Source organism: Cryptomeria japonica, chromosome 8 (genome assembly GCF_030272615.1).
Source record: "Cryptomeria japonica chromosome 8, Sugi_1.0, whole genome shotgun sequence".
NCBI lineage: Eukaryota > Viridiplantae > Streptophyta > Pinopsida > Cupressales > Cupressaceae > Cryptomeria > Cryptomeria japonica.
The window spans coordinates 213005530-213077618 of NC_081412.1; positions in this window are offsets into that span (position 1 = coordinate 213005530).

The following is a 72089-nucleotide window of genomic DNA, read 5'->3' on the forward strand; positions in this document are numbered from 1 at the left end:
ATTTTTCCTAATAGGTGTTCTCTTTGCTGCAGGGAAGAAGAGACAACTTGCCATATTCTCAATCAATGCACTTTTAGCTAGGATATCTAGAAAATCATCCTTACCAGGTGGAACCTGAGCTGGGTCTTCCTGAACTCTCTTGGTGACACCTAGCTTCAATGGCATTGCCCTAATTCTAATCCTAAAATTGTGGAGACTTGGAAACTTACTCTTCCGATTGTTATTTGGAATATCTGGAAAGAGCACAATAATAGGATTTTTAGGGATAAAAGGGCTATTTTGGAGGTGGTTGCAAATAAAATCTTTAGGAGTATTTTTGAATGCCTCTACTGCATTGATTAGGTACCTACTAGCAAAGACAATTTTAAAGACAGGTGGAACCTTTCTACAACTACTACTAGCAAGGAGACTGAAAGAGAAGGTCTAGTCTGGTGTTTTCCCCTGCAGGGATGGATTAAGGCTAACTTTGATGGGGCCTCTAAAGGGAATCCAGGTAAAGCTGGATATGGGGGAATTGTGAGGAATTTTGCTGGAAGTTGTCTTAAGGTGGTGGATGGTCCTTTGGGGAATCAAACTAGCCATTTTTCTGAAGCCTCTGCCACCTTGAATACCTTAATTATAGCCAAAAATCTAAATTATGATAAAATATGGCTTGAGGGAGATTCACTTAATATTATAAAATGCCTAAAGGGGGAAACGGAGCCTTCCTGGTCTATTGAAAATATCATCATGAAAGCTAGGGAGATCATTGCCAGTTTCAAAGAAATTATTATTCAACATGCCTTTAGAGAGCAAAATAGTGTTGCAGATTGCTTAGCGAATACTAGAGTTAACTCTAACTCCCAAATGATTTGGCATGAGGAGGATCTCAATTTAAATATCAAAGAGTTTATTAGAAAGGACCGTTATACGGGGAGAGAAGGACAATTTAATCATGACAAGTAAAAAGCATCATTTATGCCTTGCTGGAAAGGCCATCATTACCTAGCACTGCAATAGATCTCCTATTATCTCTAATAAATTGCCACACGCTTTATGGGTTACTCAGTTCAAAAACTTGAGCAACATTGGGAAAGAAGGTTATAATTTACAGAGAAATAGAGAAGATAGCCCGTATCCGAAGATGTGAGGAGACCTAAGGCGGGAAGAACTAGACAATACGTCAACCTAGAAAGCGATGCCAAAAGTCTAGGCGAAATTGGAGAAGGGCTCTCTTACTAGCTTCATGGAGAAACATGAGGACTATGACAAAGGTAGGGTTAACTTAGCCATTTCCAAGATTTCTAAAAACTGGTCTAACGACTCTTTTAAACTTTATGGAGTTAAGTTTAAGCTAGATGCTGGGCTCATTTCCACTGTGACCAAAATGCCCCACACTGGGCTTAATTTCTTTAAAGATCTTAAAGTCTCCAACAACATGGTTAACCTGTTCTCGTGAAAAGAGAAAGAGAGGGCCAAAATTGGCAAGGCTACTGGGGGCTACTACGAAGCTACAAACATCAAGAAGTTGTGGGGTTGGGTTCTGAACGCAATTATGGAGTACATCACGGTTGAAGGCCATTTCTCTAGGGCCCACACCTACCACTTTGTGCTCTTAAACCATTTCAGACACATCAAAAAGGTATCCCTTCCCTACTACCTTTTTCGGTCCCTCTCCAGGTCCCTCAACAAACATAGGAATAACCCTTCTAGCCCGATTCTCCACTACGGGCTTCTGCTGCTCATCTATGAGCATTGCAAATCCCTCACCCTGCTGGAAAATAAGAGGATTTTTGCCTCTCCAGGCAAGAGAAAGATGGAAGAGGGAGAAACTAGCAAGGAGAAGGCATCCTCCAACAAAAAAAGGAAAAGCATCCCTGGGTTGGAAACAAAGGACATTGTGAAGGAAAGCAGTGAAATGGAGACAGATGACTCCAACGGTGAAGACTACTGGAAAGACAAGGAGATGGGTAACAAGGAAGAAAGTGGTGATAATGAGCCTTGTCAAGAAAGCCCTACCCTCAATGATTGCCCTAGTAAGGACAATAGCCATCTGATGGAAGAAGCGGAACCCAAGGACAATGAGGAAACCAGTGTGAATTCTGAGAAGGAAATGAACAAAGACTCTAAGAAGGACCTAACTGAGGATAGGGGTAGCGAGGACAAGGAAAGTGCTGGTAAAGGGCTTATCTTGGATAACCTCAAGAATCTCTCTGAGGCTAGAATGGATTTTGATAGACGGACCTATGAGACTCTGAAAAACCTGGATAAGAAAGGGATAAAAATGGATGAAAAGAGGGCGGATGAAAATAGAGAGTAGATTAATTGGAACCAGGAAATGGAGAATAAGGTAAAATTGCTGGAAGAGGGAAAATAAGTGATGAATAATCTGATGGGAGTTATCCCAAGTATCCTCTCTGCTATCACTAAAAACTTGGAGGACATTGCCAAGGTCGTTGATCATACCTATACTCCAAAACTGATCGTGGATCTTGACCTGGAGGAAGAGACCATCTAGACTGGAAGTGGTGATGCTACTTCGGTGGGCGGTACAATGAAGAGAACCAGGGCCAGTATCAAGAAAGTTGTGGTTGCTTTAGTAAAGGATCCCCCTAACCTCAAAGACAACATCAAAGAGCTGTATGAAATCAGCAACACCCTGGCTAAAGCCCTAGAAAAAATCTGAATGCTGGAAGGCCTGCTGGCTTTATGGGGATTTTTTGGGTTTTCTTTGGTTTTCTGCTAGTTTTTTTGTGGTTATGTTCTTTTCTGTTTCTCATAGCTTTGGTATTTAAGTTCTTCTTGTAAAGAGTTTCGGGGCCCCTTCAAAACCTGCTTTTTCCTTAATCAAAAACATAAGATAACCCAAGGAATCACTAGATGCCAAACAACAACTCATGCCAAGACTCTAAACTGACAAGGGCAATCAACTTAAACCTAGAGTATAGTGTGGGTTCTCATGTCAACTCTGATCAACTTGCCACTTGGATAAGACACGCTCAGACCTATGAAGCCAATTGGAGTTGATGTTTGGTACCTGCCAACCTATCACTACCAACACATATACAACATATACACTAATATATCATAAAATAAATAGACAAGTGAAAGGAAATCACAACATCATATCATGCTCATGAATGAGTGATATGACATCATCTCTTATCACGAACCTAGTAGAAGACACTTGCAATCAACAAGCATTAACATTGTCATCATCATCATCATCATATATAGGGTTAGTACATAATAAAATACTATCAAATTATCATTAAATAGACTATGTTATATTCAAGAGATATTGTTATTTAAAAGAGCTAGATGGCTTAGGGAGAGGCACTATAGTTAGCTCAATCAATATTGGTGATCACTCTTGATAGTGCTCAGGAAGAGTGTCAAGTCTTTCAGCTGTCAATGCCTCAAAGAGGTTTTCACCATTGGATACGTCCTTTATTTTTACTTTTTTGTGATCTAACACTGGAATTAGATGGTTTTCACCATTAGATCAATTTTTTATTTTATTCATTTTGTGACTGAAAGACTTAGCATTCCCCTGGTTGAGGATATCGTTATGAGATTCATTGGTGGAGTATGTTTTTGGGTTTGTTGAATAGAGGTAATGGAAAAGAGTGTCATCATCTGGGAAGACAGGTATATTGAGTTGTTCAAATTGTTCTGAGTCTATTAGTTCAGGATGTATGAGGGGTAAGGAGTTGTTAGGTGGATTTAGATCGACAACTGTAAGGATCACGATATAAATGTTGTCAGAGTTGTCAATAATACTATCAAGATTGATGATGGTACTCTCTTTAGAATCTATTACACTCTGAACTTGATCATCCTCACTAGAGTCATCGATATGTTGTGATCCAAATTCAAATGGTCTAGCCCTTGAGCCTTCTCCTTCATAAGGTATGGGAGCATATATACAAACTACATCTACATCAATATCTTTAGTTGCATCAGAACATGTATCCCATTCATATTCATGTGAGTCTATTTCAGAATCACTTTCTAGGACTATATTGATGTATTTGATGGGGATGTCATCTGGTGAGAAGGGTTTGCTAATAGCTGGTATAGTTCTTGCTTCTATCCCAGAACTTACTTGTATTTTATTTGAATCAAGCTCTACATTGGGATACAATCTATGGATCTCCTTGTGAGAAGCCTCCTCTGATGCAGAGTGCACACAACAGGAAGTGTCAAATGGACTCACAGTCTCTCAGACTCAAAAGATGACTATTCTAACTTAGTCTACTTTACCCACACTTGGTAAGGAAGTGTAAGAACACCCTCACACAATCCTTAAGACCTATCCAAGGCCAAACCCAATCCCTTATGGGTTACTCAACTTAGACTCAAAAGTAGCTTTAGGGACTCAATCCCTTAATGAGGCTCAAACAAGGAAAATGCCTCAAATCTATTGTCTAATGCTAAACAGCAGTAGGGACACCTTTTATGACCCTAACCAACCCAAAATCCAACCACTGAGTGACTACCCCAAACCTTACTATGCCAACTTCACCTTTTGGGCTTACTTGGCTACTAGGTCTGTCAGCAAGGAACCGATCAATACAAGACAAACTTTACAAAGGACATGGTACTATTTTTATTGATTTGGGACCTCCAACATATGGTTAAACATTCCCCAAGAGGACAGAGCCTCACCTTACTCCTGCACTATCAAACTCTCACTTGGTTCACAGGCCTAATTGGCCAATTCAGGCTTGGAACACCAGCAAGCACTTGATGATGGGTTCATGAGGCTTGGATAGAGTCTTGGGAAGTTTGTTCAACTTGTTTTCTTTCCTTTCAACATCTTTCACCAGCCCCTTGGTCCTTCTTCTGATTAGCACACTTCAAACATCAAAGTGCAGGCTAAATACATAAGGATATTTAGCCTATGGCTTGCACAAACACCAAAAAAACTTCTTCACCAGGTCCTGAGTGTTTAGGATGTTATAGTACACCATCATACCTTGCAAATTCCAAAGGGACTTGAATTTATACCCCTAGAATTGCAAGATATGTGCCATCTAGCAGTAAAACCCCAAAGCCCTAGGGTTTGCAGCAGTTTAGAGGAAAAATTCGATAACTTCCTCAATTCAACACAAAAATCTATCAATATAGAACCAAATGAAAGGTCTTTCACATGTTCACATGACCATGGGCCTATTTTAGGCTTTCAAATCTGTACAGAACCGTACAGTCATGAGTTTGCTAAGAAAACTGGTTTTTTTATCAGAATTTTATGCAATTTTACATCTCAATCACTTCCAACCCCTTGGAAGTTGAATTCAAAGCCTAAATAGGCTTCCCCTAATAGGCTCAACCAAACCAAGGTGGTTGGGAACCATTGGAGCCTTTGTTTAACTAAATTTCAAAAGTTGCACAAAACTGTCAAAAGTTGTCAACTCCATTTTTGACAGTTTTTGCATTTTTTGCAATTTCAACATTTATGACCCCTAACCATTCCAAAATGGTTCTAACATGACCATATGGACTACAAAACATCAAAATAAACCTCCTAATGCCAAAACTAATCACTACAAGAAAAAATGACTACTAGACCTAATAGGATCCAAGTGGACCAAGGCAACTCTAGGTTTATAGAAAGACGTAAGAGTCCCTTGACCACACAAAAAGGATCACCAAGACATGGATGGTCATCACACATCCTTATTACAAGAAAAACATGAAAAAGAAAACAAAATGCCACAAAGACAAGTCAAGGTGCCCTGCACCATGCTCCATAGGTTCGAAAGAACTCATGTCCCTTGAGTTGGAATGCTCTCAAACTGAAACCCTACCTTTTCAATGGCCTCCTTAGTCATCCATGTGGCTTCCTCTAGGGGTTTGTGTTTCCATTTGACCAAGTATTCATAGTACACCTTCCTCCTTCTTTGTTTAGTCACCCTCTTATCAAGGATACTTTCAATCTTAAGAGTAGATGGCTGTGATATCTCCTTGAGTGATTCATCATGCTGCAACCTTTGCTCACCTGCAACAAAAACATCATCTATAGATCCTTTATAAGGATAAAGGTCAGCAACATTAAAGATAGGTGATAAACCAATAGATGAAGGTAGATCAACTTGATATGCATTATTCCCACACTTTTTGAGGATCTTACAAGGACCAAGCTTTTTCATCATCAACTTGGTGTACTTCTCCTTGGGTAATCTTTCCTTTTTCAGATGTACCATCACCAAATCACCCACTTTGAATTGCAAATCTCTTCTTTTCTTATCTGCTGCTGCCTTATACTTTTCTGTGGTATGGTGTAGCCAGTTCCTTACTTGATCATGCACATCCTTCATTACCTCTGCAAAATCTTCAGCCAAAGCACTCTTCTTCTCCAAATGACTAACATCTCTAAGTTCCATTATCCCTCTAGGGTGTACACCATAAACAACTTGAAAAGGTGTCATACCTGTACTCCTATTAATGGCATCATTGTAAGAAAATTCAACTTGTGCCAAGATAGAATCCCAACTTGAATCATATTCTTGTGTTAGGCATCTCAAGAGGTTTCCAAGTGACCTATTGATAACCTCAGTCTATCCATCTGATTGAGGGTGATATGCTGAAGATAAGGCAACATTGGTGCCAAGATTTTTCCATAAGGTCCTCCAAAAGTGACCTATAAACTTAGGATCCCTATCTGATATGATTGACATAGGTAATTCATGAAGTCTAACTACCTCTTTAAAGAATAAACCTACAACATGTGAAGCATCATGAGTGGTTTTGCAAGGAATAAAGTGAGCCATCTTGGAAAATCTGTCCACAACCACATACACACTGTCATAACCAGATTTGGTTCTTGGAAGACCAAGCACAAAGTCCATACTTACTGAATCCCATGGCTTTGAAGGGATAGGTAATGGTGTATATAATCTTGCATTAGATGTTTGGCCCTTGGCCCTCTGACAAATAAAACAAGTCTCAACAAACTTTCTTACATCAGTCTGAAGTTTAGGCCAATAATAAAATCTTCTTACCAACTCCAATGTTTTATCTATCCCAAAGTGACCTACTAGACTCCCATAATGATTTTCCTTGATTATATTCTCCCTTATTGATCCTTTAGGTATACAAAGCAAACTACCTTTGAACAAAACTCCATCTTGTATCAGAAACTCAGAAAAATCAGTATGATACCTTGTTGTCCTATCCATGCATACCTTATAGATTTTCATGAAATCATCATCTGTAGCATACATGTCCTTTATTGTGTGTATACCTGCACTTTCCAATTGAACTTCTTGGATGGTTAAACTCCTCTTGCTTAAAGCATCAACAACTTTATTAGCAACACCTTTCTTATGTTTTATGGTAAAAGTATAAGATTGCAAGAATTCCATCCATTTAACATGTCTATGATGAAGTTTCTCCTGCCTATTTAGAAAACTCAAAGCATGATTATCTGTGAACACAATAAATTTCTTAGGGAGTAGGTAGTGTCTCCTTTTTCTCAAGGCCTGGACCATAGCATAGAGTTCAAGGTCATAGGTAGAGTACTTTTGTTTAGCCTCATTCGACTTTTCACTAAAGAAGGCTACTAGCCTCCCTTCTTGGCTTAGGACTCCTCCAATAGCCCTATTGCTAGCATCATATTCTACCACAAAAAATTTATGAAAATCTAGAAGTAAAAGGGTGGGAAGTGCTGCAATCTTCCTTTTCAATGTCTCAAATGACCTACTGGCTTCATTGGTCCATACAAACACACATTTCCTTCAACCTTTTATGGTATCTATGAGTGGAGCACAAATTCCACTAAAGTTTCTGATGAACTTTCTATAGAAACTACCCAAGCCATGAAATTTTTTTACCTCAATTTCATTGGTAGGTGCTAGCCAACTAAGGATGGCTTCAACTTTGGATGGATCCATTTTCAAATTTCCTTTTGAGATGACAAATCCTAGGAAAACCAACTCTTCTTGCCTGAATGAACACCTCTCAAGGTTGATTTTTAGTTTCTCTTCATGGAGTTTCTTGAGGACCATGTCTAGGTGTTTGAGGTGCTCTTCCTTGCTACTGCTAAACACCAAAATATCATCCATATAGACTACAACAAACTTGTTAATGAAAGGTGCTAGGACTTCATTCATCAAGCGCATAAAAGTGCTAGGAGCATTAGATAAACCAAAAGGCATTAAAACCCACTCAAACAAACCTTCATTGGTCTTGAAAGCTTTTTTCCATTCATCTCGCTATCTGATCCTTATCTGATGGTATCCACTTTTGAGGTCAATCTTTGAGTAGTACTTAGCTCCTCCTAAACAATCCATGAGATCTTCCAATCTAGGCATAGGAAAACGATATCTGATGGTTATCTTGTTGATTGCTCTAGAGTCAACACATAATCTCCAAGTTCCTTCTTTCTTAGGTGCAAGAACTACTGGTACAGCATAAGGACTAACACTTTTCCTTATGAAACCCTTCTCCAACAATTCTTGAATCTGCCTTGCTATTTCTGCATTTTGTTCAAGGGTGAGTTTGTAAGCAGCCTTATTAGGCAAAGTGGCTCCTAGGATCAGATCTATACAATGACTAATCATCCTTTCATTGGGTAAGGTATCATTGGTACCATCTGCAACAATTCCTTTATATTGATCCAACAGATCAACAATCTCCTTGGGACCTACATTCTTCAACAAATTCTAATTTTTCTCTTGCTTGGGTATGCTGTCCTTAGGCTTCACCACAACAGCAAAACACATTGTTTGGTCCTCCTTTAGGCCTTTCATGAACTCTTTCTATCCAACCAGCATCACACTGCCAGTCGAGTTCTTTTCCTATCCATCAGCCGGTAAGGAAGTCATTGTGAAATTTTCACCATTCTTCTTAATGTGATACACATTCTTCTTGCCATCATGTTGTGCACTCGTGTCATACTGCCAAGGTCTCCCTAGAAGAATATGGAAGGCATCCATAGTCACTACTTCACACAAAACTTTGTCTTCATAACCACCGATTGAAAAATTGACCCAACACTGCTCATCAACTAATGTTTGCTGCTCCTTATTCAACCATGATACTTTATAGGGGTTAGGATGGGGTATTTTATTCAATCCTAACTTCTCAATCATCTCAGTAGAAGCCAAGTTCTCAGTAGAACTAGAATCAACTATTACTCTACATACTTTACCATTCACCAAACATTTGGTTCGGAACAAGGACTTTCTCTGTGGTGGCTCCTTTTTGATTGATGCCAAAAGTGTTCTATTGAACATAATACATTCTCCATTTACTAGATCAGCAAGTCTTGATGAGGTGGTGTGATATGATGTGGTACTTTGATGGTCATCATCTTGGGCTAGCTGCACCCTTCTTTCTCCTTGCTGGCCTAAACTGTTGCTTGCTTTCTTAGGACACCTAAATGATTGGTGACCTACTTGGTTACATGAGAAACATCTCCCACTGAATACATTAGGGCCTCTACCTCCAAATCTACCCCTTCCATTGCCTCTTCCACCTCTAGGATTACTTCTATAACTAGAATCTTTCTCAACATCTTGCTGGCTGCTCTCACCTTGAGGTCTTGATGAAGAACTTCTGCCTGGAAATCTGCCTCTGCCCCTAAAGTTTTGATTACCTCTGCCACCCCTATTGCTTTGCTCACCTCTCTTTCTTTGTTTTTCTTCTATTTTCAATGCCATTTGATGACACCTATGGACTAATTCCAGGTTAAACAGACTTAATTCATCTTGAATATTGTATTTCAATCCGTTCAAGTACCTAGCCAACTTCTGATTTCCAGTTTCAGATATTTTAGTCTTCAAGGTGAGTTTGTGAAGTTCCTCTGTATAGGTATTGACATCCATATCCTTTTGTTTCAGGTTATGTAGCTTCTTATGGAGGGAAACTTCATAGTCTTCTGGTACAAATTGCTTCTTTATCTTAGCCAACATCCTCTTCCATGTGGTGATAGGTGCCTTGTTGTTCTCAACCCTCTCATTCTATAGGAAGTTCCACCAACTCAATGCTGGACCCTTCATCTTTTATTTGGCTATCTTCACCTTTGAACTCTCAGGTGTATCATCACACTCAAAGTAGTTTTCAAGGGCTTCCACCCAATCCATGCATTCTTCTACATTCATCATTCCCATGAACATAGGGACATCTGGTTTGCTATCCTTTCTTCCTACTCTTTCAAGAGCCTCCAAGAAATGTCTTTGGTCTGCTGGTATGTTCAACCTCTTCAACCAAGATACAAGTATATCTTCTTCTTCTTCTTCATACTCCTCTTCTTCCCTTCTTCCTTCTTGTCTCTGCTTGAGTCTCTCCAACTCCATCTCCATCTTCTTTCTCTTTGCAAGGTGCTCCTTGAGCATTTTGGCTAGCTCCTTATTGGTAACATTTTGAGGGAATTCATCCCCATCATTGCCTTCATTTTCTGACATCTTCCTCCACCTGGGATCTTAGTAGTGCTCTGATACCACTTGATGCAGAATGCACACAACAGGAAGTGTCGTGGACTCACAGTCTCTCAGACTCAAAAGGTGACTATTCTAACTTAGTCTACCTTACCCACACTTGGTAAGGAAGTGTAAGACCACCCTCACACAATCCTTAAGACCTATCCAAGGCCAAACCCAATCCCTTATGGGTTACTCGACTTAGACTCAAAAGTAGCTTCAGGGACTCAATCCCTTAATGAGGCTCAAACAAGGAAAATGCCTCAAATCTATTGTCTGATGCTAAATAGTAGTAGGGGCACCTTCTATGACCCTAACCAACCTAAAATCCAACCACTAAGTGACTGCCCCAAACCTTACTATGCCAACTTCACCTTTTGGGCTTACTCGGCTACTAGGTCTGTCAGCAAGGAACTGATCAATACAAGACAAAATTTAAAAAGGACATGGTACTATTTTTGTTGATTTGAGACCTCCAACATATGGTTAAACATTCCCCAAGAGGATAGAGCCTCACCTTACTCCTGCACTATCAAACTCTCACTTGGTTCATAGGCCTAATTGGCCAATTCAGGCTTGGAACACCAGCAAGCACTTGATGATGGGTTCATAAGGCTCTGATAGAGTCTTGGGAAGTTTTTTCAACTTGTTTTCTTTCCTTTCAATATCTTTCACCAGCCCCTTGGTCCTTCTACTGATCGGCACACTTCAAACATCAAAGTGTAGGCTAAATCCATAAGGATATTTAGCCTATGGCTTGCACAAACACCAAGCAAACTTCTTCACTAGGTCTTGAGTGTTTAGGATGTTATAGTACACCATCATACCTTGCAAATTCCAAAGGGACTTGAATTGACACCCCTAGAATTGCAAGATATGTGCCATTTAGCAGTAAAACCCCAAAGCCCTAGGGTTTGCAGTAGTTTAGAGGAAAAATTTGATAAATTCCTCAATTCAACACCAAAATATATCAATCTGGAATCAAATGAAAGGTCTTTCACATGTTCACATGACTATGGGCCTATTTTAGGCTTTCAAATCCGTACAGTCATGAGTTTGCTTAGAAAACTGGTTTTTTTATCAGAATTTTGTGCAATTTTACATCGCAATCACTTCCAACCCTTTGGAAGTTGAATTCAAAGCCTAAATAGGCTTCCCCTAATAGGCTAAATTTAACCAAGGTGGTTGGGAACTATTGGAGCCTTTGTTTAACTAAATTTCAAAAGTTGCACAAAACTGTCAAAAGTTGTCAACTCCATTTTTGACAGTTTTTGCATTTTTTGCAATTTCAACATTTATGACCGCTAACCATTTCAAAATGGTTCCAACATGACCATATGGAATACAACACATCAAAATCAACCTCCTAATGCCAAAAATAATCACTACAAGAAAAAATGACAACTAGACCTAATAGGATCCAAGTGGACTAAGGCAACTCTAGGTTTATAGAAAGACCTAAGAGTCCCTTGACCACACAAAGAGGATTACCAAGACATAGATGGTCATCACACATCCTTATTACAAGCAAAACATGAAAAAGAAAACAAAATTCCACAAAGACAAATCAAGGTGCCCTGCACCATCCTCTCTTTATATGGCAAGATCCTCTTGTTGTTTTTCATATTCCTCTTCCTTGTGTTCTTGAACCACCTCATTAAATGCTTGTTGTTGTGTTAATGCATGTTTTTTTTATTTTCATCATGTGGTTTCTTGTTTTTGATTATGTTTCCATGTAGATTCTTGTTGTCAATTCTATTGATCATATTGATGTTGATGTTGTCCATATCCTAGTCTAGATTTGTCCTTGGCAAGTTGTGAGTGTGGATGAATTGGTTCTACAATACCTTCTTGCCATTTGTCGATAAGACCTTTTCTTGAGTATCCCATCCTTTGCATGATTTTGAATCCATTTCCATATTTCTTTGTTGGGAGGGTGATAATTAACATTGCTTCTTGTGTATATCGTTATCTTCGTACAACCAGTTTAAGACATCCTTGTCTTCTCTTTCATTAGCTAGTGTTCCTTCTTGAATAAACATACCATCAAAGAGTTTGATGGGTTGCGAAGATTTTTGCTTGGATGCTAATGGTTGTCCATGAGATTATGGTGAAATTGGTAATTTTGATAGACATAAGGATGGTTCAAAAGAATATTCTCCCATGCCTTTGTCCTTTAACTTCATATTTTTCTCAAAATCCATGGATAGAGAATTGAGATGATTCTCACTGTTTGATGATGTGGAAGTGAGAGATTCACTGTTATGTGGTATAAGGACATTTTGAGTTGCTTTGATATTATTGCAATATTGAAAAGGATCAGTGTCTGCTGTGATGGAAATTTCTTGTCCATCATATGGGAATTTTAGGCACTGATGGTATCTATCTGGTACTACTTGCATTTCATGGATCCAAGGATGACCCCACAGTATATTATAAGATAAGTCTATGTCCAAGACTTGACATAGAGTATCTCTTTGAATTGGCCCTACTTGAATAGGTAATACCATGAGCCCTTTTGATGATATTTCTTCATCATCATATGCATTGATTGTTATCTTTTTCTTAGGATCAATGGCTGTTTCTGAGAAACCCAATGCACAGATAAGTTTTAGAGTACAAATATTTAGACCAGCTCCTCCATCTATTTTTACACATTTCACTCGATGTTTATAGACCAAGAATTCAATATGGAGTGGATTATTATGTAGATGGTTTAAAGAAACATCATCATGTTTAGAAAATAATAGATTATGAGGCATGGTTAAATGTCCCACCATGGCTTGGAATCGATCAATATCTAGGTTGTTTGGAATCATAGTGTCAATAAGAGATTTTTCTAGAATATCCTTGTATGCTGGTGAGATCTTGAGAAGCTCCAATATTGATATGTGGGCTGGTGTTTTCTTCAATTGATCTACTAGGCTATATTGATCTTTTAGAGGAGTGGATATGTTGGAAGTATTTCCTTTTAAAACATATTTGGATTTGGCCTGTGTAGTCACATTTACCGAGACTTTCTCTTTCTTATCTTTGATCTTTATGACATTGATCTGATTATCGTAGGCTGAGATGTGATTGATGATGTTGTTGTATACATGATTTATATGGGCCCCTTTGTTGTTTGTGGATGATGATGTGCCTTTATAATAATTAGGAAGTGGATTCTTGAAGGCCTCATGATCATTGTTGGTTTTATGACCATCTACCATTATGTTACCTTTGTCTAGTAAATCTTGGACCAAAATTTTTAACCTTAGGTAATCAGTTGTGCGATGCCCTTTGTTTCTATGATATTCATAGTAGTACACGTCATTCCACCATGGGGGTTTGACTTGGGGTTCAAAATCCCTTGTATTTGGTAATGTAATGAGTTTATTTGTCAACAATTCTCGAAATGTTGATTCAAGAGTTTGTCTTAAAGGCATGAACTTCCATCGATATGGTGCAGGTTTTGTGTTATTATTGTTCCCTTTAGTGTTGGTCCCTTGATTGTTGTTTCCTTGATGGGTGTTTTCTTGATTTTTGTTTTGTGGAGTAGTACTAGATAAGTTTAACACCAGTTATTTTGCTTTAACATTGTTAGCATCAAATACACCATCATTGACGATATTTTTGTTCCTTGTCCAAAATTTGGATTTGTCTGAGTTGTTGTTGTAGTAGTTGTTGTTATAGTTGTTGTTTGTTGAACTAGCACCTTCCTTAGAAAATTTTAAAGTTCCCTTTTTGATTAAGGCCTCTTCTATCTGGATTCCATTATCAATCAACTTTTTAAAGCTAGGTAGACATTGTAGTTTAAGTTGACAACTCATCTTGTCTTTTAGATTGTCTACAAAGATTTCCATTTTCTCTTTTTCAAGTATGGTCTAGGGATATATAGAGATCAATCATCTCCATATTTGCAAGAACATCATGAATTGTTCATTGTTCTTTTGTTTTGTGTTGCAAAGGTCAAACATGGTGGGGTAAAAGCACAAAGCAATGTCACACTTTTATAAAGGAAATGGCTAATGCTGATTCAACTTTTTAAATTGAATCAATAGAAAGTGAAATATATTTTTTGAATTTTGAAATGATGTAAACTATTAAAATAATAATTATTTTTGTGTATTTTATCTTTGTAATTTTTAAAAAAATTAAAAAATTATTTAAATATACTTTCTTATAAAGTAAACACTATAATTTAGTTGCTGATAAAATGTTGAAATCGAAGTTACACGAGGTGTCACATTTTATATAGTAAATTTTACCTTTTCCTCCTAAATTTTTTTTGTGTATATTGAAAACTTGAAACTTTAGTGCAAAAAGTATATTTTAAACTATTTTTTATGTATATATATTTCAATAAATTTGAAAAATTATGTGTACTGAAATATAACTCTTTCCATTTGGCGTCACTTTTTTTCTTAATTATTTATCCAAATTAGAAAAGATTTTTTTTTGAATTTTATCATCTTGACATAGACTCTTTTCTCTAGATTTTTTTCAAAATTTTTAAATAAATTTTACTATTTTTCCTTTACAAGATAATCAACCTTATATTTTAGTGTTGATGACCTACTTTCAATAAAAATAAAATATAAAATATAAAAACTAAATTAAAATATTAAAGATATATATTTTTAAAAATTCACTTATAGATCTATAAAAGGATATTTTTACATTTAAAAAAAATATTATTTATAAGAGTAGGAGTTGTTGAAACATCAAGTTTTTAAACAAAAATTTAAAAAATGGTAATTAGACCCAAAGTGGTATAAAATATACATTTAGTAGACAATTCCAATTGGAAAGATTGTGGCCCATGTATAAGATAGCTACAATTCATCTCTATAGACCATACGTTTGACTAAAATTAATTTTTAGTTAGAATTATTTAAATTCACTTTTGCTAATAAGTTGGTCTGATACATGACATAGTTTTGTGCTTGTACCTAGTAACCTCATGTTGAATGCTATAAGAGTATTGTAAAAGAAATTTGTTCACCAATTATTCAAATTATCTAATGGGAGGTGTAAGTTTTGAAAGCCATTCCATCGTTTGTCCTCCTAGGCTTCTTGGAAATAACCTCATCATGTAAGTGTCATTATGGGAAAACTCCAAGCTCATTGTACAAAATTCCCTTATATGATCATGAGGATCACTTTTACCATTGTGTTTGTCATACTTTGGTATTTTAGAGTTCAATGGAAATGACACCATGTTTAAACTTCGATCAAAAGGATAAGGATGAATATCCTCTCAGGAATATTGCATCGTGGTCCCTTGTTGCATGTCTGCATTTGTTGTTGAAGTGCTTGCAGTTGTTGCAAAAGTGTAGTAAAGGGATTGTTCTCATTGTTGGTATCCTAATCATTGGTGTTATCTTGATCATTAGTGTTGTCTTGATCATTGGTATTATCATGATTGTGTGTATTGTTATGATCAGTGTTGTAGGTGTATGTTCTTGATTTTGTCCTTTTTACGCTCTCAATTTGTTTTGGTTGATCCATGTCAAAATCCTCAGGGATTTTAACACCTTTGTTAGATAGCAGGAGGAAGTATTTTTGTTTATCTCTTTCGATGAATCCCTCCAGGAGTTTTTGTAGGCCAGGGTCTTGTTGTGCCTCCTTGATAACATCATCTGATATCTTCCTCATCCATATTTAGGTACTTTTTCTAGGTGTTAGTTTCTCTCTATCCCATTCTTGATTCAGGCTCTTCATCCCACTTGTTTTTATGGGATCTTATAAAAACTGGCATGATTTGATTCAATAAGTGATTGGATCCTTGGGTAAATAAGCTAAGTTGATCTTTCCTCCTTTGTTGAAACGTTGAGAGAATGTTGACTTTTGTTCAAAGGCACATGCTTGCAAAGTTTCCTCATCAAAATTAGTTCCTTTACTAGGTAGATAGATATGAAAGCAGTGCAAGAAAGTGCGATGTTTTAAGAAGAGTTTACAGTTTAGGTAGAGAAAATTCCTTCTCTTTAATATTTTCTCTTGGCTAGGTTTCTTTCTCTTCAAATTAGTTTTTTGATGAAGATTCTTCCTCTTTAAGTGTTGAGGAGTGGTCATACAAGTGATCAAAGTTGATGTTTGTGTTGGCAATTGACTCTCATCCGGTGATCTTCGATGCTTGATTTATGGTCTAGGGTTGTCATTGATGGTAAATCTTCTTGGATATTTGATCTGGTGGTCACGATTCATCTTAATCAGAAGCTGGAGTTAACTGGTATGTTGTTAACCCGTAAAACAGGGTATTTCAGTAATGTTTTGGTCCAGATTGATTTCCGATGATTGCAGTATTTTTGGTGATTGTTTTTGTGATCTCCATGAATGATAAGATCCTTAGGAAGCATGTGAATACACTCTTTGGGTCTGATTCTATGTTTTTTTCAAGATTGAAGCCAACTTGGAGCTACACATTACACTTCTTCAAGCTGACTTGAAGGAGATTTATTTTATGTTAAGACCGGATATATAAAGATCAAATTGGTGATTTTTTTTGGTGGTATTAGTGGTGTGGTGATCTGTTTTGGTGGGATTGAGCATAGTTTCATGTGTGCTCTTTGCTTTCAGACAAACTAGTAGCTGATTGAGACAGTAATAGACTATTTAGTAGAGAAAAGATAGTCAGAGATTCAATGCTTATATAGAACTCATTCTTGCATTGTTAAATGCTACTTGAGAGTTCATTTCATTGTATTTCCTCATTGTAATCAAATTGTAAGTCAGTGAGACTTCCCTGCCTTCCAGGAAATTGTAATTGAGTAGTGAGATCTAGGAAGTGAGCCTGAATGCAAGTGCATTCCCCATCTATGTAATATTTATGTACTCCTGGCCATAGTATATGAATATTTTGGGTTTCAACCCCACCGTGGTTTTTCCCTTTCCGAGTTTCCATGTAAAAATTCTGGTGTTGTGGATTCTTTGTTGCATGTTTATGTTCTTTTCTGTTATGCATTTCTTAGAGGTGGATAAAGAATGAGTTTGTGGATTTGTTTTCTAGTAGATCACTGATTCACCCCCCCTCTTAGTGATCCTCGATTCTAATAGTTTGTTGATAGGATGATTTAATAACAAATATCTTGTTCGGATACTCCAACTCACTAATTTGAATAGAGGGCTTGATATACCCCCTATTGATGTGACTAAGTGTGTCAATATGATATGATAAAGTTCCCTAATTTTGGAAAATAGATGGCTTTGACTAACTTGGATACCTAGCTAGGTATTTGATGTTGAAATGGGTTGAAGTGTGAAACTTGTGATCACTAGTTGGGTACTCCTCTGATTTGTTGAATGAAATCTTGATTGGAGATAGTTGAAATTGGAAGACCTCCTAAATGGGTATATGAATCAGTTGTTGGATTTTAAAAATTTTCTCTGAATAAGACCCTGTCTCAAATGCGCCACTTAAATGCGCTACAAAACTTATCAAATGTGCTAAAATATTTATTGTATGCACCACTTAATTAGTCATATGCGCCTCTATTTTGCTTGTATGCGCTACAGGATCTGCTATATGCACCTTAGAATTGCTCAAATATGCTATAGGATGGATTATATGTGCCTGATAAATGCTCAAACATGCCACAAAAGAAGGAAGATGCGCTACTCTGTGGATTTCCTGAGTTTGACTAGTTAAAAACTAATTTTGTTGATGTTTTATTTTTCTTGCAAGATGTTGTAGGAACTCTGACAAAATACACAACAAACAACCATGAAGACAATAGTCATTTTGTTCCTAAATCTAAAACATTGAGTGTATGTTGTGTTGAGGATGTGTTTAAATCTTTGATGTTTTTACTAGTTGGATACAAGAAAAACACACCAAGTAGACTCTTTAATCAAGGGTCATCAATAATATTATATCCTTGTTGGCAATTGACACTCATCTGACTTAGTTGTGTTGTCATTGGTGGAAACACACACCATTTTGGGTTGGTCACTTAACTGGTACTCACCAGTATTCAATTCATCCGACACACAAAGAACCGACACTGATAGACAAGGGAAATCGGTAAACTAGGAACTGGTATATGAGGCTAACATGGGAGATTGATCTAGCAGGTCTACACGACAATGATCAAAGGCATCGGTCTTGAAGTTTAATGAATTTATTTTTACTTAGGCTGACATGTAAATAAATTATAATATCATTGTAAGCCAACATAAGGCATTTATTTTTTGTGTTTGGGAAGGGTATTTAAGTCAGTTCGGTTAGGTTATTTTTGATGATATAGATAAGGTAATGAATTATAGTGATGTGATATTGTGCGAGAAATCTTGATCGACAGAATGCGAATGTAATATTCTATAGTTGGTCTTGGATATTGGTTTATAGGTTTGGGAAGTGAAGAAAGTTACTGGTAAGGTAGGACACAGTGTAAACCAGTACAGATTGTGCTTTAATCGAAACTCATCCAGCATAGCAGATGCACTCTTAGAGTTCAAAATTTTGTTTTTAACTCCATATTTGGTGTTTGTAGTCAGTGATGCTCCTTTTGTGATGATCACTATGCTCTAGGCTATTGGCCTTCCTGCATGTGCAGACCCCTATTATAATATTTATGTATTTGGCTAGTGGATAGATATTGTGGGTCTCCGATCCCGTCGTGGTTTTTAGTCTTTGAGGTTGTAAATCTCTGTGTTATGGTGTATGCTCTTGTGGTCGATTCATTTCTATTTGTTGTTGTATTTTTTTATGGCTACCGGTTACTGAATTGCATTGTTAATAAGGTTAAAATTGATTATACCGACAAAACATTGATTCACTCCCCTCTCAGTGCTCTTGGATTCCAGCAATTGGTATCAGAGCCTGGTGCCTTAGAGTAAGCCTAACTGCTTAAGGAAGATCTCGAATCTGGAATCCATGAAGATGAGTCTACAGAAGGAACTTGAAGTAGCACTTGAGGAATATGATGCTGCAAGGATGAAGAACTTGAAGTTGCAAGATGAATTGAACTTTGCAAAGGAATTCATTCTTACCCTGCAGGAGAGGCTGTCATCTATTCAAGATAAAAGGAAGGAACTTTTACAAAATCTATATGATGAAGAGAAGGATTCCCTAAAGGAACAATGTCAGAAGTTGAGTTAGGATAATGATGTGATAAAGAATGAAATGCAAGCCATGACTATGAGGATGTCCAAGGAGATTGAAGACTGGAAGAAGAATGAATAAAATCTTGGTAGATCTTTGAAAGATAGATCTGAGGAATGCATTAGGTTTGCGCATGAGAATGATGTGTTCAAAACTAAGTTGGTGCAATCACAAAATAATGAGAAAGATTTGGAAAGGATGATGTCAATCCTAAGAAGTGATCTAGATGCTACAAATGAATACAAACAAAATTTTAGGGTCAATTCTACAAGGCTTGATGAGTTATTGAAGGATCAAAGAGACACTAGAGACACTAGAGATAGTAGAGGTCTTGGATTTGAGCATGTAGAAAGCTCCGATACTACAAATCAGGGGAATTCACTTGACAACTGGAATAAGAAATCACCAGTTAGGAAACCAAATGCACATAAATTTAATGGTAGATTCTTTGTTTGTAGTAAGTTTGGTCATAGAGAAAGTCAATGCAGAAATAGAGCAAATCAAAATAATAATGTTGTTCCCAGTCAGTGTTCAAAGTGTAATAATTATGTTCATAGGACAAAAGATTGTAGAATGAATGTGAGATGTCATGCATGTGGAAAGTTTGGACATATGGATAATAAATGTAGGTCAAAGAATAGTCAAAGACCCAACAAGGCAATTCAGAAGAACAATGTTACTTGCTATGCATGCAACAAAATAAGACATATTGCCAAATATTGCAGAAGCAAAAACAATCCAGTAGGAAATGATGAGAAAGAAAAACAAAAGGTTAAAGATATCTGGAAGGAGCATGAGAAGAAATGGGTTAGAAAATCTGAAGATCAGACGACAGAGACAATCAATCTAGTTAGTCAACCGGCAGAGCAAAATGTTTCTGCACCGATAGGAAACTTATCCGATAACTAAGGCATTAGCCTTAGGGGGAGGAAAATTAATAATGAATCTTTCATTACCACTGGTAGCAGTCCAAAAGCTTGTTTGAGATCTTGGAGAAGATAGTCTGGAGATTCACTGGTGCTGAGATAATGGATTTTGTATCCTACATTATATGTCGACATGCATTAATGACAATGAAAAATTAGGGTTTCACATAATAAAAGGGAATTGTTGGTTTATTTTTTATCACACAACATTCAAAGAAAAATACAGCGAGTTAAAGGCAATTCAAGGCGATCAAAAGCATTTCAAGAAAATTCTGGTTTATTCACAAGGGTAAGTGCACAAAGATGCTGGTAAAAAGGGGGGGGTATAAGTGGACACTTTTTTTTTTTTTCTGAAATCAGGTGAACTTGAACTTGGAGGCAAAATTTGAAAGTCATCCACTCAAGATATGAAGATAATCAAAGAACGAATATTGTAGTACTTTGAATCTAGTTTCCAAACTACTAAACTTTTTCCAAATTGAATAAGATTAAGGGGGTCAAATCCTTCATGCACAAAAAATAGACCCTGATTTTTTTTAAAAACATAATAGTGTTTGGTGTGAGCATACAAGAAGTCATAGTTAGATTTAGTATTTTGACAAATCCTTTTGCAAAAAGATAGTTCAGAGTGAGCACTAGAAGTTGTGTGTTTTTTTATAATTTTTTGTTGAGTATTTATTTTTTAATGATTTTTCCAATCGAGCACATCCTGAAAATTAGGTACTTGTTCGTGCGCGATGCATAACTTGCACTAAAAAAATTAAAAATACAATTTTTTTTTTAAAATTGTAAAGAATCAAGTGCACTACAATAATATATAATTTTTTTAAATATTGGATAAGTAGATCAAAAGTTATTTAAAAAATGGTACACGTATGTTTGTGAGAACTATGGAGACATTGGTAAAATAAATTCAATAATAATATGTTATTGTTGTTCAAATTTAAAAACTGTTATATGGTTAGAAAGCTCAAAAGATGGGTGAAAATATGGTAGAAATTTTAGAAATACCCACTTGATGAACTGTAAACCGGATGATGAAAAAGTCGAGAAACCAAATTGATAAAATAAAACACGTCAAAAAGGAGGGAAATGGAGGGAAATCAAACTTCCAACCCATAGCTTTGTCATCCAGGCCTATTTCCCAGCCTAAAAATGTTGGCAATTAACAATCATCCGATTTAGTGGTGTTGTCATTGATGGCAACACACACCATTTTGGATTCAACACTTAACCGATACTCATTGACATTCAAGTTATCCAACATACAAAGGAACCAACAACCGTCAGACAAGGGAATCGACAAACTAGGAACTGATATATAAGACCGACATAGGAGATTGATCTGACAGGTCTACACGAATGCAATCAGCAACATCGGTCACAAAGTTTAATGGATTTATCTTTGTCTAGGTCGACATGTAAATAAATTATAATATCATTGTAAGATGACTTCAGACATTTTTGTTTATAATTAGGGAAGGGTATTTAAGTCAGTCCGGTTAGGTTATTTTTTATAAATACAAGGTGATATAGGTGTATAGGATTATGTGAGTGATCTTGATTGATAGTATGTGAATGTAACATTCAGTAGTCGGATTTGGATATTGGTTTAGATGTTTGGAAAGTGAAGTAAGACACCGGTAAGGGAGGACACAATGAAAACCGGTACAAACTGTGCTTTAATCGGAACTCATCCAACATAGAAGATGCATTCTTTGAGTGCAGAATTTTGTTTGTAACTCCATATTTGGTGTTTGTAGTCAGTGAGGCTCCTTTTGTGATGAGAAATACACTCTAGGATGTTGGCATTCCTACATGTGCAGGCCCCTATTGTAATTTTTATTCATTTGGCCAATGGATAGATATTGTGGGTCATTGATCCCACCGTGGTTTCTCCTCTTTGAGGTTTTCCACGTATAAATATTTGTGTTATGATGTTTATTCTTGTGATTGCATTGTTATTACTTGTTGTTACTTCCTTACATGCATACCGTTTAATAAGTGGATTTGTTAATAAGACTAAAATACTCATCACTGGAAGAACACTGATTCACCCCCCCTCTTAGTGTTCTTGGATCCCAACAATTGGTATCAGAGCATGGTTCCTAGGAATAAGTTTAATAGCTTGAGGAAGATCCTAAATCGAGAATCCATAGAGATGAGTATAGAGAAACAACTTGAAGTAGAGCTTGAGGACTATGACACTGAAAGGATGAAGAACCTGAAGTTGCAAGATGAATTGAGCTCTACAAAGGAATTCATTCTTATCCTATAGGATAGGTTGTCATCTATTGAAGATAGAAAGAAGGAACTTTTTCAAAATTAGGATGATGAATAGAAGGATTCCCTTAAGGAACAATGTCAGAAGTTAATTCAAGAGAATGGTGTCATGAAGAATGAAATGCAAGCCCTAACTATGAGGATGTCTAACGAGATTGAAGATCAGAAGAAGAATGAAGAAATTATTGGTAGATCTCTAAAAGACACTTCTAAGGAATGCATTAGGTTGGCACATAAGAATGATATGTTGAGAACTAAACTAACACAATCCCAAAATAATGAACAAGAATTGGATAGATTAATAACAGTCCTAAGGGGAGATCTGGATACTGCTAATGAATACAAAGACAATTTTAAGGCTAGTTCTACAAAACTAGATGAGCTATTGAAGGATCAAAGGCGCAAGGGAGACACTAGAGGTCTCAGATTTGAGCATGGAGAAAGTTCGAGTACTACAAATGAAAATGAGACAAATGGTTAGAAGGAGAATCCACCTGTCAAATGGAATCAGAAAATACTAGTAAGACAACCCAATGCACATAAATTCAATGGTAGATGTTTTGTTTGCAATAAATTTGGTCATATGGCAAGACATTGTAGAAATAGAGCAATTCGAGATAACAATGCAGTTCCCGATCAGTGTTCAAATTGTAAGAAGCATGGTCATAGGACAAAAGATTGTAGAATGAATGTGAAATGTCATGCATGTGGAAAGTTTGGACATATGGCTAATCAATGCATGTCAAGGAAAGATCAAGGATATAACAAAGCAATTTAGAAAAATAATGTCACTTTCTATGCATGCAACAAAATAGGACATATTGCTAAATTCTGCAGCAGCAAGAACAATCCAGTAGGAAATGCTAAGAAAGGAAAACAAAAGGTTAAAGATATCTGGAAGGAGCATGATAAGAAATGGGTACGAAATATGAAGATCAACCGATAGAGACAATAAACCCAATTATTCAACTAATACAACAGAATGTTCCTGCACCGGTAGAAAACTCATCCGGTAACTAAGGTATTAGCTGTTGGAATTCTACACTCACATGAGAATAGTTGATGTTGTTATTGATGGCAACCAACTGGTAGTACGGTTCATAGATTACACCAGCAATAAATATCATCTTACTGGCACTGGCAGGCATAACAAGATTATTCTCATCGGTACCTAGTCTACACCAACTAAAGATCTTACCGATAGCCTAGCCGACATGGAAATTATATTGTTTTGTATTGTAATTATATTGTATAGCCAACATGATGTATTGTAAAGACTCATATATGTATGAGATCTTATAGGTCATTTTGTGATGTAGTAAAAAAGTATGTATGGTATGTAAGCAAAGGAAGGATACGTAATTAGGTAATGAATATGAGAGCGAATGTCTGTATATGCATTTTGATGAGTGAATAAGAGTAGAGCAGAGAGAAGAAAGGTTTATGGAAGAGGTATTTGACAAAGCTTAAACTAGTACTGAATCAAGCATTGCAGATTGTATTTTGAGCAGTACATTGTCATTGGATTTAATCATCCAATTTTGTAGTCAGTGTGACTCCTTTTTGTGATTGAGAAGTGAGCTCTAGGCTATTGGCCTTCTTGCATGTGCAAGCCCCTATTGTATCAGTAATATTTATTCATATTGGCCAGTGATTAAATATTGTGGGTCACAAATCCCACCAAGGTTTTTCCCCTACGGGGTGTCCTCACCAAAATATCTTGTGTTATGGTGTGCATTGGTGTTTTCTCTCTTATTTCTATTTATTGTTTTTATTGTTTGTTTATCGGTACATTAATTTGGGTTGTAAATGTGCAAACAAGTTTAAATATTTCATTTATCGATTAGACACTGATTCATCCCCCCCTCTTAGTGTCTTTGGGACTAATCAAGTATCTAACAATTGGTATCAGAGCCCAGTCCTATATTTGTAGAAGCCTAATAGTTTGAGGAAGATTATGAAACCGATATCTATGGAAAGCTTGAGACAACAATTGGAAGGAGCTCTTGAAGATTTTGATGCAGAAAAAATGAAGAATATCAAACTGGAAGATGAACTCAGAACTGCTCAGGAATTTATCAAAGCACTTCAAGATAACCTGGTTATAGAAAAGAACAAGAGAAAAGAATTACATGTGTAATTGCAAAATCAAGATGATGAAGAAAAAGAAACTCTTAGAGATATTGTAGACAAATTGAGACAAGAGGATAGTAACCTGAAGAATGAGATGCAAGATTTAACCATGAGACTATGCGAGGATATTGAAGATAGAAAGAGGAATGAAGAAGATTTGGTTAGAAGACTAAATGAAAGATAAGATGAATCTCAAAGGCTTAGTTATGAAAATGATATGCTCAAAACTGATTTAATTCACATGCAATATGACAAAGAGGAACTTTTGAGAAAAGTTAGAAATTTGGAAAGTGAGTTGGTCACTATAAATGAATACAAAGACAAATTCAAGAAGAGTTCAGAAAATCTTGATGATATGCTGAAAAGTCAGAAACCTGATGGAGAAACAATTGGACCTAGATTTGAACATGGAGAAAGCTTAGGGACTGCAAACAACCATGATCATAACAAACCGATAAGGCAACCTAATGCTTATAAATTTAATGGGAAATGTTTTAATTGCAACAAATTTGGTCATAGAGCAAATCAATGCAGATTTAGGAATAATCAGAATACAAACTTACCCACCGGTCAATGTTCCAAATGCAATAAAAATGGTCATAACTTAGACAATTATAGAATGAATATGAAATACTATGTTTCTGGTAGATTTGAACATTTATCTAATCAATGCATAACTCAAACCAGTCAAGGTTATGGGAAGGCTATTCATAGAAGCAATGTAACTTATTATGCATGTAACAAGATTGGGCATATTGCAAAATTATTTAGAAGCAAGACTATACCGGCAAACAATAAAGGATCTAATAACAAAGGCAAAGAGAAGGTGACCGAAATCAAGCAAGAATTTTCAAAACAATGGATTAGGAAGAGAGATTAGAGAGGTGATGAATCTGCCACTGCACCGATAGAATAGGGTAATCCTACACTGATAGGAGATTCTTCATTCAACTAAGGAATAATCATTAAGGGGAAGGCAACAAATTGAAAACCATGCATTTACCTGTTGGTATTCTACACTCTTATGAGAATAGTTGGTGTTTTCATTGATGACAACCAATTGGCAATCATCTAACAACCCACTGGCAATTACTAGCATTGACAATAGACTTCTACATACACCAGCAGGCACTTCACCGACAACGTCAATAATGCATACTAGCAATCAAGCCAACATGGAATAAACTTTGTTTATTGTTTTATATTGTAATTATCTTTTATAAAAGCCAACATGACATATTGTAAAATACTCATATGTATGTGTGAGATCTTATAGGTCATTATAGTAGATGAGAGTGAGAGAATAGATGATATTTTGTATAAGGTGATATAGTTGACAACGAAGGTTTTTGGTAATAGACTGAGCTTAAACTGGTACTGAACCTGACATATTTGATGCTGATCTAAAGTAGTAAATTGTATTGGATTTTGATAATCCATTTTGTAAGTCAGTGAGACTTTTGTTTTGTAATTGAGTAGTGAGCTCTAGGCTGCTAGCCTTCCTACATGTGCAGGCCTACCATTGTAAGTAATATTTATTCATTGGCCAGTGAGTGAATATTGTGGGTCACAAATCCCATCGAGGTTTTTACCACACTAGGTTTTCTCATTAAATATCTTGTGTTATGGTGTGTTCTCTATGTTGTCTCTGTTATTCTTATTTAATGCATTAATTCTTATTTACCTGTACATTGTTTTGGGATACAAAGTTCTTAATAAGTTTAAATATTCTTCCTACCAATTAGACACTGATTCACCCCCCCTCTTAGTGTCTTTGGGACTGTCATTGATTCTAGCAATTGGTATTAGAGCTTGGTCCTCTTTTTTCAAAATCCTAACAGCTTGAGGAAGATTCTGACACCGGTACAGATGGAGAACTTAAGAAAACAATTGGAAGGAGCTCTTGTAGATTATGATGCAGAGAAATTGAAGAATATCAAACTTGAAGATGATACAAGGACTACATGTGAATTAATTAAAGGACTTCAGGAGAACCTTGCTATAACACAAAATAAAAGAAAAGAACTTCATGAGAAGATGCAGAAAGATGATGAGGAAAAATAAACTCTTAATGAACTTGCAAACAAGTTGAGATAGGAAAACAATAATATGAAGAATGAAATGCAAGATACGACTATGAGGTTATGTAAAGAAATTGAAGATAGGAAGAATAATGAAGAAGATTTGACTAGAAGACTCAATGATGCTGGAAATGAAAATCTAAGACTTAGTCATGAAAATGATATGTTAAAGACAAATCTGATTCACATGCAACATGATAAAATTGAGCTTATGAGACAAAAGGGAATTTTGGAAAATGAGTTGGCTACTGCAAATCGACACAAAGAGAAATTCAAGAAAAGTGTAGAGGAGCTTTATGACATGCTGAAAAGTCAGAAACCCAATGGAGATACTAATGGACTTGGATTTGAAGTTGGAGAAAGTTTTGATACTACAAAAAATCTAGATGAGAACAAATCGGTAAGACAACCTAATGCTTATAAGTTTAATGGAAAATGTTTCAATTGCAACAAATATGGTCATAGAGAAAATCAGTGTAGATTTGGAAACAATCAAAATATTAATGCACCCACCGGTCAATGTTCCAAATGCAACAAAGTTGGTCATAATTCACAAAAATGCAGAATGAATGTGAAATGCTATATTTGTGGAGGATATGGACACCTATCTAATCAATGCAGAACACAAACCAGCGTAGGATATGGAAAGGCTATCCAGAGGAATAATGTGACTTGTTATGCTTGTAACAAAATTGGACATATTGCTAAATTTTGTAGAAGCAAGACTTCACTGACAAACAATAAAGGATCTAGTTTGAAAGGCAAAGAAAAGGTAGATGAGGTAAAGAAAGAATTTTCAAAACAATGGATTAGGAAGAGAGATCAGAATGTTGATGAAACTATCTCTATACTGGTAGAACAGAGTAATCCTTCATCAGCAGGAGATTCTTCATCCAACTGAGAAGTAACCCTTTGGGGGTATTGTAGTAAGTTGAAAATCATGCAGATTACCCTCAGTTGATGGTGAGAAGATAGATTTCTTCTTTATCGACAAATTTGTTAAGTTTTCACTTAACCGACAAGCATTTAATGTGGTTGGTGAGAGAAATGTCATTATAAATCAACTAATTTTCCTCATTTTTGATTCACCAAGTATTCAAATTAGAAGAGAGCACGAAAACAAGCAAAGGCATTCAAGGCGAACGTGCAGAGTGATTTCTTCAGGCATTCAGAATATTTTTAGGCAGCTAAAGATATTTTTCAATGGCTTCTTCTTCTTCTCCCAAGTTTATTTAGAACCCTACTATTGTGGAAAATGTAATGAACATCAGTGGCATATCGGCTAGTGAACTTGAAGGAATGCAACCAGAGGCACACATTTCACTAGTTGGAACATCTTCTGGAACCGATAGTGACAAGGCAACATAGTTTAAAAGAGTTTGAAGGAGGAAGAGAAAACCTTCACCAGTACCCTCTCCTTCACCTAAGAGAACAAGGACTTTGAGGAAGAAACAACAGGAAGTAAGGGGACCACCAACGAAATTGACACCAAAGAAGAAACAACAACTTGTTACCCCTTATTTGAATGACTTATTGAATGAGATAACTGATGATGGAAATTTGGAAAATGTACACCAACTGTATAACACATTTAATGATTCTGACAAGGAAAGCATTGAGAACAGTATAATCTTACATCTAGACAGATATAAAAAGGTTTTAATTGAAGTTGTGGATGACTTACCCAATGATCATTATAGGAGATTGGAAGCAAAAAGGATTGTAGTGATGGAATTAGATAAGAAACTAAAAGTTAAAAAACTTCTAGTTGTACATCCTGTAAATTCAAAAGAGGAAATTGATGAATTAATTTCTAAGGCTAACCGATCTATTTTTTCTAGTGGACACCAACAAGTAAGTTTAATGGTAGGAAGAGTAAAAGAGATTGCAGATGAAATTGCCAATAATTAGGATATATTTTTTGTGGAGAAGGAAAATCAAGAGGAAATGAATCAACCAAAGAAGACATTTAAAGTATATCAGAAGGATAAGGACAAGGGAAAAGGTAAAGTTGGTGGCATTCCAAACATCAAGATCACTAACAATTTACCACCACCTTTAGATACTGCACCGGTACATACAGATGATCCACCAGTTATTGACACTGAAGGTGTTACACATGATGATACAAATCCGGAATCTAAGATACTCTTCACCATGAATGTGGATACTCAGGAAGTGAATATTGTTGTAGATAAGGACAGTGCAGAGGTTAAGGAAGACAATGTTGATGGTGGCAACATGGTTGAGAAACCAGTAGAGACTGTTGAGGTTGAGATCCCAACCCAAGTAAAGAAACCATTAGAAATAAAGAAACCTACTAAAGGAATAGATACTGGCACAGGGCCACGAGAGACTGAGTTATCGGCAGCTGAACTTACTAAGAAACATACTGAGGCAGAGGTACATACTGAGGCAAAGAAACCAAAGCAGTTTGAGAAACCCTTGCTAGTTGAGATGAAAACACAGACTGATCCACTAGAGGTAAACACAAGAAAAATGGTTACAATTGATAGAAGCACAGAGGTAATAAAGGCAATTGGTCAGACATCCGACACATCTACAAGTGAATTCAGACCTACCAATGTTATAGAGGTACTTTTGGATTCAATCAAAAAGATAATGGATTGCAATTCTTTGGCCTACAAGGCAATTGATAACACTGTACCAATTCTTAAATTGATTGCACCAAAATGTAACATAGATCATATTAAGGATTCTTTAGGCAAATTGGACACATTGTCCAAATTTATTGTTGACAATGTAATAATGGTTGATAAAGTGAATGAGGATATAATAAAGGAGAGAGTTGAAAAAGAGAAGAACAAATTCTTTGATGACAACATAAACAAGTGCACTGAACACTTGAATACATTATTACCGACACTAAACTTTACAATTTTGGAGTACAAAGAGCTATATAGGGAAACATGCAAACCTTACCTTCTAAAAGCAAACATAGACAAGGAGATCAATAAAATACAGAAAGAAATTGATGACATATCTGATAACATAATTGTTTCATATGGTCACATATCAGTTTTTGAGCAAGAGATGGCAGGTTTTCAAGAAAAATTAGAGAAACTTGAGAAAGAAAAGACAAGGATAAGGTCTAATGCCAGAGAGCTTAAAGATAAACTTAGTCCTAAGTTGTAAAATCTTATTTCTCAAAGAATTGAAATAACTAAGGCATTACTTCAAGGTGAACGATCACCAAAAGATCACATGCATCATCTCATTGACATGATCCAATAGATTGAGGCAACCTTAAATGACATCAAAAGATTTATGCAAAGTCTGAATTTGGTTTTAGTAGATATCTTTCAAATTGTAATCAACCAGTTACAAACTTTGAGGTGAAATTTTTGCACTCATTTGACAATTTTTGACAACCTTTGTCATTGATGTCAAAGGGGGGGTAGTAGAGAGAAAAATGCTTATTCAGAGGAGATCATTTTCTCAGGGGGAACACATCCTTTTGGAAACTTTTTGGACTTCAGTTTTTGGAACAGTTTTTGGATTTTTCTCGTGAGTGTTTCCATCAATGCCAAAGGGGGAGATTGTTGGCATTCTACACTCTTATGAGAATAGTTGATGTTGTCATTGATGGCAACCAACTGGCAATCATCTGGTAACCCAGCAGCAGTTACTGACACCGGCAATAGACTTCTACATACACTGGCAGACACTTCACTAGCAGCAACAATAATGCGTACCGACAATCAAGCCGACATGGAATAAACTTTGTTTATTATTTTATATCTTAATTATCTTTTGTAAAAGATGACATGACATATTGTAAAAGACTCATATATATATGTGTGAGATCTTATAGGTCATTATAGTAGATGAGAGTGAGAGAATAGATGATATTTTGTATAAGGTGATATAGTTGATAGTGAAGGTTTTTGGTAATAGACTGAAATTAAACCGGTACTGAACCTAGCATAGTTGATGCTGATTTGAAGCAGTACATTGTATTGGATTTTAATATTCCATTTTGTAAGTCAATGAGACTTCTATTTTGTAATTGAGCAATGAGCTCTAGGCGGCTAGCATTCCTGCATGTGTAGGCCTGTCATTGTAAGTAATATTTATTCATTGGCTAGTGAGTGAATATTGTGGGTCACAAATCCCACCAAGGTTTTTCCCACATCGGGTTTCCTTGTTAAATATCTTGTGTTATGGTGTGTTCTCTATGTTGTCTCTGTTATTCTTATTTACTGCATTAATTCTTATTTACTGGTATGCTGTTTTGGGATACAAATTTCTTAATAAGTTTAATTATTTTGCCTACTGGTTAGACATTGATTCACCCCCCTCTCAGTGTCTTTGGGACTATCATTGATTGTAACATTACCCTTAGTTAATGGTAAGAAGTTATATTTCTTCTTTACCGGTAGGTATGTGGAGTTTTTTAACTTCACCGATAAACATTTATTGTGGTTGTAAGTCAAATTTTGGTTATAAAGGCATTGTAACCTTTCATTTCAATTAACCAAGCATCCAAGCATTTGAAGAGAGAAAAATTAAGAAAAGGCATTCTAAAGGTGAAGGAGAAAAGGTCTTTTTAGGGCATTCAAGCATTTCAAAGTTAAGGTATATATCTTTCACAATGACATCTTCATCTTCTGTTCCCAAATTCATAGCAAACCCTACCATTGTGGAAAACATTAAGCAACCTAGACCCGTTTTTAAGATCATTCCCAAGATAGAAAAACAAGATGATTCTATTGGTGCATTTTCCAAGATCCTGAAGGGAGCCACATTCACTGAAGACCCTAAGGCATACATACATTGCAACATAGAAAGTTTAGGATCTCAACATTTGATGAACATGTACATGATTGAAATTATTGACAAAGATGGGATAGTGAAACAAGAACATAAGGTAGTTGAGGATTTAGGTTTCATAGACATCCTTCATATGCCAAAATTATTAGATGAATCCATCCACTATGTCCTTAGCAGAGTTCACAGAGAATTTATGTGGTTGGACTAGGTATTCAAGATTACCAAGGAAGTTATCAAAGTTGTTATTGGTTTACCCTCCACCGCTTCTAGACTTGACAAGAAGAATAAAATCCCTAACAAGGAAGTTATGAGCTTAACTAGAGCTACACATGACAATCGGTCACTTAGGGTTAATGACATAAAGGATAAAAATGTTAAATTTTCTAGCATGATAATTGGATATAAAGTTGGTCACACAAATAGATTGAATTATGTGTCTAGTTCATGCATTTATAGTGCACATGAGATGATTGTAAACAATGCAAAGATTGATATTTGTGAATGGCTGAAGGATGAATTGCTAGAAAATTTGGATAAGATAAAAGGTGACAAGAAAGGAACATTCAAGTTTGGAAATCTATTAATATGTTTAATGCTTTACTTTTCAAAGGAGATCCCCGACATAGGTCATAAGGATTTTTCCTATGATATTTCTGTTGGAAAACAAATAAAGGAGGCAATCACCGGTATGGGAGCTAATAGTGATGAGTTAGTTAAAGACTACTTTAAAAATTTTCAAACCAAAATGAAACAAAGAGAAAGGGTTTCCCAAAGCATTGTAGACAAATATGATAAACAAATATGCTTTGTAGTAAAGAGAGATGAAATTTGGATGGAAGCAGTTAGACCCATAACAATATGGATTATTGAAATGGGATATGAGGTGGACTCTCACATCTTGGAATCATATGCAAAAATACTCCTAGATGCTTCACCAGAACCATCAGAGAAAATATTTGGTAGTGCTGAAACAATTGAAAGTGATGTAGCCATGATGAAGGAAAGAAAGAAAAAAGACAAATTCATGAAATATGCTTCTAAAATGGTAAAAGAAGTTACGAAAGGGTTAATGAGTCTAGGTGGTATTGCTGCTAGTATCAAAGAAAGTCAATCAGAGCAGACACTATTAGCTCATGTTTCCTCGGTTGTTACTTCTTCTGAGACAAAAAGTGATAAAGTGGCTGAATTTAAAAGAGTTGAAAGGAAGAAAAGGAAACCTTCACCGACACCTTCTCCATCTCCAAAGAAGTCAAGGACACAAAGAAAGAAAAAATAGGCTGTAAGAGATTCTAGTGGTCCCAAGAAGAAGGTAACTCCTAAGAAGAAATCATAACCTAAGGCACATGACACTCTTACACTGGAAGAGTTGATAAATGAAATCACACAAGAAAGCAACCTTAGCAATGTAAATAAACTCTATCATTCTTTCAAGGATGCAGATAAAAACACTATAGAGGAAAGCATTATTTTACATCTTGATATCTACAAGAAATTTCTCATTGAGGTTGTGGATGATATACCTAACGATTTGTATTTGAGGTTAGAGGCTAAAAGAATGTCAGTTATAGAATTGGATAAGAAATTAAAAGTTGAAGCATTGTTGGCGGTTCACCCTATTAACTCAAACCAAGAGATTGACAAATTGATTGCAGAAGCCAACCAGTCAGTTTTTGTAAGTGGTCACCAACAGGTTATCCTTATGGAAGGTTGAGTTAAGGAAATTATAGATGAAACAATAGACAAATGGGACATATTCTTTGTGGAAAGAGAAAAGAAAGAAGAAAAGGATAGACAAAAAATGGATGTCTTTTGAAAAGGTATATCAAAAGGATAAAGGCAAAGGTAAAATTGGTAGTGTACCTAATATAATAGTCAAGGATAACCTTCCTCCACCGGCATAGGACACCCCACCAATAACTACAAAGGCATTGGTACAAACTGACAGTCAATCGGAAGAGAAGGTAGAGGAAATAACAAGAGATGACACTAATATGGAATCTGAAGTTCTTTTTACCATGAATGTGGACACACAAGACCTCAACATTGTCATGAACAAAGAAACCACAGAGGTTAAGGCAACTGATGCTGCAAATATTGAAATCTCTGAGTCACTGGTCAACACTGTTGACTCTCACAACATTGAGATACCATCACAAGTTAAGAAAATTGATACCATCCTTGATGCTACTCAGCCTAACATTGAGAAACTGACAAAAGCACAAGAAAAAGTAGAGGTAAAAACACAAAATGAACCTACAAATGTTGATACTCAGTAGAAGGTAGAGAAATTGATAGAGAAACAACCTGAATAGAGTATAGCTGAACTGAAAGTCAACAAGGCTGAGAGTAAGGATGCTAGTAAGGTTGAAAAAAAATTGAAACACAAAGTGAACAAAAGGCAGAAACAATGAATAAAGAAGAGATCAATGATGGAAACAAGGAAGAAGTGGTTAAGGCAATTGGACAAGTATCTGAAGAAAAGAAAGTTATTGTTGAGCCTAGCACTTCCACCATGGATTATAGGCCTACAAATGAGACTGATGTACTTTTGGATTCAATTAAGAGGATCATAGATTGCAATGCCTTAGCATTTAAGGCAATTGGTGATACATGACCTATATTGAAGATGATTGCACCGACTTGTAAGATAGATCATATTGATGGATCTTTAGGTAAATTGGACACATTGTCTAAATGCATTACTTCAAATATGCTAACTGTAGATAAAATAAATGAGGATGCTATTAAGGAAAGGGTGAATAAGGAGAAGAGTGAATTATTTAATAAGACTATCAAGGATTGCACTGAGCACAATGATTCCTTATTACCGGTACTTAATTCCACTATTCTGGAATATAAAGAATTGTATAAGGAAGCATGCAAGCCTCACAACTTGACAAAATAAATTGAGGAAGAGATAAAGAAAACACAAAAAGAGATAGATGATATAGCAGATAATATGATAGGTTCTTCAGAGCTTGCCTCAAATTTTGATCAAGAAATGACAGTTTTTGAGGAAAATATTGAGAAACTAGAAAAAGAAAAAGAAAGGATAAGAATGAAGGCATGTGAGCTGAAAAACAAACTTGGTCCTAGATTGGACAACCTTATAACTTAGCAGATTGCGCTGTCTAAAGAAACAATTCAAGGAGAAAGATCTCCAGAGCAACAAATGCATTATCTGACTGATATGATCCAACAGACTGAAACCATTATCTCTAACAACACCAAATTCATGCAGAGTCTTAATCTGATTTTGGCGGATATATTTCAAATTGTACATAACCAGATACAGTCTATGAGGTAGAATTTTGAATTCTTTGATTCTTTTTGACATCCTTTGTCATTGATGTCAAAGGGGGAGTAGTAGTATGGAGAAAAATGTACAGATGAGATCATTTGCTCAGGGGGAGCACTCCTATTTTTGGATCAGTTTTTGGATTTTTCTCATGAGTGGTGCCATCAATGCCAAAGGGGGAGATTTTTGGTATTCTACACTCAAATGAGAATAGTTGATGTTGTCATTGATGGCAACCAACTGGTAATATAGTTCACAACTTACATCGGCAACAAACATCATCTACTGACACCGACAGGCACAACAAGATTATTCTCACCGACACCCAGTCTACACCAACATAAGATCTTATTCACATCCCAATCAACATAGAAATTATATTATTTTGTATTGTAATTATATTGTATAGCCGACATGATGTATTGTAAAGCCTCATATATGTATGAGATCTTATAGGTCATTTTCTAATGTAATAAAAAATAATGTATGGTATGTAAGTGAAGGAAGGATATGTAATTAGGTAATGAATATGAGAGCAAATATCTCTATATGCATTTTGATGATCAAATAAGAGCAGAGCAGAGCGAAGAAAGGTTTATGGTAGAGGTATTTGATAGAGCTTAAATCAACACTGAATCAAGCATTGTAGATGCTATTTTGAGTAGTACATTGTCATTGGATTTAATCATCCAATTTTGTAGTCAGTGTGACTCCTTTTTATGATTGAGCAGTGAGCTCTAGGTTGTTGGCCTTTTTGCATGTGCAGGCCCCTATTGTATCAGTAATATTTATTCATACTAGCCAATGAGTAAATATTGTGGGTCACAAATCCCACCGAGGTTTTTCCCCTACCGTGTTTCCTCGCCAAAATATCTTGTGTTATGGTGTGCATTGATGCTATCTCTCTTATTTTTATTTATTGCTTTATTGCTTGTTTACCAGTACATTAATTTGGATTGTAAATTTGCAAACACGTTTAAATATTTTATTTACCGATTAGACACTGATTCACCCTCCCCCCCCTCTCAGTGTCTTTGGGACTGATCAAGTATCTAACATTAGCCTTAGGGGGATGCAAATTAATGATAAATCTTGCATTACCCTTGGTAGAAATCTGAAATCCTATTTGAGATTTTGGAGAAGCTAGTCTGAAGGTTTTTCGGTACTGAGATTATAAATTTTAAATCCAATATGATATACTAGCATGTGTGTGTGTGAAAAGTGGACCTGTATCTGTATCTGAATACACAACACTTCAATTAAGTCATTAGATGCATGGTTAGTAAATCAATAATCAATGAATAATAAACCATTACAAAGTGACCTATTTCCTTCTAGTAGATGCAGGTTTAGATTGCTCTCAGATTGCTAAGCTATCCAGTGACTAGACAACACCTAAATGAAGGATTTTTAAATTTATATGAGCATGAATATGAGCTAAATAGATGCAAGATTTAAGCTAGATATGCAAGATTAATCTAACATGATTTAAGTAATATATGAATATTTAAGCTAAATGATTTAAGCAATATGAAATAACTAATATGCAATATCTCAATGCAAATTCTCAATGAACCTAGAGCAAAAATAACATAATAACAATATATGCTCCAGGATTTTTGAATGAGAGATGAGAGCCTGAATTTATAGAAAATTTAGAAAGAAACCAAAGGCTGAGATCAAATGATGATGAGTGGTCAAGAGTTTCCAAGAGGAAGCACAATCCAGGTGAATTGATGTGATTAGATGCTTTTCTCAGTTTTAAAGGAAATTGAACCAAAATTAAGATAAAATCAGAAAAAACTGATTTATTCTCTATTTCATTCAATTTTAATATTTAATTGTTTTAATTGCTTTCTTTGAGATTATTTATCAAATTTTAATTTTTTTTTCAAGATTATCTCCAATTGATTTCTTTTCTCAAATTTTTAATTCTTTTTTGGTCAATTTATTCCTTTTTTTATTTGTTTCCTTTTTTGAAGATTTGTGCTCATAATTTCCAATTCCTCTTTCTTGATTTGTTTCCTTTTTTGAAGATTTATGACAATTTTTATTTATTTTTCAAATTAATTCCTCTTTTTTGATGATTTAATGGCAAAGTGATTTATTTAATTAAATATGCAAAAGATATTTAATTAAAATAAATAAGATAATTGTTTAAAATGATTTACTTGGAATGATTTAATTAATTAAATAAATATTTAATTAATATTGGTTGATTAATTTTGCCATGTGACATTTGATGATTAAAGAATTAATTGTGTGCTCAAGATTTATTTAATTGCCTTTGGTTAGGACCTTGGTGATGTTGTCGAGATTAGGGGCTCATGGTTTAGATGACCATTTTTAGGGTATTACATTTTCCCCTTTGAATTAATGTGTGAGCAATGCGTTGGCTCAAAGAATAGTTGATGTCTAGGAGATACCAGTTCTGAACTTGATTGATCACGAACTAGATGAAAAGTGAGGTGTTTAGCTTGATTTTAATTGATGAAGCTGAATAGAGTTGATTAAAGTGAAACCGATCGCGAACTTGATTGAACTAGGAATGATGAAGAGCAAAGATACCGAGCTTGAACTTGATTGATCAAGAAGCGAATCTTATTGATCTAGAACTTGATTTAACTAGACACAGTGAGCAAAGATAAAATCGACCTTGAACTTGATGGATCAAGATACGATGAGCGAAGATAAACTGTCCAACTTGATTTAATGCGATGAAACTGAACACTTGCTTAGATTGAGAGTGATCAAAGATACTCCTTAAACACTTGATTGAGTTTAAATGAATAATCATCTTGATGAAAAGTGATGAAATTGATTAACGTTAAGAGATTGATTCAGACAAAGACAATATCAGCTTGATATGAAGCGATAAAACTAATATGTCCCTAGTGATTGATTCGATTCAGATGGTCGAGAAATCTCAACTTGATATAAAGCGATGAAGTTGAGATGCCCCTAGCGATGAGGTCTTGTTTTATGTTTAGAAAAGACTAGCTTCTCAACTTGCAATGAAGATTTTTGAAAGAAATTCTTGACTTTGAGGTCATGAGTATGCCCCCTCGGGAGCGAAATCGAAAGATAGCAAGGGTAGGCAATTTTTTTTTTGTAGAGATGATAAGTTATTTGAGCACAAAGATTAATGTTGGAGATTAAAATAAGAGTTAATGTGAGAATTCAATTGAGATTTAGCATTGATTAACGAGAAATAGAGCGTAAATTGAAGAAGAGAATGAGCAGTTGATGAAAGCACTAAGTGGTCAACATCGTGAAATTTTGATGAGAGAATTGACGTCAAATTTTGATTTCGATCCTGAAAATGGACTCAGGACAACCGATTTACGAGCTCTTGATTTGATTTCATCATACTTGTGTTGATTGATTATGAGATGTCCGTCTATATGCTTTATTCTATATGCATGCATATATTTTTAGTATGGATGTATGTAATGCAGATGAATATGGATGTTTGTTGTTTTATTTCTTTTTCATATGCAAATAAATGATGAAAATGAGTAATGATTAATGCAAATGTTTATTTTTCTTCATGCAATAATATGAATGCAAATAAATGTATGAATCTATATAAAATGTTTATGTATGCAACTAACATCTCAATACACAAGTACTCGATCGGAGAAATGATGAAAAAGAGAGACCACTTAGCTTAGAAATGATGATACTTCAAACTCTCATTTAGAAGATAAAGAGATTATTGTTATCATGCAGAAATCACTCGAAATGCACAAAATGCAAAATGAAATGAAAAATGAGATGCGACCTAAAACTAGTCACTGGATTTGAAATGTTTAAGTTTCATCACTGAGTGTTAACAAACACAACAGGCAAATTAGAGTTCCCTTCTTTTCATGTACAATATTAATTATCTTATCCGCAATGACCCTTTTTTCATTCATATCCTTGGACAGATTACGCATGGACCAAGATTGCACAATAAAGAAATTCCCTCAAAGCAAACAAAGAAATGATGCTGACCTCCCTGTAGCATACAAATAAGCAAAGTCGAGGTTTCTATGGCGATTTCACCTTGATGTGAAAGAACTTATCACAGATACCCAACTGATTAGATGTTTTTAGATCATCAAAATCATTCCTACAAGCAGAAAACAAAGAAAATATTATGCCCCCAATCATTGCTCCTCTTAGTCAAGATAGACTTCCTCGAGTTACTTAGATGGATAATAATTGAAAACCAATATAAAAGACAACACACAAAGAAAATTTTCATGCATAGCTCAAACTATTTAGTGATTGTTTTCACTAATGTTGTTTGCTTGTGTACTCAGTGATAAAACTCTTCAGTAGTCAGGAGATAGGTGACTGACTCAGAGTGGATGACCAGGTTTCATTGATGTAAAGATGACTTGGTGGATACTGCTTAGGACATGTAAATTTCTCAGTCGATTAACCTAAGACTAGGACATTAATCAGTTTCAAGCCATGAGGGTACCAATGAACTAGGATGTCACAAAAGTGACTGAAACATATGTACAAGAGAAAGCGTTTATGCATGAAAGCGGGAATGCCAACGTTACGTTGATAGATGGAGTGCTTGAGTACAAGAGGCATCTATTTGCCAGGTTTTCACCTGCTTGGAAAAGATTCTTTTTTTTTAAGGACTTTTTCTGATTTTTAGGATTTCTTCAGGATTTTTTCTGATTTTTAGGATTTCTTCAAGACTTTTTCTGATTTTTAGGATTTCTTCAGGACTTTTATGATTTTTATGATTTTGTTTATGATTTTTTATGATTTTTAATGATTTTTTAATGTTTGCCCCTAGTGTCTAGCAAGGCAAAAGAGATTTTAAGTACATGAATGGATAAGCAAATGATGGTGGACACTTTCAAGGACTATCTCACAATATTAATCCAAGCACAAGGTCTAGATATAGAAATGTAAAGCAAGTATTTTAGCGACGTAAAGCAAGGATTTTAGCAATGTAAAGCAAGGATTTTAGTGATGTAAAGCAAGGATATAGAATAACAAAGCCATATGGTCCAAAGAAGTGGCCATGTCAAGAGGTTTGTGGAAAGCATGTTTTTGCATTTTGTCCATAGTGTTGATCAAGATCAAGGAATAGATTTGGATAGGGGACAAATAGGATAATCAAGGTGAAAGGTGGTAATGAAGGATGTAAGCAAGCAATGGATAGGAGCTAAAGGGTTTGGATCAAGTGTAATAGATAGGACACATGAAGCCTACAAAGATCCTTAACCTTATCAAGATCAAAGGTGGAAAAGGGATATGAATGTAGATAGAGTGAATGAGGGATAATGGAGGATGAAGGATAATGGAGGAAGAAGGATAATATATGTATGTACATGGATGGAACTTGCCCCCAATGTAAAGTGAAAAAGGATAATGGATTATGCATGACGCCCGTTTTCCAGGTTTTCATCATGGTACTTGCCAAAGGCGCCACATGAAGTGGTTTTCATTCGTGGATGAAATTATTTCTCTTTATTTTTTTTTTCTTTGTTTCATCATTTTTTTTCTCTTTTGGAAGATAATGGAGGCATGATAGGGGATGGAAGAAGGACCCCAACATCTCACTTCTTTGGATGGTACCCTTAGAATATGAGTTACAATAGACCATGGCTATGGAGGTATGCTCAAAGATGTTGGCAGGATAATGAAATGAAACTAGGGCAAGGATTTATGCAAAGGATTGGATAAGAGGGATGGAAGGGTGAAAAAGAGGTGTTGGATAATGGATGGGATGTTGGAATAATTGTGTATGGATAGATGGAAATGCTGGAAAGATCAACATTGGCACATGCCTTAAGGGATGGTGGACATATGGAGGAGAAGTGAATCTCAGATTTTGAGATTTGGATGGAGGAAAGGTTACAAATTTTGGAGCATAAGAACCAAAAATGGATGAAGGAGGTGATGGAGGAATAGACTCCGAAGGTTTGGATGGAGGAACAACAATTTTGGATGCTAATTTTGATTTTTCTTTAGACTGTTGAGCTTCAAGCAATCTACTTAGGGATCCACATGGTTTTTGATTTTTCATGCTTTTGTAGTTCCTTAGAGCACATTGCTTGTACAAGTGCCTTAGGAACCCATATAAATTTTGAATTTTCTTCTTTCTTTGTGGGCCTTTGTGGCATTTTGTATTTTTCTTTTTCTTTTTCTTTGTTTTGACATGTTGATTAGATGGGACATGTTGATCCTTGAATACATGTGGATTAATTGACTTATGACTTTTATGCTTGGCATCCAAATTGCTTGGAGGGAGATACGTGGATATATAGGAATGATATGGAGGTCTTTTAGATGGATGGAAGGTACTCGAAGATGTGTGCCTTTGTTGATCTTGCATAAGGGATGAAGGGATATAGGGACCTAGAATGGATGGAAGCGATGATGGGGAAAGCGTATATTTGGATTTAACCAGAGAAATGTAGGATTTATGAGAGATACCAACATCTTGAGAAATTTCCCTAAGGCCATGAACTTTAAAATTTTCTTTAATATGGAGGGGTTCTTTCTTGTGGATATTTACCCCTTTACGTTTATAAATATTTTGAGTTGTAGGATCATGAGAGGGATTTGTAGGCATGATGGATTCTTGAGGTGAACGTGGAAGATTATCACAAGGAGATGAAGGTATACTTTGATCTTGAAATGGAAGAGGATTATCTTAGAAGAAATGGAAAGGTATAGTGGGATCATCATGGGATTCTAGTAAAATAGGATCTTTTTCAATCATTAGATGGGATTGAGGAGTTTTGGTGTCTTGATCTTGATCTATGATAGGACTTATTTTTTCATTTTCCAGATTATCCTCTTGACATGAAGCCATTTCTAAGGAAGAGGTAGTGTTTTTGATATCCATGGAGGATTCTTGGAAGGTGTTCATATTTTGGTATGATGGGGAAGCATTTTGAGTGGGACTCTCTGGAGTGGGTACATTTGGAATTGGAGTGCATGATGGCATAGGATCTAAGATTTTTAAATCTTTAGAGGAACTTGTATCAATATTGGCATTAACTTGGATTTCCATAGGAGATATCCCTTGAAGGTAAACATGAGAAGTTTTATTGTTTGAAGGAGATGGTATGGATTGTTGCTGAGAAGTTTTAGGAGATGAAGGCATCATGGAAGGGATGGAGGCCACATATGGAGCCTTGCTAGACATAGGTTCATGATTTTGATCATGCTTAGAATTTGTTCCTTCTTTTTCTTTAGGTGAGTCATTAGGATCTTAAATTTCAATGACAACATTATCAATGAGATCTTAAATCTTATGTTTTAATTCCATGCACTATGAAGTCTTATGTTCATTTTGTCTATGATATGCACAGTACTTACTCAAAAATTCACATCCCCATGTGGTCTTTTTAGGCAATATGATAAGATTATGCTCAAGAAGTTCTTTCAAAGTCGAATCAATAGATTGCCCCAAAGGTGTAAATTATGTCTTGGTGAAGGTGTCTTGTGAGCTTGTTTGAGATTTGGCTTTTGATTGTCAATTATTTGTTGTTCCATCTCATGTAATTGTTTTAGCATTTATTTAAGTCTAGTGTTCTTAATATCATGAATTTTTATCTCAAGAGGTGTCATTGAATCTTTTGGTTGAGCTGGAATGTCATATATTTCTCTCTTAATATTTTGAATTTATTGAGCTAAGGCAGCCATGGGCTTCTTACTTTTGTTAGAATTTTTAGAAGAGCTTCTAGTTTGAACAAACATTTACAACTGACAGGACCGAGAGCTAGATGTGATGTAGAAGTCAAGATCAAATTGAAGCTAGTTGTTCATTTAATGTAGTGATTGAGAGAAGTAACTAAGATCTAGTCTGGTTTTAGGAATGATCTATCCTGTGTAAGACATTATCTAAGTTAACCTGGGTTTGATAAGATATTGTTTGAACTAGCTGAGAGATGATTGATAAAATCATGCAACATAATGGCAGGGGTACACTATCAAGATTGTTTATGCTCAGGATATGATCACCAATTTTATGCTCGTTGTAGATTCATCTAGGCAATTTTGACTGTTTTGACTGACAAGATCAAGAATTCATACGATAGAGTTTATCATTGAGTTGTTGATTTGTTTTCTCCAGTTTTAGTATTTCAGTTTCATTTTCAGGGGTCAAAACATAGTAAACACACAAGATATATAATAATTCAATCACAACATGCTAACCCTACAGAAGTTGGCTTAGAGAAGAAATCTTTGCTTGATGACTTAGGTACACACCCAATAGCTAATCAGAATACGTCCACTGAGTCTCATGTAATGGATTCTCAATGTTGTATTAGCTGACTCCAAACGCCAATGGGAGAACAATATGGCAAGTGTCTTGGGAGAGTTACTATCTCTCTTGCACAAAGATTATCCCCATTTCGAAGGTGAATCGGGGGGTAGCCTCTATCTTATAGTTTTTAGTAAGGGTTCCATTCGGAAGGACTGCCTGACTGTCATGCAAGTGTGATTTAGATACAAACCCAACATGATGTTGAAACCATGTCACATAAGCGTGATTTAGACCACGAGGCCCTACAAGATGCTCAACATGAGACACTCCTCATAAATGAAGCAGTGCCACCGATTATTCCATCTCATGGGGCTTTCACCTTAGAAGCATTTTATTATAGTGAGTTGGATTCCTGGCTTTGGCTGGACTCACTTGGGTCGTTCCCTCTCACCGAGCCTTAGGGGCTTCTCGGGAGGCAGGCCCTCTAAAGGTATCAACAAATCTCAAACTCTAATAGAAAAAACCTCAAGGTCTAGATTTCTGATTGTCCAAATGGACAAGAGCATACTCTCCTACTCTATATTTCTCCCAAAAATATGTAAAACAAAGTTTTTTCCCTTATAGAAATTGAAGTGTTCCTAAAAACATTAAGAAGATAGAATGTTCGTTTGTATCTCCAGAGGCAACCTACATAACAAAGATATCAGTAGTTCAAGTTTATAATCTTTGGCAAGTGTATGTTTAATGATTGAATTCTTTGTCAAGCAGACCTACAAAAATTAAAAGCCCAAGATTAGTTTCCAAAATAACATAAAAAAAAATCATCAAAAGAAAATTCTAGCATGTAAACTGTAAATTAAACTAATCTAACAAGAATTTCCATTTTTTATGACTATCCTATTTATGATAGTTTTGATAGTACTACACTCTGTCATTTATAACTTTTCAACCAAAGATAATTAGGAAAATCTCTTCAGTAGAAATGTGAAAAACTTGGTTTTATAGAAAATATTAAAATTTTGTTTAGATCCAATGGTTCAATAAAAAGTTATGCCCTCCGACCAGAGACCATTTTTGACTATCACAAAAGAATAAGTAAAATGATAGTACTGCAATATGTCATTCATAACTTTCAAACCCAAAATCCTTAGGAAAATATCTTCAGTAAAAAATGTAGAAAACTTGGTTTTCAACAACATATGAAAAATTGGTTTAGATCCAATGGTTCAATAAAAAGTTATGCCCTCCAAACAGAGACCATTTTTGATTATCACAGAAGAACAAACAAAAAGAAAGCTTTTTATTTGCAAATTTAACACATGTTTATTAGTTATAAAAAAAAAACATTAAATTTGTTCAAGAAACATTAGAAATCTTGTATTCATGGGTTTGAGCCCCACGGTGGGTGCCAAAAATGTGTGTTTGAAAAGTGGACCTATATCTGTATCTGAATACACAACACTTCAATTAAGTCATTAGATGCATGGTTAGTAAATCAATAATCAATGAATAATAAACCATTACAAAGAGACCTATTGCCTTCTAGTAGATGTGAGTTTAGATTGCTCTCAGATTGCTAAGCTATCCAATGACTAGACAACACCTAAACGAAGGATTTTTAAATCTATATGAGCATGAATATGAGCTAAATGGATGCAAGATTTAAGCTAGATATGCAAGATTAATCTAACATGATTTAAGTAATATATGAATATTTAAGCTAAATGATTTAAGCAATATGAAATAACTAATATGAAATATCTCAATGCAAATTCTCAATGAACCTAGAGCAAAAATAACATAATAACAATATATTCTCCAAGATTTTTGAATGAGAGATGAGAGCTTGAATTTATAGAAAATTCAGAAAGAAACCAAACACTGAGATCAAATGATAATGAGTGGTCAAGATTTTCCAAGAGGAAGCACAATCTAGGTGAATTGATGTGATTAGATGCTTTTCTTAGTTTTAAAGGAAATTGAACTAAAATTAAGACAAAATCAGAAAAAACTGATTTATTCTCTATTTCATTCAATTTTAATATTAATTGTTTTAATTGCTTTCTTTTAGATTATTTATCAATTTTTAATTTGTTTTTCAAGATTATCTCCAATTGATTTTTTTTCTCAAATTTTTAATTCTTTTTTGGTCAATTAATTCCTTTTTTTATTTGTTTCCTTTTTTGAAGATTTGTGCTCATAATTTCCAATTCCTCTTTCTTGATTTGTTTCCTTTTTTGAAGATTTATGGCAATTTTTATTTATTTTTCAAATTAATTGCTCTTTTTTGACGATTTAATGGCAAATTGATTTCTTTAATTAAATATGAAAAACATATTTAATTAGAATAAATAAGATATTTGTTTAAAATGATTTACTTGGAATGATTTAATTAATTAAATAATCATTTAATTAATATTGGTTGATTAATTGTTCCATGTGACATTTGATGATTAAAGAATTAATTGTGTGCTCAAGATTTATTTAATTGCCTTTGGTTAGGACCTTGGCGACATTACCGAGATTAGGGGCTCATGGTTTAGATGACCATTTTTAGGGTATTAAAGCATGCATTAATGTCAATAAAAAATTAGGGTTTTCACAGAATAAAGGGAAATGTTACTTCATTTTTTATCACACAACATTCAGAGTGAAGCAAAGCGAGTTCAATATGATTCAAGGCGATCAAGAGAATTTTCAAGAGAGTTTTAGTGCATTTAGAGTGGATTTTTAGATCTTTCATCGACAAAGGTTGTGATGTATTTTATCAATTTTTGAGCTATCTTTTGTTTACAATGGATTCTGGGTTGTCTCTTGCTCTAGTAGGTGTGGCTACCCCTATTATTGTTGACATCAAGGACTGTCCATGCCCAGTTTTCAAGCAATGCCCTCAGATTGTGAAGGGTAATGATTTAGTTGGTGCATTTTCTAGGGTTCTAGATGGAGTCTTGTTTCAAATTTTGAAGGATCATGGTTTCACAGACATTTTGGAGATGCCAAAATTTGAAGATGATATGATCTAGTATGTGCTGAGCTGAGTCCATGATGAATTCATGGCTTGACCGACTTTACAAAATCACTAAGGAGGCTATTCGTGCAATCACCAGTTTTCCCCAAACTGGCTAGACTCTAGAAGAAGATACCTAACAATGAGGTGGAGAAGTTAACCGGTGCAACTTTTGACAATTGATCAATGAGAATAAGCACTATTAGAGACAAAGTTGTTCAATTTGCAAGCATGATCATCGGTTGGTTGAACTTTGTTTCCACTTTATGCATTTACTGTGCATCACAAGATGGTCAAAGAAAATGAAAAGTATGATCTCTAAAAATGGATGTGTGATGAGCTCATTGTAAACCTAGGGAAGATTAAGGGTGAGAAGAAAGGTGTTTTTTCGGTATGACAACCTTGTTGTTTTTGTCGTATGCTAAAATTCATCAAATGTAAATCAAATAGGAATGAAAGGGAAATCATGAATCCCTATCCTAATTGGAATTCAAACAAACAAACAATGAAATAATGGTAAACAAGAAACATGAATATAAGATATATCAATCAATTCCCTGTTAGGTCCCGACGACAACTGAGAAGGGGGGGGAGTGAATTAGTTGTCTAATAAATTTAAATCAAAAACAACTTAACCAAACTTTATGCCGATAGAGAGTTTATCAATTAATTATAGTATCGGTAAAGATTAATGCATGAAATAGAAAGACAATAACATCCACAACACATAACACCAATATTTGTATGTGGAAACCCTGTAAGGGGAAAAACCACGATGGGAAACCTTACCCACAATCAGATGATACTACTATAGATAGTATGTATATACAAATGGGGTTTGCACATGCAGAAAGGCCAAGCACCTAGAGCTCACTACTCAAACACAAATAGGAGTCACACTGACTACAATTGGATGGTTAAATCCAATAAAAATGTACTACTCAAAATACCATCTTCATATGCTGGATTCAGTACCAGTGTAGTTCTGATATGCCTTCACAAAAAACTTCCTTCAACCTTCAAATGATGTCTGCGTGTATAGCTTTGCTTATTCTCGCATATACCTTCTTATGATTTCTTTTCCTATCACATTTCAATATTCCAAGACTGCATATGGCTTCCATTGCTCTTCTCCTCTTTGTGGTATGGTGGCTCTCAAATATTGCACTGGCAACCTACAAATGACACAAAGATTCAAAGTTTGTGATTCAAAGGAATTGTGAGGAATTGAATGCTCAATTTATAGATAATTGGATCAGAATTGAATGAAAGGTAGAACAAAGTCATAAAGAGGTGGAACTCAGGTGAGCTCACATGCTGATTGATAGTTGAACTACTAATTTGGAGGTGGAACATAATAGATTGAATAGATTTAATGAGTCAACTGATTGAGAAAAAGCTGATTGAAGGATGAAAAAGAATGATTGGAGGAAATAAAGAGGAGGAGATAGTTAATTGATTGAAAGTTGATTGAGAGCTTTATTTAGAAAAAGAGATTGAAGAGATAATTGATTTAATTAGTTAATTGATTGAATTAATTAATTTAGCATGTGCTTGAACTTTGACTTTGATTTTCAATTTAATCTTTGCATGATATTTTAATTCAAACATTGAATTTATTTTAAATTCAATTTTGTTATTTGAATATATTTGACTTTTATTTTCAAGTTGATATTTGAAATCATGCACATGTATTTGAAATTAGAAGAATTAGAAGAATTATGAAAGTAAATAAAATTAGAACTTGGGGATTTGGAATTAAATGAAATTAGAAGAAATATGAAATTAAACGAAATTAGAATCTGGGGATTTGGAATTAGAATTAGAAGAATAAATTAGTTAATTAAATAATTTAAAGAAACTATTTAATTATTTAGAAATTAAATTTAATTAAATAATAAAGATTATTTAAATTAAAGGATTAAAATCATAATTAATTAAATAATAAATATTTAATTAATATTTAGAAAAAGGTTGAATGATTAATTGATCAGAAATAGAAATTGAAAATGAATTTATTTAAATGATAAAGATTATTTAAATTGAAGGATTAATAACCATAATTAATTAAATAATAAATATTTAATTAACATTAGAAAATGGTTTAAATGATTAAATGATGATAGAATTGGAAGTGAAATAATTAGTAAGATGATGAGGAAATATGAAATTAGAAGAATAAGATTAATTAACTTAATTAAATACTTAGAGAATTATTTAACTAATTAGATGAATAATTAGTACATGATCAATGAGACATTTTTAGTTGTCTACATTTGCCCCTCTTTGAGACAATGTCAGAATGATGTTGTTTTAAAGAAAACGAAAAAATTTCTGCCCCAGTGATGCTTAGGGTGTAATTCCCCCCCGAGAGATTGTTTATGCATTAAAGGTATGAATGATCTTTCGAAAGAAGAAAAATATGAGATAGAAGAATAGTTATTTTCGATTAAAGATAGAGATAGGTGATGTGAAGATGATATTGAGATAAAATATGAGAGAATGAACCTTAGAATGAAATAGAATAATGTTAGATGATAGAAAATGATTTAGGAAGAGATGATGAGAAAAGAATCAACAAACTAGCAATAAGAAAATGAGATGATTGATTCACGAACCTATGTCATTATTTATTGTGCAATATATATTCATCACTGAGCCTTATTATGAAACAATGGATCTTAGCACATCAAGATATAAGGAACCAAGATGTAAAGATATCTCATTGAAGAAACAAACACGTAGCAGACAAGGAGTGAACCCTCCATTCTGGGAAATACACTAGGGGTCGAGGTATGTGTGGCATTCACTAGCTGAATGCTCCTATCACAGACACCCACTAGAGAAATTTCTCAAGAACTTCATTGGTTCACACCACAAACAACAAACAAAGAAAAAGATAATGCCCATCATGGCTCCTCTAGTCACTTTTGGACATCCTTGAGTAGCATAGGAACACGATCTGTCGCCAAATGATAAAAGATAAAGATTGGCCCAGATAAAATTCAGAAGCTATACTGACCTTGTGCCTTCATTCTCAGTTGCTTGATGTAATAGTTGATAATGTTTGATCTCAGAAAGTTGTGGACCCCGTTTATGACTTACCTGTCTGATTTCAAGTGTATCCTCTTCTGTTTAAGAGAGGATAATGATCACCAGATATGGATATGATATGATTGATAAGACAGTTTGATCAGTTGATTGTAGATGTTTGATTGCATAGCTGTATCATTTGTTAACTTCATGTGAAGCGTTTGCTGGATATTTGGTAGGGTGTTTGATTCTTGTGAGACATTTTATTGCAAGTTTTTTGATTGTTTTTGGATTTTGTGGATCGATATTTGAATTTTTTTTGGTTGATTTTTTTAGGATCGTATTTGAATTTTTTTGGTATTTTTATGCTTTCCCAATGTTTTGGATTTTATGTTTTTTCAATGTTTTGGATTTTATGTTTCCTCAATGTTTTTGGATTTTTTCAGGACATTTTTCATTGTTTTTGGATTTTATGTTTTCCATAGTTTTTTGGATTTGTTCAGGACATTTTTCGTTGTTTTTGGATTTTATGTTTTTCACTATTTTTAATTTTCATGTTTTTCACTGTTTTTGATTTTTGAAGGATTTTTCAATGTTTTTCAATGTTTTTGAATTTTTTTAGGACTTTTTATGATTTTTTGGATTTTTTCAGATATGCCCCAATGTGCAAACCTATATGACATGACCTATGTTAATGCAATATGGATGATGAAGATGCATTTCCTATTCGAACAAGGATGACCATGTTTTTTTAGTATGTTGTAATACACCAATTGAATTGGAGGTACAAAACATTTCATAGATAAGTGGTCAATCAATCCTCAAGGTCCCTTGAAACATCCAAATTAAAACACTTAGTGACTAGGATTTACAAATGGAGACATGAAAAACTTCCCCATTGGTTCTTAAAACTTTGATCTTCTTTTGCCCATGTGTGTGCAAATGAGTTAATTCCCGCTCTTGTGTTCACTAACGATCCTTAGCATCCTATATGACTAGCTACATGGATTATTCTAACTTCAAAAGCATCCCAAATAGAGCCTTGCTACTAGCAAGCTTTTAGATCTCTGATGAGGTTATAGACTAATTTCTCAAATATTGCTCCATTGCCAATAGGCGTTCATAGCCTTGATGGAGTTACTTGCATGTTCCCATAGTCAATCTTTTTGTTGCACTTTGTATGCATGATATTTCAGTTATATATCATTTCTCTTTTGCCTTGAGATGAATATCTGGCATAGCACTTTTTATTTTTAATATTTTCTTGCCTTGACTTGTAAGTAATGAAACCTACTTGGGTGTGACAATTACAACAATGCTGAAGTAGAATTTTAGATTTTTCACTAGTCATATGATCAACTAGGTGTCTCGAATGAATGGGAAATTTTGTTAATGTGTTTGTGATATAGAAATTGATAGATTTTGGATTAACAAGTATCAACTAGTGAAATCACTACCCAACCATAAGTAAAGCGTCGTCATAGGGTAATGTTGAAAATGAATGACCTTAGGACCTTAAAGCCTTCATGTTTGAATATCTAAGAAAGGAGATGACCCTTGTTCCTCTTGAATGCAAATGAATGATAAACTTGGATAGTTGTCTTGTTTTTATTGATGCTGCTATATGCTAATGCAAAAAAATTATGAATGTGATGTATTTGAAAAGGAAACTATATGCGATGCAGTGCTTTGAATAAAATGATATGCAATGTGGTAAGTAAAACCTAAACTAACCCAACCCTTAGATATAATATTGTTTAAGGTGCATGTTGTTCATAGGGTCAGGGAGTTTTATGTAAGTAGTTCATTGGTTTTTGTTTGAAGAGTCGGATAAAGATGTCTTTTCCAATAGGACATAAGTACTTAGCTAAGTGTACATGATCAACATCTTCGATGTCTATTTCATTAGTTTTTGGATTTTGTGGATCATCAAAGGAAAATCCATCTCTAGAACCCATGAATTCGGTTATAGCCTTATCATTTTCAAAGAAATCCAACTATGGTAGATTCTCTTGCCCCTAGTCTTTCAAGTGTGGGTGTATGAGACAAATTGATTTTGGTTTCGAAGTCATCACATGAGCGGATGCTATGCCTATTTTTATTGATGCACTTGAAGAGTATGGTGAAGCCAACTAGGTGTCGATCTCATTAGCTAGTGTTATGCTTGTGCATGAAGAAGATTATGAATCAATTTGGGTGTTGATTTCATTAGTTGGTGTCATGCTTGTTTCTGTCACCACATTGGCATGTGATGATGGCTAACATACAATTATTGACAAGTTGCTCTGTGTAGTATGATCTGGATTGGTGATTTAATTGACAAGGGGTTCATGAACTTGTGTAGAGGGATTGGGACCACTAGGAGAAATGGTAAATTCATTTGAGAGGGAATCTTGTGAGAAACATGGAGGATTATTATATGGAGATGAAGGATCTTGATCAGGATATGGAGAAATGATGGGATCTTGTTTAGGACATGAAGGTGAAGGAATACTTTGATCTTGGCTTGGAAAGGGATTATTATGAAGGATAGAAAGGCCATCTTGATCTTGATGAGGAGGTGGATGTTGGATGGGACTTGAAATGACATTTGTTCTCAAGACAAAGGGTATCATTATGAATGGAATAGAAAAGAGAAAGGGGATCATGATAAGATTCTTGGCTGGTGGGATCTTGATTAAAAATTGGGTAGGATGGAAGGGTTTGTTCTTGATCTTTATTTGTTTCAAGACTCATTTCTTCTAATTTTGGATCATCCTCTTGACACAGGGAAGGAGTTTGGATATGCATGGGAGATTCTTAGAATATAACACATTGGCCTGATGAGAAAGGATTTTGAATGAAACCTTTAAAGTAGGTTTTCTTGGAAATGGAATATATGATGGCATTGGATCTTGAATTTCTAAAGCATGGAAAGGACTAGCATCATGACTTGGATTAGATTGGATTTGTATTATGGATAGCCCTTGGGAGGTTGCGTTATTGGATAAAGATGGTGTGGATTGCTCTTGTGTGACTTCGGGGTATGAGGAAATGGTGGATAGATATGGTTGATTTGGGCTTTGGTTGAAAGGTATTTGCTTTTGGTTGAAAAGAGTATGATTTTGGGTGAAAGAGGTTTGATTTTGGTTGAATGAATTTTGATTTTGACTTTGGTTGAAAGGGTTTTAATTTTGGTTGAAAGAGGTTTGAATGTTGGGAACTAGTGTGAATTTTGATTTGGACTTTGGTTGAAAGGGGTTTGATTTTGGTTGAAAGAGGTTTGAATGTTGGGTTGGTGTGAATTTTGATTTGGACTTTGGTTGAATGGGGTTTGATTTTGGTTGAAAGGGGTTTGATTATGGTTGAAAGAGGTACTTTGAATGTTGGGTTGATGTGAATTTTGTTTTGGACTTTGGTTGAAAGGGGTTTGATTGTTGGGTTGATATGAATTTTGTTTTGGACTTTGGTTGAATGGGGTTTGATTTTGGTTGAAAGGGGGTTGATTTTTGGGTTGATATGATTGGTATGATTGATATAGTGGGTTGAAAGAAAAAGAAGGTTTACATGACTCTAATTTTGGTTGAACTAAGGTAGGAAAAATTTTGTTGAAGAATGAAAGTTGGCATGTTTGAATGGTCTCACAAGAAGAAGAAGGTTGGCGTGATACTGATTCCCTCATGGTCATCACTTCTCTCATCATTTTTTCTGGCCAGCCCTTATGGTTGTTAGGACTAGTCATGTCTATCATTTGTTGTTGCAAAGTCTTGATCTATTGAGCTAAGGTTTCTATGGATGGAGATGGAACAGGAATGGAAGGGATGAATTTTCCACCTTCCCTATGAAATGTATAATGCCAATCCATGATGTTTTATTGATTGGTTTGGACCTAGGATCACAACATGTAAGATGTTTTCTCCATTTCTTTGAATGTGACAATGTTTGATTTGTTGAACTTGACAAACTTGTTTGAGTTGAGGTTGAGTTTGATTGATCCTCTGATTGTGATTTGGACATTTGGGGTATGACTTTCTAAGATGATTGTGCAAATGACGATGAACTAAGACAAATGTATATGTGGTCTAATAGGAACTGATTATGAAGACTATGCAAAGATTTACGCAACTTCTAAGGACATATATGAGGATGATAATAAGGATGTAAATGAGGACTATGCAAGGACTTATGCAACTTCTAAGGATGTATATGAGGATGATAATAAGGATGTAAATGAGGAATATGTAAGGACTTATGAAAATACTTATGTGAATTCTATTGGCGTAAATGAGGACTATGCAAGGACTTATGCAACTTCTAAGGACATATATGAGGCTGATAATAAGGACGTAAATGAGGACTATGCAAGGACTTATGCAACTTCTAAGGACGTATATGAGGACAATAATAATGATGCAAATGAGGACTATTAAAGGACTTATGCAACTTCTAAGGATGTATATGAGGATGATAATAGGGACACAAATGAGGACTATACAAGCACTACCTATGGTCACAAGTATGTAAAATTTTGAGTTTGTAGGACTGTTTGATGTTTCAAGATGGAATTTATTTCCAGTAATTCTATGTGTAGGACAAGTTTGTTGTTTTCCAAATTTGAGAACAATTGTTTGAAGACAGGTATAGCTGACTGAACTGTGTTTTGACCAACTCTAAGAATTCAGAGATATGTAAGATAGGGCTCGAAATAACCCAAAAACTAACTCAATATTGGTATGGTACAATGATACATATAAAATCAAAGAATATAATCTTAGGCTAGAAAGTGGACACCATTCAATGAGGCCCCTGCAACAAAATACCGAAACAAGACAAACTGATAGAGAGTCTAGTAGCACTGGCTCCAATCCACAACACACTTCTTGGGCATGCCAGTCTCTCTTACCCCAAAGATTCAAAGATCTTATCACCGAGGGATTTCTATCTCATAATACAAGGTACATGAGGGGTATCTATGGATGGGGTACGATCCGCACTCCCAGAATCACTGAATGTAGGATTTGGGCTACTAAGTTGGTTCTTATTGTAAAATTTCAAGGGGTCTCGATCCAAAGATAGATTTTGAAAGCAAGCCACTTAAGACTTTAGTTGAGCTTATCGGTGCAGGGAAGGCCCCCACATATGTCGAATTCACTCAACACCCTATCCGTCTAACCAGTATATTTATATAGCGGCTCAAAAAACCCACTCGAGAGTATGATGAGAGAGATGATATCCCCAATGCATCCCAATTTGAAGTACCTTTGTGAGGTGATGAAATCCCCAGTCAAAGATACCCCTCACTACTAAAATGAAAAATTTGGGCATTGTTATCACCTTCTCCCTTTCTCCCAAGACACTGAAGGCAGGTTGAAAGGTAGTTGATGCAACAATAGGTCCACCCCAAATACAATAAAAGTCCTTTCCCATAAGAAAAATGAAATATGAGTTATTCTATTGAGCAACTTGATTCACGTTCATTTTAAAACCCAGATTTAGGTGTGAGATATGCATGTGCATGTAAATTTTAAAACACCAAACTGAAATGTGAATGCATGCATACCAATTTTAACCATTGTTTATTTTAAGCCCAAAACTGAAGTGTGATAACATGCATGTCCATTTTAACCATTGTTTATTTTAAGCCTAAAACTGAAGTGTGAGAGCATGAGTGTTTATGATTCAGTAATAATCTAATCCTCTCTGTAAATTCGCTAATGCTGCAAATAGATAATAAGTAACCCAATAAAACCCATAGAAAATAGAAAACTAAACTATGAAAAACATGAATGCGTAATGATACTTGATCGATTGTGTGATACTGTATTATCGATTAAATAATTCTGATAAGTCGATTGCGTAATTTTGATAAAGTGAATGTGTGGTCCTAATAGAGCGTTTGCATGATCCTAATAGAGCGATTGCATGATACATAGAAAAACCAAACAAAAAAATAAAAAAAGGAAGCTAATTCTGATCTGGAACCTACAAAACAGACTGTGATGCCCTAGCAAGATCTCTCATCATCTATTCTATATTAAGCAAATCATATTTTACTCTATATGAGAGAACTAGGCTATTGTATCTGTTGATGGTTGTTTGATCCTCTAGATCTCGTAACTTCTTTGTTGCCTTTAGGATTTGCTGATAGCATCTGGCTTGTCTTCTTTGTTCCTTCATCCTCCTAACACTTGAAATTCCAAATTGTACCTTATGTGCCATAAAATGTCATAATTAAGTATGCAATAAATGTAAACCGTATTTAGATTTACCTAATTTCATACAAAATTTAACAGAACAGAGAGAAGAAAACAAAAAATAGCAAATAAACAGACACAAAAATAACTCTAATGAATGCGTGACACTGTAAGGGATTTTGCATAATTGGTTCCGCATGAATCCGTGACCCTGTGTGATCAATTACGTGAACCTGTCTATGCAATTGCGTGATTCCGAATTTTTTTTATAATTCGTACAAACCTACAAAAAAATTAAAAATTCCATATGATTTGCAAAATCACATAGAAGAAAAATAAGGTTAAATTGTTGTTAGCTCACGTCGTGTTCACCAAAATGTCATATGCTAAAATTCATCAAAACTAAATAAAATAGAAATGAAAGGGAAATCACGAATCCCTATCCTAATTGAAATTTAAACAAACAAACAATAAAATAATGCTAAACAAGAAATAGGAATATAAGATATATCAATCAATTCCCCCTATTCCAAGACTGCATATGGGTTCCATTTCTCTTCTCCTCTGTGGTATGATGGCTCTCAAATATTGCACTGGCAACCTACAAATGACACAAAGATTCAAAGTTCATGATTGAGAGGAATTGTGAGGAATTGAATGCTCAATTTATAGATAATTGGATTAGAATTGAATGAAAGGTGGAATAGATTGATCAAGAGGTGGAACTTAGGTGAGCCCACATGTTGATTGATAGTTGAACTGCTAATTTGGAGGTGGAACATAATAGATTGAATAGATTAAATGAGTCAATTGATTGAAAAAAAGCTGATTGAAGGATGAAAATAATGATTGGAGGAAATAAAGAGGAGGAGACAGTTAACTGATTGAAAGCTGATTGAGAGCTTTATTTAGAAAAAGCTAACTAAAAGATAGAAAAAGAGATTGAAGAGATAATTGATTTAATTAATTAATTGATTGAATTAATTAATTTTGCATGTGCTTGAACTTTGACTTTGATTTTCAATTTAATCTTTGCATGATATTTTAATTCAATTTTGTTATTTGAATATATTTAGAACTTGACTTTGATTTTCAATTTGATTTTTGAAATCATGCACACATATTCGAAATTAGAAGAATTATGAAATTAAACGAAATTAGAATTTTGGGGATTTGGAATGAAATGAAATTAGAAGAAATAGGAAATTAAACGAAATTAGAATTAGAAGAATAAATTAGTTAATTAAATAATAAATATTTAATTAATATTTAGAAAAAGGTTGAATGATTAATTAATTAGAAATAGAAATAAAAAATGAATTTATTTAAATTGAAGGATTAATAACCATAATTAATTAAATAATAAATATTTAATTAACATTAGAAAATGGTTTAAATGATTAAACGATGATAGAACTAGAAGTGAAATAATTAGTAAGATGATGAGGAAATATGAAATTAGAAAAATAAGATTAATTAACTTAATTAAATAATTAGAGAACTATTTAACTAATTAGACGAATAATTAGTACATGATCAATGAGACATTTTTAGGTGTCTATAGTTTTCTTGATTCTTTTCTTTTTGAATGAGTTACCGAGATCCAGTAAAACACAATGGGAATTAGATATGCTAGTAGGAAAACAAATTAAAGAGGCTATAAGGGTTTTGGGATAGGAATAGGAGAGAGACTCCATTCTATGGGGTTATTTCAAATCATTTCAAAAAACTATGAGGCAGAGAGAAAGAGTTCCAAAGCATTTTGTTGACAAATATTCAACTGATATTTGGTTTATGATGAAGAAGGATGAAACACTGATGGAGGTGATAGAACCATGAAAGATTTGGATCAATGAGATGGGCTATGAGGTTGATGCTGAAATCTTGGATTTATATGCCAAGACTCTCATTGATGCCCTAGTAGATGAACAGGAGAAAACCTTTGGGACAACAAAGCAGAAGGAATCCAAAGTTTAGATAGGATTTAGTAAGAAGAAAAGGGAAGGAAAGATCAAGAAGGTTGGGGAAGCTATACAAAAAATGTCTTTTGAAATCAAATAGATCATTGGACTAGTATAAGAATTTTCTTCGAAAGTAGTTTAGGCCTCACTGACAACAACAACTGACAAGGGTGTAATGAAGAGAAAGAAACCAGAGACTTATATTGCCCCTATTGCATCCACTTCTGATACTGATGATGAGCCCCCATAGATCCCCAAAACTTACATCAGAATACAAAGGAAGAAGCCTGGAGAAGTAAAGAAACAAAAAGTAAAGGTAACCCCTTCGGCACCCCCAAACAAAATTTTGGAGAGGAAGCCCACAAAGAAGAGGAAACCGGTTAAGAAATCCACTTTTACTCTTGGCAAGAAGAAGAAACTAGGCATAGATATAGATATCAAATCCGGTAAGAGTATTGAAGTCATTCCTCCTCTCTCAGTTGTTGAGCTGATTGATCAAATAACTAAAGATGGAATTCTGAGTAATATACAACATTATTATGTACATATGGATGATAAGGAGCAAATGAAAATTGATGAATCAATTTTGTTATACTTAGATATATATAAGAAAGCATTAATAGAGACAAAAAGACAAATATCAGGAGATTTGTATAACAAACTAGATGCTAGAAGGTTATCTGCGGTTGAAGAGGATAAACATATAAAGATATAGGAGTTGTTAACTATTTGTGGAGCCATCACAAATGAAGATATGCAGGGGTGTCTAGGGTTTGCAAATAAAACAATTTTCCAGAGTAAACATTGACATGTGAGTCTCATGGTAGGTAGAGAAATGAAATAGTGAAGGAGACACACTAGGCATGGGCAAAATTCTTTGTAGATACACTTGGATTCTTTACATCGCCAGAAGTCCCTCCAAAATCTAACACTCAAGACATACCAGTTGATGACAAGGGGAAAGGTATATTAGGCATGGATCCATCGGTTTTGGGACAAAAACTAATAGAGGATATTCCTTTGGTAGAACCACCTATACAAAATGTAGAGAAACCTGTAGATAACATAGAAACTATACAAGATAAGAAGGATACACTGAAATAAAACATTCTAGATATAGAGGTTATTGATGTAGATATAGAAAGTAAATAGGTTGAGGATATTGAACCTTCGACACAAAATGTACATACAGAAGAGGTTATGGTTGAGCAGGTAACTGCACCAAGTGGCGAAGCCACTGATGCAAGTCATAATTTTGAATCCTCTAGGAAAATTTTGGACAGTCGTTCATTGTTGGCACTTGGCTCATCCAGGTTAAGTTGATTTTGCATAGAAGAATATTGGGCAACTAAGTAGTTTTGAATTGATGTTGCAGCTCAAAAGCTAAGGAAGGAAGGGAGTGAAGACAAGCAAGTCATTGAGCAAGCCATCCCTATTTGGCAACAACTTGCACTACAGTATAAGGTAGATACAATTGGAAGTCCATTTGGTAAATTGAAAGGTTTGATAGATCATGTTTCCAAAAAGTTTAAAACTCTTGAACAGGTATCAAACTGACAGTTGATAGAGAGGTACAATGTAGCCAGTTTGGTAACTTGTAATAATATGATTGCATCTGATAAGACTAGTTTGACTAAAGATATAAAAAGGATTGATGATGCTATCATTTTATGTAGTCATATATACCGGTCTTGCTCTAATATATCATATCTAACAATTGACCTAGTTAATAAAATAAAGGAGGATAAGGAGAAAATTGAACAGATCCTAATCAATTTTGGTGGTACTGAGTCTTTGACCAGCTCAGTTGATGGTCAAATTTTAATTCTTGAATATGAGAGTTTAGCCCTAGAGAAAGATAAGGATAAAACCATATGTCAAGCTAGAGAATTGAGAAGATTGGTTAGTCCTCAGTTAAATACTTTGTTTCTTCATAAGAGGGAGTGTATAGAACAAATGGGAAAGCCCACACCGACAGACCTAGATGAGTTCGAAATTCATGCTTATTTGTTGAATGGGTTTGTATCAATTTTCAGTACCTTGAAATATGTTTGGGATACTTACTTGATATTCTTAAATGGTGCTTATCCAGACATTTTCAAGCATATATAGATTCGTTAATCATAGTTTTCTCTCATTCTTTCATTCTTTATTTACCCCGGCTTTGTCATTGATGTCAAAGGGGGAGAGGTTTTGATGTGAAAAATATTAAGGGACAAGAAATAATGATTAACTTAGGGGGAGAAGGGTCGGTTTTGGTCATCAATTTTTGGGAGGAATCGAGACAACACTTCAGCAATCCATTTTCACATGAGTGTTGCCATTAATGCCAAAAGGGGAGATTGTTGGCAATTGACACTCATCCGATTTAGTGGTGTTGTCATCGATGGAAACACGCACCATTTTGGGTTGGACACCTAACTGGTACTGACCGACATTCAAGTCATCTGGCATACAAAGGAATTGTCAACCGACATACAAAGGAATTGGCAAACTAGGAGCCAATATATAAGGCCGATATAGGAGATTGATTCGCCAAGTCTACACAACAGCGATCAGTGGCATCGGTCACAAATTTTAATGGATTTATCTTTTTCTAGGTCGACATGTAAATAAATTGTAATATCATTGTAAGCTAACTTAAGGTATTTGTGTTTATAATCAGGGAAGGGTATCTAAGTCAGTCCGGTTAGGTTATTTTGGATATATATAGGGTGATATAGGTGTATAAGATTATGTGAGCGATCTTGATCAACAATATGTGAATGTGATATTATGTAATCGGTCTTGGATATTGGTTTAGAGGTTTGGAAATCAAAGTAAGATACCAATAAGGGATGACACTGTGAGAATCGGTGCAAACAATGCTTTAATCAGAACTTATCTAGCATAGAAGATGCATTCTTTGAGTTCAAAATTTGGTTTGTAACTCCATATTTGGTGTTTGTAGTCAATAAGGCTCCTTCTATGATGAGGAGTGTGCTCTAGTCTATTGGCCTTCTTGCATGTGCATGCCGCTATTGTAATATTTATTCATTTGGCCAGTGGATAGATATTGTGGGTCATCAATCCCACCATGGTTTTTCCTCTTTGAGGTTTTCCACATAAATATTTATGTTATGGTGTTTATTCTTGTGATTGCATTGTTATTACTTGTTGTTACTTCTTTACATGCATACCGGTTAATAAGTGGATTTGTTAATAAGGCTAAAATTCTCATCACCGGAAGAACATCGATTCACCCCCCCTCTTTGTGTTCTTGGATCCCAACAAAATAGTCAAAAGCGTGTATGGGGTACCTATGGTATAAGAAGTGCATAGGTGGTAATAAAGCTAAAACAATGTATACACGCTACTTTTGTTTAAAATTTGGGAGAGTATAATATAAATAATATGATATTGTATATATGATATGTGTAGATATATAATATAATAGATAATATATAATATATGTATATAATAATATATAATATATTTTATATAATATATTAAGTATATATATACACACATGTGTGTGTGTATGTGTATTGTCTCTCTCTCTCCCCCTCTCTCTCCCTCTCTCCCCCTCCCTCTCCCTCTCTCCCCCTCTCTCCCCTACTTGCTCTCTCTCTTTCTCCCTCTCTCTCCCTCTCTCTCTCCCTTAGGACCCCATGTTGTTCTCAAAATCTGATTCCCCTTCAATGCCTTTAATAATATAATCTAAAATGGGTGCCGAGAAGACATCAAGGATAAAAGGATTTCAGAGACAACATATGACAAGGTTTGGTTAGACCTTCTACACTTCAGGCTCTTCCTTAAGCCCAGGCGGGTATACCCTTTGTGAATTAACTTCACATTCTTAAGCAACAAACCCACAGCAAACCAGTCCAGAAAACCAGTGAGTTTATTCACCTTGAAAAACAACTGAAAACAAAGAATGAAACAATACTCAACTTCAGTATATTTGATCAACAAAGCATGCAATAAACAGCTTCGATTAGTACCAGTGCTTTATCCAAGGCTACAGAGTCACTCAAACTCAAATAAAACTCCTGAAATAAAACATCTCTATACTTCCCATCAACTTGGTCTCCATTTATCCCTGTAAATGCCTAGCATCAACAAGAATTTAATCACTTCAAAATAAGCTATGGTCCTCAAAATTCAAAGTTTATCCTAAAGTATTTACTGGTAGAGTGGTCATGCCTGTTTAATTTCCCTCCTAAAGAGAAAAGCTAGAAACACCCATACTGAGATTGCCTTACAATTCCATTCAAACAGAAAAATCCTAGACTATTCTGAATGAAAGAATAAATACAATTAAGGACAAATTTGAAGACGACACAGAGCTTTACTCAAAACTGACGGTCTGTATATTGATATTCATTTGAAAAAAAGATTTTACAAAAGTCTGATTCTCCATTAAACTTTGGAAAAGCTCAGATAACATTTCTGCAACGTTTTCTTACAAAAATTTTGTGATCCCTTTCTCTCTAGTCCTGGTATCCATTTATAACAATATGGATGCACAAAGCTTCAGACTTCTTGAGGAAAGTTTGTTACAATTACTTCAAAAATTGAAGAAGTTACAATTTCAGTTATGCGCTCTTTTCAGCTTCTTCAGCAGTTTGTTGGACGGGTTGTTCAGTTGCAACCTCCTCTGGCTCTTCAGGGACGTTCTCTAACTGCTCCGGATCTCGAGTGGAATATTTAATTCCCCACTCACCATACGTCTCCTTGGTCGGCCATACAAAATTAATCACATCACTTTTAACCTTAGTCAACCCTTTCCAAGAATTCCTCAGTTTGTTGACTTCTGAGTTAAGAAAACTGTAGTGTGATTTAATTCTCTCTATTTCCTGTATGGTTATAACAAAAAATGAGGTATCATCCAGATCAATAATTCCCTTGACCCTTGCTGACAATTTAGCATTTATCTCATTGAGCCATATCTGCTTATCTTTCAGCTGATCTGGATTGGCAAAAATTCCTGGGAGTAACTCACAAACCTGATCAGTGTATTCCTTTTTAAGCAATTTAACCCTTCTTTCCACATTATCCACCTCTGTCGCCAATTGCAATAAACTCTTAGTGATATCAGAAGTGGATTTGATAATAGGGTTAGCTCTTGCTTCATCACAGGAAACACACATGAACTCCAAATCCTGCTCCCTAGGCCTCCATCTGTCAAAAATGGGTGTCAATATGACTTTATCTCTTATCAACTCAGTCCATATCTCCATGACTTTTCCTACACTATTGTGAAGGAGTGAAGCATTTATAGTGTCTGCAAAACTGGAGACTGTGGCCTTGATCTTTTCTTCATACTTCCCTGCATAATAGGCCTGAGTTTGCTTAAGACTCTCCAATTCTTGGGGAGTTATCTCTATCATCTGAGAGCTGGAAGGTGCAGGAGATGGTGGGAGCTCAATAATGGGGCTAGTAGGTGGAGGTCTTGCAGGAGAAGAGGTGATCATTAATGTTGAAGACTCACCTTGTTGATGTTGTCCTGCTAACTGGCTCTGCAATTTGGCAATGATACTCTCCTTGCCTCTTATTTCCTCCTTGGCAATGTCATAAGCTTTCAAGACTGTTTCCAATTTGAGCTGGAGAGCCTCCTTTTCTTTAGCATCCTTCTCAGCTACTGCAACACTAAATTTGGCAGTCTCCAACACTGTGCTAGTAGCCTCTACTACCCCTATACTTTCTACTCTCCTGACCATCAATCCGCCAATGTGACTTGTCCCTGTGGTGTCTTTACCCTTCTTGTCCTCATTTCTCTTAAGGGACCACATGACTAGAGCAGCATTGTCTTTACTGAATGTAACCCCTTCCATGGGTTTGGTTTCTTTCCTCACTGCATCCAGCACCAGAGCATCAGCAATATTCCATTCTGGCAAAATGAGCACTCCAGCTTGTGCTACTAAATCTCTCCCCTGTTCAGGAGTGATGGTTTTGAATTCTTCCATCATCTCCTGTTTTATTTCTTCCTCCACCGAGGCTGGATCTTTATTTGGTTGTTCTGCCTTTCTTGTTTCACATCTAGCATTATATTTATCTATATGTTGTTTCCATATAAACTGCATGAATGCTTCAGATGTTACAAAACTATCATCTGCTAGAAAAGCACTAGTGGCCTTCTTTATCTCAGGATCCCACTCCTGGCCTTTGAGTTCAGTCGAGGTGATGTCCATTTGTGCTTTAGTGGGTTCTTCTGGCATCCCCTCTTCCACTTCATCATATGTATACGCAATCTCTCCCAAACTGCCCAACTGAGAGAGGTATTCAGTTGCTGCTTGTTCATCTCCAATGTGGAGAGGGGATTGGGATGGGGAATATAAGGGTGTATCTGATTGCACCTCCTTCCCCACCCTCTACTTCTTTGGGCTGTCTTGTATGTGAATGACTTCATGTGCTTTCCTCTTCCCTTTGGATGAAGAGAGTTCCCCTCTTGCAGACACCAACACATTGTAACCTGCTTTCTTATGCAGGGTGTAATCACCAGGAGGGATGGCTTTAATATGAGCTGATTTCCCCAAAATCATTCTTGCTTTCTCAGGGTTGTTTTTAATTACAACTTCCCTTTTCTCCTTTATTGTCTGCATCACATCCTCAAAATAAATAATCAAAAATATTATCTTTTCTTCCAATGGGAAGAAGCTAGACAATGGGTCATAGCTAGCATCAAATTGATGCACAAAATCCAGGGCCTTCCTGTAAGCTACCCATTTTTCCTTCCTCAACTCCTGTTCATCCAAATCAAATTCATTCCTGATGAGGTCTTTAGGAAAGTGGAATTGATGGGGCCTACCTCTACATGCTACTTTCTTCCGGAATACACCATTGTAGAAGTCCTCCGGATCAGCACATCTTGACACTGCAGTGGACAAATGGTAGGGTTTGAGGAAATCCTCAAAACATTTCCAGCCGCCCTTGGTGATTACAAATTGGTGGGCTACTGTAGCTATAGGGAAAATACTCCCTTTACCTTGGCCTGTTAACTCTGCCTCTTGCAAGTCACCAATTTGTCTGAGAATCTCAGCTATTCCCACTTTGAGGGGGACCTGGTATGGTAACAAAAATGGGGTGCCTCTGAAACCAAAGACCCTAAACACTGTGGACACTGGATACAAATACATATCACCCCAGTTATGAACAATCTTGACATTCTCTGCGAATTCTTTTGGTCTTAAGAATTCCAGAAGAATCTTGGGGACTCGTGGATTGTCAGAGCAAAGAAGAGTCCTTATCTTGGGTGCAAAGTATTTATCAAACTTTAGAAAACTTGCATCCTCTCTATCCCATGACAATACGGTACTCCATAATTGTACTGGCATCTTTTCTCCCTCCTTTTCTTTTACCAGGTCCATTCCACTGGCAAAATAATCTCCACCTTTGAAGAGGAAGAGGTGCATCAATAGTGAATACCACCCAAATGGCCTAGCCACCTTCCCATTCTTTATCCCCATCAGTCCTCCATGGATAGCATCAGCAATATAAGAGGCATAATCAAATGTAATAGCAAGAGAAGGATTTAGAATTTGACCAATCATTAACAGATAATGATTTGGCATATTAGATTCAGCATCCTCTCCTAGAACTTGGCAAAGTGCCCAGTACATCCCTTTTGCCCTTAAGGTAAACATACTTAATGAAAAAGGCTCTTGTGTATTGGGCCCTACAACTGCTAACCCTCCCACTTTCAGAAAAAGTTCTTTGAGAGGCCCATTCCTGAGATGAGTCCTCTGTGCCCTGTATACCTGAGCTAATTGTGTGAAGTTTATAGGCTCCAAGAAATTGGTAAACTCACTAAGCCCAAACGCTTTTCTCAGCTCTTCTGCATTTATCTCCACGAGGGTTTTTCCATTCACATCCCGGATACACCTGGTAACTGAATCATAATTCAATGCCATTTGGGTTAACAAATCTGTATCCATGAACACCCCTGGGACTACCAATCTCCCAACATCTAATTCCCAAATGCTATTTTGAGGAGCAGGAGAATTCCTCATTCCAAAACCGATTTTAAATAACCCCAACCCAGACAACCCAACCTGTGGGTCTCTTAACCAATTACCCTTATCATACAATCCTTCTCCAATTCTCAGTTGGGGAGCCCTGGGTACTAATTCTTTGGCTTTAGATGCCTGGTTGGTTGACAGCGTCAACTGCTCTAAGAAGTCATCACACACACTTCTTTCAAGATAATCAACTTTACCAGAAAATTCCCTTTTAGGAGCCATTTGCAATACAACCAGATAAATATTACTTCTGAAACTACTTCTGTTATACGAGAACAGTTTCACTTATTACAACACAAGAATGGCTGCAAAATAAGAAAAAATCTGATGCTTGCTCGAAGAAATTCGCTCTGCAACCAATTCGCCTTCTCTGTATTTGTAAAAGATAACTCTGCGTTTGCCTCCTCTGCAAAAATCCTTTTAAGAGGTATCCTTACTTGGTTGTTAGGAAATCAAATGCTTGTACTCTGGGCCTTAACTGTAACATTGATTCCGCATGCTTCAACCGTCCCTTCAAAATCGAATTCATACGAGAATTCATATTTTAGCTCCAACGGGTCGCAGTCTTTCTGCAAGTGTCTCTCTGTGAATTTCATTTTGACGGCTTTATCCTTAGTCTAAGTCCTGTCTTTTTATTGGCTACATAATACCACGCGACATCCGACCATTGGCTTAGAAAATCCCCTCACATTCTATTTTGATACTGGCTGAATGTCGCCCTTTATACTGTGGCGGGCCCGTGTCTTTCTCTTTTTGCCATGTCATCATCATGACACATGGACAGTCGATATTCATTCTCGCTATTTCGCAGCCTTAAAGGGTGAGCACTTAACCCTTGCAAAATAGTGCGGGCCGTTGGATTATCTTTCAAGTTAATCACCTTTTAATCCTTCGAACAGGTCCTCAGGAATGGTGGGCCCGCTGAGTCATCAGTGACATCTGGTATCTAGTCATCCACTGTGCTGATTTGTCACTCTGTCACTTGCCGGAAGAAGAACCATGGGGGCCCCACTTCAATCTCGATAGGTCTATCTCAGAAATGGGTGGCCCACAGACACACCATGGACACCTGGCTTCTTGTCACCTTCGAAGCTGACCTGTCAACTTTTCATTTGTCAAGCATACACTATAGGGACCCACAGCTGCCTTTTAGACCGTGTGTCATCAAGACACGTGGACGGTCCAGGTTAACTTTCGCTATTTCGCAGCCTTAAAATGTGAGCATCTTACCCTTGCAAAATAGCACGAGCCGTTAGATCTTATCTCGACTTGCTCGGCATTTAAACCCTGTTAGGAGCTCTCAGAGGTGGTGGGCCCACGGACACATCATGGACACCTAACGCCTTGTCCTGCTGACTGGGGTGGCCTGTGCCACGTGTTACCTTATAATACGCCAAAAGAAAGCCACGGGGCTCCAGCTATCTCTGACAGCTATGCCTTCCACTTACCCCGTCGTGACACATGGACGACCGATATTCATTCTCGCTATTTTGCAGCCTTAAAGGGTGAGCACTTAACCCTTGCGAAATAGTGCTGACCGTCGGATCCTTTCTCAAGTTGATCAGTGTTTGAACCCTATTAGGAGCTTTCAGAAGAGGTGGGCCCACGGACACGCCACGGACACCTGGCGCCCTGTCATCTTCGAAGCTGACCTGTCGACTTTTCATTCGCTGGAAGGAGCCACGGGGTCTCAATGAATTGTAAGAGCTATCCCTGCCAGGTCACCTCCACCTGTGAGATGACTCATCTTTGGGGCCCACTTTGATCCTTAATCTTAAAATGCTGACTGTGGCGGCCTGTGCCACGTGCTGCCCTCTAATACGCCAGAGAAGACGACGTAGAGGGGGCCCCACCTTCTTGACAGCCGCAACCTTCACTTCCTCCGCATGACACATGGACGGCTGATATTAATCCTTGCTATTTCGCAGCCTTAAAGGGCAAGCACTTAGCCTTTGCGAAATAGCGCGGGCCATTGGATCCTTCCCCAAGTTGATCAGTGTTTACTGGGCCCGACACTTTAGAAGGAAATAATAAAAGGTGAAAATTTTTCAAAAAATTAACATGACCGCCTAGGGAAATATCAAGGGGGGAACACTTCTTACGACCCCGCGACCCATGACTTAAGTGAAATAAAGTAACGACGGAATAGAAACCAGGGGATTCAAAACAAAAGATAAAGCGCAAAACTTAGAAAAGCCTTAAACCCTCTAGGTTTAGAATAAAGCTGAAGCATTTGGGGCCACATCTTATACAAATTTTTTCAAAAACCATAGCCAAATATGGGGAAAGAACCCAATTTTAAAAACAGCGATAACAGCGGCTCTGACTGGGGATGGTTGATTGCGAGATCAACACAAGAAAACTCAGAAACTCTGGAGAAACAGACCAAAACACAGACCGAAACCAAGAAAACAGGAAAGAAAACAAAATATATACAAACAAAGGACCTACTGTGCATGGACATTAAGAGAAATAGTACTTCAGGAATTGTCCATGCACTGGAAATTCCTGCATCTCATCATTCATATTCTTCAAAAAATATGAATCCTTACCATTCAAATCACAAATTACAAAAGGGCCAATCCAGAGTGATTCAAATTTCTTATGCTTTCCTTTATCCTGCCCTTTTGCATTCCACTGAAGAACCATGTCATCAATTTGAAACTTCCTCAATGATGTCCTTTTATCAAAAAGATAATTTGACTGTAACTGGAGCTTCTGATTTTTCTTATGAGTGGAGGTTCTAAGCTCTTCCACCTCTACAATTTGGATCATCCTGTTCTCCATTGGTTCAGATAGTTCCATGCTCTCTTCCTACAAAAACTTATATACTAGAAGAAGGTTATTTACCGGTAATCTGGCTTGGGTACCATAAACCAACTCAAAAGGTGACATTCCAATGGATTTTTTAACTGTTATTCTATCCGCCCACAGAGCCAATTTCAACTTTTGATCCCAAGACCTTTTGTTTTCTTCTAAGATCTTCTTAATAATAGTTAGCAAGCTTTTGTTGCTAGATTCTGCTTGTCCATTCCCTTGAGGGTGATAAGGTGATGAGTATGACATAAGTATACCATGACTATTGCAAAAGCCAATAAATTCTTCTAATCTAAAACACATAGCATTATCCATTATCAATTTTGCAGGTGTTCCAAATCTAGTCACAATATTATCCATCAAGAAATCAATGACAATTTTGCTAGTAGCTCTTCTTGTGGGAATAGCTTCTATCCATTTAGTAAAATAATCTGTAGCCACTATAATCCATCCATGACCTCTTCCTGACTTCTCAGCAATTTCTCCAATAAAATCAATACCCCATTGGACAAAAGGAGCTTCTACTGAGACTGGATTCAGGGGTAAAGCTCCTCCATACTTGAGCTTAGAAGAAAATCTCTGACATGAATCACATCTTCGAACATATGTATGGGTATCTTTAAACAAAGTAGGCCAATAATACCCAGCCCGTATTATCTTACCAGCTGTAGTCTTAGCAGAGTAATGACCTCCACACACTCCATCATGCATTTCATTCAACATCCGTTTAGCTTGAAATTCATCCAAACACAGCAGCAACTCCCCATCTCTCTGTCTCCAATAAAGATCACCCTGAATGAGGACATATTTCTGGGACTTAAGCTTCAAAGTTCTCTTCTGGTTGTGTGTCATTTCTTCTGGCAGCATATGACCTTTTAATACTTGGATTATTTCTGTGTACCATGGTTGCCTCTCAATACTAGTGACCAAAATATCTTCAACTTCAACATTGTGTACTTCTACATTCATGAGATTTGACTCAGTCATGAGCTTGGCCAAACCTAACCCTCTCACCAATTTAGTGATCTTTACCTCCAAATTGAACTCTTGAATTCTATTGATCCATCTACATCTCTTCCCAGTAACCTCAGATTGAGACAAAATATCTTTAACTGCAGCATGTGGAACATAGGCAGTGACATTTGCATTCACCAAATATGGCCTAAAGGCTTTAACAGCTTTAACCAAGGCATAAGCTTGTTTCTCCATGGTTTCATATTTTAATTCTGCCGCTTGCAAAGATTTGCTATAGAAAGCTATGGGATGATCATATCCCTCATTATCCTTTTGCAATAATACTGCAGCCACTGTGTGATATGAAGCAAAAGAAAACAGAGAAAAAGGCTTACCATAATCCGGGGACTTCAACACTGGTGCTTCCTGGATTGCTTTCTTAATCTCATTAAAAGCTTTTGAGGCTTCCTGATCCCAGTGAAACTTGGTGTCCTTCTTGAGCAACTTGACAATAGGCTTTACTATCTCGGCAAAGTTGGCAATGAATCTCCTGACAAAATTCACTTTGCCTAGAAAGGACTGAATTCCTTTCACATTTTTTGGTTCAGACACCTTATTGATTGCTTCAATTCTTTCAGGGTCTATTCTTACTCCTTCCTTGGAAACTATATGTCCCAATAATTTTCCTTCAGTGACCCCAAAATGACATTTTTTGGGATTCAGTGATACACCAAATTCCAAGGCTTTATCAAACACCTTCTCTAAATGTCCACAGTGATCATCAGCTCTCTTTGAGAAACAAGTTAAATCATCCAAACGACATTCTCACATACACATAAGTTCCCCATGGAGTAGTAAAAGCTGTTTTAAACTGTTCAGACTCCTTTACAAGCACTTGATTGTATCCTGAGAAACCATCCATCATGGACAAAAGATCACAACCTGTCACTCTTTGTAGCATTGCTTCCATGTTTGGAGATGAATAATTATCTTTTAGGGAAGCAACAATCAGATTCCTAAAATCCACACACAATCTGATGTCTCCATTCTTTTTTCTCACTGGGACCAAATTAGAAACCCATGAAGAATGTCTGATTGGTTTGATAATCCCCCCTTCTCTCAAATTAGTCAACTCTTGTTGCATTTTTGTTTCTAACAAGGGGTTAATAGGTCTCTATTTCTGTCTAAAAGGCTTAGCATCTGGAAGTAAGGGAATTTCATGCTGAAAAAGATCTTGTCTATACGCCTTTAGATCTTCATAAGACCAAGCAAAAACATGTTTATACTTTTTCAGTAAACTGATTAGGTTAGTCCTAACATGAGGAGGTAGCTTCTTTCCAATATATACCAACTTGGGGGATGATTCTGTCCCCAAGTTGACCTCCTCTAATTCTTCTAACTTAGTGGTAGATTGCTGGTGTAGATGACTGTCATTATAACTAAACATGCTTTCTAACTCCACCAGCCCTTTAGGTATCTTGTTGGTTTCCAATTGGACAATATCATTTCCAAACATTGTCTCTCTGCCATCCACTACTTCCACCAATGCATTACAATCAATTTTTTGTCCATCATAATCATCAACACATTGAATGAACCTAAGAATATCATCATCATCAGCAAAAACTTGCCAGTTATATACATTATCAGGGATAGCAAGCCTAGCTTTTATTTCCACAGTGGAGATACCAGTTAGTGTTGCATCGTCATTTTTTAAAGCAACATTAACTAGGAAATCTGCCATAATATTTTTTGCTCGCTCTATCCAGTTGATAGAAAAGGCATCAAAATATTCAATAACATCCCAAACAGCATGCTTATATTGCTTCAATTTATCATTCTTGGATGCATACTTAGACCTTACCTGAGAGACAACCAGCTCTGAATCGCCCATCACTTTCAATAATCGGATTCCATGCCTTTTTGCAACCTCAAGTCCTAATAACAAAGCTTCATACTCTGCAGTATTATTTGTGCATTGGAATGCCAACAAGAATGAATATTTAAAGGTTATACTTGATGGGGATACAAAAAGAACCCCTGCTCCTGACCCTTCTTTGGAACAAGCTCCATCAAAATACATTTGCCACAATCCATACTGCTGTGCTTGTAGTTCAACTACAATTGGGTCAGTGTTCTTCAACTGAGGTGATACTGGCTGAATTCTGAAATTATCTAAATCCACATCAATCATACAGTTAAGCATACTAGGGTCCACATTTTCAACTACCTTAGGAGCTCGTGGCTCCCTGTATAGTTTGACCTTATTGCCACCAACAGGAATAATAGCATAAGACAAATCCAATTGAACATTTCCCCCCACTGCTGCGGCCCACTGCCTAGAGAGTAACATGCCATAGTGGGGTTTAGTATCTGTGACAATAACATCCATTTTGTAAGTAGCTTCAGGAAATGCAGCTATTTTTACTTCTACATCTTTCATTGTACCTATCACAGGCACTTCTCTGTTATCCATGGCATAACATTTCCCATACACGGTGGTTACTGACAATCCTAATTCTTTCATGACACCATAGGGCATCACATTAGTAGCTGCTCCTGAATCTATCATGCAGTTTTTAATTAACCGGTTATTGACTAGCAAAGTAACATAGAAAGGGTCCACCTGAGAAGGCTCCTGAGTGATAGTGGTTCCAACATATACCTCTGGAGTTTGGAACTCTTGATCCTTCCCGATTTTATCTGAACCAGTGGGTAATACTGAACCACCATCAGATATACTAGAGAATAGAGACAAAGCTGCATCCTTGTGTTCCTTAATCTTTAGTAACTCCACTAATGGGACAGTGACCTTCATTTGAGTTAAAGCTTGGGCCATATTAAATGTGGAATAATTACACTGTTCAGTATTAGCCTTAACCTTTTCTACTTTGAGTTGGTT